The sequence below is a fragment of the Kogia breviceps genome, chromosome 7 (genome assembly GCF_026419965.1).
Source record: "Kogia breviceps isolate mKogBre1 chromosome 7, mKogBre1 haplotype 1, whole genome shotgun sequence".
NCBI classification, from domain to species: domain Eukaryota; kingdom Metazoa; phylum Chordata; class Mammalia; order Artiodactyla; family Physeteridae; genus Kogia; species Kogia breviceps.
Window position 1 is genome coordinate 103464022 of NC_081316.1, and position 72089 is coordinate 103536110.

The 72089-nt window shown below is 42.3% G+C and overlaps 1 protein-coding gene across 1 annotated transcript; it reads left to right on the plus strand.

Moving 5' to 3' along the window:
• Nucleotides 1-1655: 1655 nt before the first annotated feature.
• Nucleotides 1656-17432, plus strand: LOC131760256 (nicotinamide N-methyltransferase). The gene is made up of 3 exons (XM_059070204.2): nt 1656-1966; nt 3221-3428; nt 16961-17432. The coding sequence occupies exons 1-3, from the start codon at nt 1813-1815 to the stop codon at nt 17391-17393; spliced, it is 795 nt and encodes a 264-aa protein (XP_058926187.1). The 5' UTR covers nt 1656-1812; the 3' UTR covers nt 17394-17432.
• Nucleotides 17433-72089: the final 54657 nt, after the last annotated feature.

The window sequence follows — 72089 nt, forward strand, 5'->3', positions numbered from 1 at the left end:
GAAGAAGAAGAAGAAAGGAAGAAGAGGAGGAGGAAGAAGAAGATGATGAAGAAAATGAAGGGGAAGAAAGAGAGAGAGATTAGCTGCCTAATGATTTTTTTGGTCCATGAGACCCAGTTAGATACCCTGAAATTTATTTCCATTATAGTCTCCTATTAATAATTCCCTGAGCTTCTTTGCGTGAGTCTCTTTGCCTTGTAACCAAATGGGCCCTTACTAAGTCATCACCCATGGAATACTATGCATTTGCTGCAATCGCATTTGGTATAATATGACAACAATCAACTAATCGCTCAGTGTTTTGAACACCTATTAGGTAGACCCCCCAGTGATGTGCAGTAGGGGTTATAAAGAGGACTGAGCCATGGCCCTTGAACTAAAGGAGGTGGTTTTTTAGTGCATCATGCTGTAAAATTTAGTTTGGGAAGTAAAATTGACACAGACAAAACCAGGAACAGGGCTTCCCTGGTGGTGCAGTGGTTGAGAGTCCACCTGCCGATGCAGGGGACACGGGTTCGTGCCCCGGTCCGGGAAGATCCCACGTGCCGTGGAGCGGCTGGGCCCGTGAGCCATGGCCACTGAGCCTGCGCGTCCGGAGCCTGCACTCCGCAACGGGAGAGGCTGCAACAGTCAGAGGCCCGCGTAGTGCAAAAAGAAAACCAAACCAGGAACAAATACATGACACCACAAAATCAAGTGCTTGGCTAGTTGAACTAATTCTAAGGGCAGTATGAGTTCAGAATCAGGAACTTAAGGAATTCTCAAAGGAAGTACAGGGCTTAAAGGTCACTTTGAAAGAACTGTCAGGATATGGATTGACATGAAAGAGTTGGGGGCTGGGGAGGAGGTGCTTGCCAGTTGCCGAGAAATGGCACTGGGGGGGATGGTGAAGCTGCAGACTACAGAGAGGGGATGAAGGGGTGTGCGGAGTACAAGGAGAGAGTTAATTGATCTAGTTTTTAAAAATTGCTCTTTTACTCTCTTTCCAGACTTCATCTGAGATGCCTTCTCTAGCCAACATACCTTAGCCCCGAGCACATTTCCTCTCCTCATCTTTCCCTTTTTTCTTTTTCTTTTCTTTTCTTTCTTAAGTTGTTTAAATTTAAACCATTATTTGTGACTCTCTTTCCTGGGAGAATCACTGCAAGAAGAATGATGGTGCCATGGGAAGGTGAGCTGTCTGTCTGAACCTAGAGGTTCTTCTATGAGTTAAATAACGTCCCTGGTGGGCTTCCCTGGTGGCGCAGTGGTTGAGAATCCGCCTGCTGATGCAGGAGACACGGGTTCGTGCCCTGGTCCGGGAAGATCCCACATGCCGCGGAGCAACTAAGCCCGTGAGCCATGGCCGCTAGGCCTGCGCGTCCGGAGCCTGTGCTCCGCAATGGGAGAGGCCACAACAGTGAGAGGCCCGCATAACGCAAAAAAAAAAAAAAAAAAAAAAAAAAAAAAAAAAAAAAAAATAACGTCCCTGGTGAGCCCAGGCAAGTCTTCTTGTCTCTAATCCCTTGCAGCTGAACTTCACCCCTTGGTGGAGCGTTGCATACAGCTCATAGCCCTCCCCCTTCCCCTTCCCCCTTCTTTTAGGCTCCCTTCCCCAGGAACTTCATCACTTCCTAGAACTGCTAAAACATTTTTGGCATATTCCTCTCAGTTAGTGTTTAACTAAACATCTACCTCTAAGGGATGGGCTAAACTGATGGAAGAAATATTGTTAGCCAGAGACTCAGGAAGACAATTTCTGCACGGTGCCTCCCTGGCTTCTGGAGGGGAGAGGAGGAGGGCAGTGGATTGTTGGCACAGGAGTGAGACACAATGGAATCTGGCTTCACCTCCAAGGACACTTATCTGAGTCATTTTAACCCTCAGACTTATCTAGAAAAATATTATAACTTTGGGTCCAGACACTCTGCAGAAAAACAGATTCTTAGGCATCTTCTGAAAAATCTTTTCAAGATATTTTGCCTAGGTAAGTTTGTCTGTTTTCTGTGTGTCTCCCCTCCAAATGTCAGTCATAGAGAGAGAGTCTCAGGGCATGACTCTTTTGTGTCTAATCATTGTTATTTGACAGCCCTTTTGGCATCACCCATTCATTTAACTAGGGTAAAAACTAACATTGGGGTGGATATTTTACAGTTTACAAAGTGCTTTTATATCCATTATCTCCTTTGGCCCTGCAAGAGGGTAATCCCCAAACTGGAGTTCTGTCCTTGATTCTACATTGATTTGCTAGGTCACTAGCCAGACATTTCACTTACGAAATGGAGGGCTTCCCTGGTGGCGCAGTGGTTGAGAGTCCGCCTGCCAATGCAGGGGACACGGGTTCGTGCCCCGGTCCGGGAAGATCCCACACGCCGCGGAGCGGCTGGGCCCATGAGACATGGCCGCTGAGCCTGCGCATCTGGAGCCTGTGCCCCACAACGGGAGAGGCCACGGCAGTGAGAGGCCCACGTACAGCAAAAAAAAAAAAAAAAAAAAAAAAGAAAAAGAAAGAAAAGAAAAGAAATGGAGATTCTAGGGACTTCCCTGATGGTCCAGTGGTTTCAGACTTTGAAGACTTTGCCTTCCAGTGCAGGGGGTGTGAGTTCGATCCCTGATTGGGGAGCTAAGATCCCACATGTCTCATGGCCAAAAAACCAAAACATAAAACAGAAGCAATGCTGTAACTAATTCAATAAAGACTTTAAAAATGGTCCACATCAAAAAAAAAAAAAATCTTAAAAAAAAAAAATAAAGAAATGGAGATTCTACTAATTATTCTATCCCTAACTCAAAGGAATGTTGTGAATGTGCATGAGATAAAGACCTCCCATGAAGGGAGGATGCTTTTTGAAGAACTGGATGCTTTTTGGAGAAAGACATTATAGAAACTCAATTTTTAAAAAATTTTAACTTTCTCTCAAAGCATTCCTTAATAGTTTCTACATTATCTATGTAGCAGTCTTTCTGGATCAGGGGTCTGTACACCAGATACAGATCTTTTTTTTCCTCCTCCTAGAGCTAAAAATATACCAGCAACATGCTCCACCCTTGAATGGGGAACGGAAAGTAAAAACTGTTTTAAAAAGAGACATTGAGGGAAGAGGGGTGACTAGAGAGATGGTCTGTCTTTGGGGCTCTTCTTGGGGCTCCCCGGCATAGTCCTGGCAAACAGAGTGCAAATCAGCTCTATCTGCCACCATATGATGCCTGACTCCCTTCCTCATTCCCTCCTCTAAACCAGATGGTGTGAAGGGAGACCTCCTGATAGACATTGGCTCTGGCCCCACCATTTATCAACTCCTCTCTGCTTGTGAATCCTTCAAGGAGATCATCGCCACTGACTATACTGAGCAGAACCTGCAGGAGCTGGAGAAGTGGCTGAAGAAGGAGCCAGGCGCCTTTGACTGGTCCCCAGTGGTGACCTATGTGTGTGAGCTTGAAGGGAACAGGTAGAGAAACTCGGGTCTGCTTCCTGGTTTTCTTAGGGTACCTGGGTGCCAGTTCATTTCTCAGAACCAAAAATTATCCTTAGAGTCCAAGTTGAAAAGCAAAGGAAACGGAGAGAGAGGGACCAAAGAGAAATCCAAATGGAGAAAGAGAGAACTAGAGAGAGAGAACGAGAGTGAAGCACATGCGTGTTGTGCACACGCGCGTGCGTGTGTGTGTGTGTGTGTGTGTGTGTGTACGTGCACCAGAACTGCAGAAGACATAGCTGAAAAAACGGAAGCGTTGGTTACTGAGTCAAGATGAGTGGTCACAAAACCACTCCAGGCCTGTGTATGGAAGCAGTGTGCAGGCCAGATACTGTAGGACCTTGTTTTAGGAAAACTTTTAAGTAAGAGGCCAAACCAGCTCCTCGCTAGAAGGTTTCAGGTCAGGGCTTGCCGCCCTAGTGACACTCTGTTGCTAGCCATCCAAATGCATAGATCTCTGCTGTGAAAGTGGCTAATGCTGACACCACCAGATATAACAAAAATCTGACTAGGTTTTTTTTTTTTGTGTGGTACGCGGGCCTCTCACTGTTGTGGCCTCTCCCGTTGCGGAGCACAGGCTCCGGACGCGCAGGCTCGGCGGCCATGGCTCACAGGCCCAGCCGCTCCGCGGCACGTGGGATCTTCCCGGACCGGGGCACGAACCCGTATCCCCTGCATCGGCAGGCGGATTCTCAACCACTGCGCCACCAGGGAAGCCCTGACTAGGTTTTTAAACTGAGATTAGCAGCATAAAGGAATTATTTGAAAAGAATTTGTTACTCACCATCCATAAAATTAGGGCTTTACATATTGACAACTAATGATCAAAATCTTGGGCTTCCCTGGTGGCGCAGTGGTTGAGAATCCGCCTGCCGATGCAGGAGACACGGGTTCGTGCCCTAGTCCGGGAAGATCCCACATGCCGCGGAGCAACTAAGCCCGTGAGCCATGGCCGCTGAGCCTGCGCATCCGGAGCCTGTGCTCCGCAACGGGAGAGGCCACAAAAGTGAGAGGCCCGCATACCGCAAAAAAAAAAAAAATCTTATAGTACCCTATCTATAAGTAAATTTATGCAAACAAAGTTTGTTTAAATTACTAATTTCTCCCCATGCAAGAAATTGGCAATAGACTACCAGCCAGAGGTGAAGAGTCAGAGCACTTCACTTTGTTATTCCCTTGTCCTGATGTGCCTCCCATTCTACAGCCCAGCAGACCATCAGTGCCTGGAGCATCATGGCTTTGCTGCTGTGAATATTGCCAAGACCCCAGAGACTCCTTTGTAAATGGCACAAAAAGACCACTTTGGTGTTCTAGTGTTTAGCAGAGGAGGTCCCTTGTCTCCTAGAGCTCACATCAGGGAAGGCAGGCACATGCCAAATCATTTAGGGCCTTCAAGGCCAGGTTAATGCTTGTGGACTTCAAGTGTAACAAGAAGACATCAGAGGTATAACTAGGAGAGTGATGTGACCCAAGTTACATTTACAAAGAGCTCTCTGGCTATTGTGTAGAGAATGGATTGGAGGTTTAGAGAACAAGAGATGCAGAAGGGAGAGATGATGGTGGCTTAGGTGATGGAGAGAGACAGAAGATTTTAAGATGAATTTTTGAGAGAGAATGAATAAGAGTTGGTAGTGATTGGTTAGTGGGAATGAGGAAAGGGAAGTATCAAGGATGACTCCCATGTTTCTGAACTCGAACAACAGGGGTATTGAGGTACCATTGAGGTACCATTCCTGAATCCCAAGTATAAATATAAAATCATGTGGTCTCAACATGTCCCTCAGGAGTATGCCTACCTCCATGTTCTTCTGGAGTGATTGATGGTCAATTCATTTTTCTATACTTGCACTTATATTTGATTCCCATCTATTTACCAACCTTCGTTTATTCCTGAGTCAAGTTCTCTTCTGAAAATTTCTCTAAAGTCTGCTTCTATGTCTTTAACCCTCCCATTTTCTTTTAAAGGTCTGCTGACTTTAGCTTATTAGGAGTATTCTAAACTGTATATTCATTTTCTTACATACTGTTGCTACATTGTCTTATTGGTAGTAAATGTGGATTGTCAAATATAAGTTACCAAGATGACTCATTGGTGGTACAATTCCTTATAGTACAGAAGTATGAATAAACTAGAAGTTTTACCTTGTGTTCCCAATTAACCTTTTTGGTATCATGTGGAGTCACTAAACTTCCATTGGGTTTTGTTGGTCTTGTATTCCCTTTACCAGGGATAGTAAGTATTGAAATCAGATAGTTTGAGTCCTCCAACTTTTTTCTTTGCAAGATATTTTGGCAAATTTAGGGCCATTACTTTTAGAATAAACTTGTAAATTTCTTCAAAAAAAGTTTACTGAGATTTTATTGTAATTTCTTTCAACTTACAAATCAATTTAGGAGAATGGATATATTGCATCTCCAGTCCATGAACATGGTTTATCTCTACATTTAATTAGGACTTCAGTTTCTCTCAGTTCTCATATTTTGCATATATTTTGTTAAAATGTCCCTGTGTTTCATGTTTTTTAATGCCACTGTTGATTGTATCTTTTAAATTTCATTTCTATTTCATTTTATTAGTTTCATTTGCTAGTATATAGATGTACAATTGATTTTTTGTATATTAGATCTTGCTGACTTCACTAATTTCATTTTTTATTTTATTTTTTATACTGAAATATAGTTGATTTACAATACTTGTGTTGGTTTCAGGTATACAGCAAAGTGATTCATTTAACATATATATGTATATATCTATATTCTTTTTTCTATCCTTTTCCATTATAGTTTATTACAAAATATCGCACTAATTAATTTTAATCATTTTTGGTAGATTCCATAGTATTTTCTATGTACATTCTTATATGATCTATAAACAAAAATACTTTTACTTCTTCTATTTCAACTTTATGCCTTTATTTATTTTTTAATGCCCTATTACATTGACTAGCACCACCAAAACAATGTTGAACAAAAATGATAAGAACAAACATTTGTGCCTATTTCCATATCTTAGGAAAAAATGTTCAATGATTCATCATTAAGAATGACATTATTTATAGGTTTTTCATAGAAATTCTTTATCAGACTAAGTTCCCTTGTATTTCTAGTTTCTTGGGGGGGTTTTAATCAAATGTTAAAGTTTTTTTGTCAAAAAATTTTTTTGTATTTACTGAGATGGCCACGTGATGTTTCTCCATATTCTGAGAACATGAATTATGTTGGATGATTTTTGCTATTTAAACCAAACTGGCATAACCCCCTTGGTCATGAAGTAGTAATCTTTTTATGTATTACTGGATGTGATTTGCCAATATTTTGTTAAGGATATTTGCATCTATATTTACGAGGGATATTGAGCTATAAATTTATTTTCCTGTTATACACTTGGCAGATTTTGATATCAGCATGATGCTAATTCATATACTAATTTGGAAGTGTTTCTTCCTCCCCTATTTTTTGAAGGAGTTTGTATTATTTCTTCCTTAAATGATTGATAGAATTCACCAGTGAAGCTATCTGAACCTGAAGGTTTCTTCCTGTGTGAGGAGGTTTTTTATTAAGAAGAGTATTCCTTTAATGACTATTTGGATTGTCTATTTCTTCTTTTGTCTGTTTTGATAAGTACTATTTTTCAAGGAATTTGTCCTTTACATCTTGGTTGTCAACTTTATTGTCATAAAGGTTTTTTTACAATATCCCTTTATTATTCTTTTAATGTCTGTAGGATCTTTGGTGATTGTCCCTCTTTCATTGTTAAAATTGGCAATTTGTCTTTTTCTTTTAATCTTGATTGATCTTGTTAGAGATTGATACATTTTATTAATCTTTTCAAAGAACCAGCTTTTGGCTTTGTTGATTTTCTCATTTGTCCATTGTGTATTCCATTGATTTCTGCTCCTATTTTTCTTATTTTCTGTCTTCCACTTACTTTAGTTTTAATATGCTATTCTTTTTCTAGCTTCTTGAGATAGAAGCTTAGGTCATTTATTCTCACACTTTGCTTCAGCACTCTTTTAGCTGCATCCCATGATTTTTGATGTGTCATATTTTTGTTATTATCCAATTCAGCATATATTCTAATTTTCTTTGTGATTTCTTCTTTGACCATAAATTATTTGTAATTGTGTTGCTTAATTTCCAAAATTGTTGGGATTTTTTTTCTAGATATTGTTACTGGTTTGCGATTAAATTTCAAGAGTTTTATTTTGTGACCCAGCATATGATTTGTTTGGTGAACATTCTATGTGCTCTACATTGAAAAGAATGTATATTGTCCAGTTGTTGGTGTCTTTTCTATAAATATTAATTCAGTCAGGTAGATTGATAATATTGTTCAAATTCTCTGCATGATTTTTTGTTTACTTATTCTAACAATTACTGGGAGAGAGATGTTAAAAATCTCAAATTATGATTGTGGATTCAGCTCTTGCTCCTCATAGTTCTGTCAACATTTGCTTCATGTATTTTGAAGCTTTGTTATTAGCAGCATACACTTTTAGGGTTGTTATATCTTCTTGATGAATTGACTATTTTATCATTATATCTCCCTTTACCTCCAGTAATACACTTTGTTTTGAAGTCGACTTTGATATTAATATGGCCACACCAGCCTTCTTATTCTTGGTGATGGCATAAGGTGGTAGGGGCCTCTAAGGTGGTCCCCACTAATCTTCACTTCATGTATTCATGCTCTTGCTTAATTCTCTCCCCATGAATTTCCATTGGATTTAATGACTGGATTCTAATAAATATGGTGCTGTAGAATGATGGGACATCAATTCTGAGATTAGGATACAAAGAGACTACAGCTTCCCTATTAGGTGCTCTCTCTTACACTCACTTACTTGTCCTAAGGAGTGATTTTGGAAGCAAATTTACCCCCAGGTGGGCCTTCAGATGACACTGGACAACTCTGAGAGTGGCCAACACTGCAGTGCCATGAGGAACCTGGCACCAGAGACACTCAGCTAATCTGTTCCCAAGTATCTGACCGGCAGAAACTGTGAGATGAATGTCTATCATTTTAAATTGCTAAGTTTGGGGGTAATTAATTATGTAACAATAGATAAATAATATACATGGTATAGTTTTTTCTACCTTTTTGTTTTCAACCTGTCCATGTTTTTATATTTAAAATGAATTTTTTTCAAATAACATGTAGTAGGTCTTGCTTTTCAATCCAACTTGACAATTTCTACCTTTTAACTGGATTGTTTACTCAATTTACATTTAATGTAATTAGTGATATTGTATGGCTGAGTCTAAATCTACCATCTTGGTATATATTTTCTATTTGTCTCATCTGTTTGGTGTTCATTTGTACCTTTGTCCTGCTTCTTGTTGGTGAATGAAATAATTTTTGTTTTTCCATTTATATAGTATAATTATACACATTGTTAATATGCCTTTATCTCCTCTATTGACTTTTATCTCCTCTGTTGACCTCTTTTGTGTTTAGTGTGTGTGTATGTGCACGCACGTGCATGATTTTTCTAGAAATTACATAATATATTTGCAACATCTCATGAACAATGTAAGATATTACAACAGTGTAATTCCTTTAACCCACTCTCCTGCCCCTTATACACTTGTTGTCATATATTTATTCTGTATAAACTATAACATTATAATACACTGTTATAATTTTTGCTTTAAGCAGTCAGTAGTGCTTTTATTTGCTTTATTGTTTTATTTTTAATTTTGGCTAAGAAAACACACATCATAAAATTTATCACCTTAATTCTTTAAGTGTACAGTTTTGTAGTTTTAAGTATATTCACATCAGTCATCAGTATTTTCAATTAATATATATAAAGTCTTCTGTGTTTATCCACAAATCTGTCCTGTCTAGTATTCTTCACTCCTTTCTGCAGATCTAGGCTTCTATCTGACATCATTTCCCTTCACCTGGAGAACTTCTTTTAGTGTTTTTGTATAATGTATTTCTGCTGGAAACAAATTCTCTCAACTTATCAATATCAGGTAAGAATCAATAATTCTTTTCTTCCTCGTAATATGAGGAATTTAACAATTTTTGACACCCAAAATCCTTCTGGCATCTTCCTTCCCAGTGTTTATTGTTAAACTTCGAGATTTTAAATCCGAATATTGTAATTTAAAGTATTATTTTTATATTTTCTTTGAACATCATATGCTTTCAGTTTGTAATCATATTTGCAATTATGTGGATGTATTTTATGCTCATTTTATATGATTATTTTAGTTGTTGAGTTTTTAATACCGATTCATGTCATAGTCAACCGAATAGGTCTTTGGACCTTTTTCAAGAAGAACACAAAAGTGACATATTTTCTATGCCCATGAATATTGGGAAAGTATTTTTGGTGCCCTTACTCATGAGCAACATTGTAAAATTGTTTAATATTGCTTAAACAGTGCTCCATGTTTTTCCCCCACATTAAGTAAGAAATCAAGAGAGGCTATTTTCACACGCCGTTTTAAACTGTAAACCCCTTACTTAGAATTTCATGCTGGCTAGATCCTTCAAACTTCAGATATGTTCTTCAAGATAACAGTAATTTCAAACTTTTAAAATGTACTATGTGATTTCACAGAATGAAATTGACATTAACTAGAAGAAAACTGTAGTGATGAGGATTTAGACAGTATTCAAAATTATTAAATAAGGAATTTCCCAGGACTTATAGAATATCAGGGAAAGTTTATCAAAAAGTTCTTAGTCGTTGTCAGACAGCACATCTTTCCAAGGTCCAAATCATGCATCAAGAGGCTTTTAGAACTTTGTTCTCAATTTCCCTAGCTATCACAAGCCTTCCCATCTTATTCAGAAATGAACCCTTAACATCTAGCAGGATACCGAAAGCATTACTTATCTCAAGCGAGAATCGTCAGCTCGTAACAATTGCTCCTGAGACACTGTCCCTCCCCAGTCACTCTGTCAGACTAAGGAACTGTATTTTTGGTGGTAAAATTCTGCATTCTCACCCTTATCCCTCTGCTAGATCCTGTGGCTTCAACTGTTTTGAGAATGATAGCGATCCCATTCAACTAATGTCTTTCTTGCATCTTCAAGTTCCACTATCAACACACAACCTATTTTCCTTGAGATTATTTCTTCTTTATCTGAAGCTATTTCTTATGCTGACTGCTGCCAAAGACAATTTGAGCTGTCTCCTGTTCTTCCTGTCCCTCTGGAGTGTGACTCAGACATTTAGATACCACTCATTTTTACAATTATCCGAAACGTTGTAAGACACTGGTACCAAATTCTTATCTCACACTATACATATTCATCAAGTCAAATACTAAGATATAACTAACTACTCAAGAACGAACCAAGGAAAATGAGCGTTACCTCAAGAAATCCTAGAAACAGCATTAATTTACCTCTGGCACCTGGAACCTGGAACACGTTGCCTTGTGGTCCACAGCCGAGCAGCTTCCATATCTTCTGGGAACTTATTAGGAACGCAGACTCTCAGGCCTACCTACAGAATCAGAATCTGCATTTTAACAAGATCTGCAGGGAACTGTATGCATTTTACAGTTTGAGAAGCACTGGTGTTTGGAACGGAGCTCCCCAACAGGTATGTCAGGACACACTGGTGGGATGTGTTAGAGGTGTGCTCTGAAGGTTCTCCTCATCCCTCGGCCCTTGGGGCAGCCAGGAGGGGTCTGGGGAGGTTGGAGCCCCTCCTGGTTGCCTCTACAGACAGCAGCTCCCCCACTTACCTCCGTGTACCTGACAGGAGAAAGTTTGAGCACCTGTAGAGGTGGAGGTTCTCTGAAATAAATGCTTTCCAAACAAAGATTTTCATATCTATTGAAAAAGATGTTTGTCTAGGGCCCCCAATAGACATACCTGTGCCAGATTTGTTCTGTGAACTAGTGAACAATACAGCATCTCTGTATTCCCAAGTCTTGTAAAAGATTGATATTCTTTCTCAAACTCGCGATCTTGGTGGTCATGATGATTGTCTCAGGGATGGCTAGGAGAAGCTTCTGCCTTTTACAAGGATGCCTCCCTCTTGAATGCGGGCTCTCACTGCATTATCTCTTGGGGGAAATTAACGGGACAGGTTGAAAACCCTTCAACTGTCCATTTCTTCAAATGGTAAACATTTCTATACCTGTGTGTCAAAGCATCTCAAACTTAATGTGCCCAAAATAGAGCCATGATCTTCCCCCAATCTGCTTTATCTCTGGCATTCTTGTCTCCTTGAATGGCACCATCATATAATTAACTGGAGAAGCCAGAAACCTGGAAGTCAGTCCTGTCATCTCCCTGTCAGTCATGTTTCATGACCAGCAGCAAGTTCTGTCCACTTCACTTCCTGAGTTCCTCTTAAACCAGTATATTTCTTCCAGTATTTTCCATGCAAGCTGTTTTCTTGGTCCAGGCTACCAACCTCTCCTTCCTAACTGGCCTCGCGTCTCCAGTTTTGTCCCAAATTGATTGCCTCAAAGTATAAATCTGATCATATCACTCCTTTCCTTAGCACCCCCTTAATATCTCCCCATGGCTTTTAGGATAAAAAACAAAATTCTTAACACGGTCCACGAAGCCCTGTCTAGTCTGGCACCTGCCTTGTGGTCCTCAGACTAGCAGCTTCCATGTCAACTGGTGGGAGCTTACCTTTTTGCCTCCCGTTCTGCCATGCCCTGTTTCATTTTCTGAGGTTCAGCCACACTGGCATTCTCCTCTCCATGTTTCTTCCCACCAAAGGGCCTTTGCTCTTGCTGTGTCCTCTGACTGGAGTATCCTCCTCCCTCCCTACTCTCTTTGGTCCAGTTCACTCCTACTTATTTATCCTCTGTTTCTCTGTTCACCTGACTCCTTTCCGGAAGAGCTATCCCTGATGCTTCTACACTGAGTCGAGCTCCCAGTATTCTTCTCGTAGCGCCATGTGCCCCTCCTGCCTGGCATTCATCACAGCTTTAATGTTTCAGTTTTGTGGATGATCATTGGATTATGTCTTCCTCCCACACCAGACTGTAGTCTCCACGAGGATAGGATTTGTTTCTCATTGACCCACCTTAGGTCTCCACTGCCCGGTGCTCTTCCTGGCACACAATAGAAGGTCAAAAAATATTTATAAAAGAAGTGACCGTATGCATTTTGCTTTCCAGACGCTGCCTCCTAGTGTCACCCAGCTGTGGCCTGTATCAAAGGTTCACCAGTGATGGGTTCTTTTGCTCTTACAATTCTCACGTTGACATCCAAGCTTATTCAGCTTTTCATTTCCTTTACACGTCTTGATGGTTTTCCCTCAGGAGGGCCTGCTGGAACCTCTGGGGATGGGGCTTGGGGAGGTAAGTGTAATGGCAAAAAGCTTGTCCAGGGGATTCTGATTCACCACCTGCCTTGCAGCGTCAGGGCAGGAAGATCCTGCTTTAAATCTCAGGATAACTACCTATGGGGTCTGGAAAAACAACCTTACAAAGTGTGCTCTTCCCGGGAGCCCCACTCTGTCCTTTCCTCCCCGTCTCCCTCCCCAGTTCCTTCAGGCTTTTATAGACAGCATATTTACAGAGAATGTGGCTCCTTTTTTTTTGGCGTATTGATTCCTTTGAAAGGCTAGATCTTTAGAGCTAGAGAAACGGCCACACGGTGTTTAGCCTTCTGTAAAACTGCATAACATTTTTCTGGTGTGTATTTATTCCCTACCCCTTGAGCTAAACATGAAGCTGAGTGGTAATTGCCTGTGTCTCCAGGTGAGTCCATTTCGTTGCAGGTGTATCACAGGCCCCAAGGAGCCCTGAGGTGTAATCTTTACACGGCTGCCTTGGCAACAGAGTTCACCAATGTTTGTAGTACATCCGAAGACAAGCAGGTATCCATGACAGTGGGGGTTTCTAACAAATTTCCCTCTCAAATTGGCATCTTCTCTGCCAGCTTTCCAGACTTCACAGTGTGTCTCACAGTTTGGGAACAATTTCCATCATCATCTGACTGGCAAGTACTAGTTCTGTGGCAACTTGTGTTTTTAAAATAGCTTCGTACACAGTAGGGCCCAGAAGTCCAACCGGCCTCTGATGTAATCACTTAAATACACATTACCATAATGTTCCCAAGAGACAGCATCATCTTTGGACACATTCAAAAGAACGCTACATTGTCACTTGTTTAGCTTTTTGTGTACACTTAAGGTATCCATAGGTGAGGATAGGTTATTTGAATTTTTTCTATTCTAGATTAATTTACCTCTTCAAAGCCATGTTTCACACAGACTTTCATAATGCTGAATTATTATTTTTTATTCTTAAAATGATCTGTCAAATTATGCATGTTCTGTCAGGCAGGGTGGAAGCTTTGTAACTGATTTCCCTAATTTTAGAACGACTAACCCTCCCAGTTTGTCCAGGACTGAGAGGGGTTCCCAGGACATGGGATTTTCAGTGCAAAAACCAGAAAAATCCAGACAACTGGGACAAATTTGTCACCCTACTACCATTTCTATCCCAGGAAGGGGAACAGGTAGACCCAGTCAAAGGCAATTATTATTCCCTGTATCTCCCAGTTTATTGGTTGGTAGGAATTCCCTGAAAGTAATATCTTGCAAAGCTTTTTTTTTCCCCCCTCTCTCTTTTTTTAAAAATATTTTGGTTGGCATTTTAAAAAAAATTTATTTATTTATTTATTGGCTGCACTGGGTCTTCGTTGCTGCGAGAGGGCTTTCTCTAGTTGCGGCGAGCAGGGGCTACTCTTTGTTGTGGTGCACGGGCTTCTCATTGCAGTGGCTTCATTTGTTGCTGAGCACCGGCTCTATGCATGCTGGCTTCAGTAGTTGTGGCTCACGGACTCTAGAGGGCAGGCTCAGTAGTTGTGGCGCACGGGCTTAGTTTCTTCGCGGTATGTGGGATCTTCCCGGACCAGGGATCAAACCCGTGTCCCCTGCATTGGCAAGCAGATTCTTAACCACTGTGCCAGCAGGGAAGTCCTCTCTCTCTCTCTTTTAATAGAACAGCTTTATTGAGATAAAATTCACATAACATACGATTCACCCATGTAAAGTGTGCCATTCAGTAGTTCTTAGTATGTTCACAGAATTGTGTGATCCTCAGCACGATTGTAGAACATTTCATAACTCCCCAAAGAAACCCTATACCCATAAGCAGTCATTCTCCTTTCTCCCAGTCCTCTCAGCCCCTAGCAACCACTGGTCTGCTTTCGGTCTCTACAGATTTGTCTTTTCTAGATATATCATATAAATGGAATCATACAATATGTGGCCTTTTGTGTCTGGCTTCTGTCACTGAGCATTATGTTTTCAAGGTTCTTCCATGATGTAGCCTGTGTCAGTTGTTTGTTCCTTTTTATTACTGAATAATATTCCATTGTATGGATAGACCACATTTTATTTATCTATTCATAATTTGTTGGACATTTGGGTTGTTTCCATCTTTTGGCTATTATGAATAATGCTGCTATAAATACTCACGGACAAGTTTTTGTGTGGACCCACGTTTTCATTTCTCTTGGGTATAATCCTATGATTAGAATTCCTGGGTCATAGAGTCTGCCATACAGAGTGAAGTAAAGTCAGAAAGAGAAACACAAATACCGTATGCTAACACATATATATGGAATCTAAGTTAAAAAAATGGTTATGAAGAACCTAGGAGTAAGACAGGAATAAAGACACGGACCTACTAGAGAATAGTCTTGAGGACACGGAGAGGGGGAAGGGTAAGCTGGGACAAAGTGAGAGAGTGGCATGGACATATATACACTACCAAAATGTAAAACAGATAGCTAGTGGGAAGCAGCCGCATGGCACAGGGAGATCAGCTGGGTGCTTTGTGATCACCTAGAGGGGTGGGATAGGGAGGGTGGGAGGGAGACGCAAGAGGGAGGAGATATGGGGATATATGTGTATGTATAGCTGATTCACTTTGTTATAAAGCAGAAAGTAACACACCATTGTAAAGCAATTATACACCAGTAAAGATGTTTAAAAAAAACCCAGAATTCCTGGGTCATGTTAAATCTCTATGTTAAACCTTTTTTTTTTTTTTTTTTTGGAACTTCCAGACTGTTTTCCGAAGTAGCTGGACCATTTTACCATCTCACCAGCAGTGTATGTAGGTCCCAGTTTCTCCACGTCCTTGCCAACACTTAGTTATTATCTGTCTGTTTTATTATAACCATCCTAGTTGGTGTGAAGTGGTATCTCATGGTTTGATTTTCATTTCTCTGATGTCAGCGATATTAAGCATCTTTTCATATGCTTATTAAGCTTCTTAAATGGAAAATTATAACACAATTAAAGGATGTTTGTAAATAACTGATTATACACACTAGGCTTAAGATTTTAACTAAATATTTAAATAGGATGTCCACAGCGAATTGCTATTATCTCAAATCATTCTACCTGGAGGTAAATCTCCAAGTTTTCTTTAAACAATCAACTTTTCCTCATGACCAGAAATGGTCCCAGTATAAATCTCTCTTACTTGCTCTGATGTTGGGCCATCCTCTGTTCTCTCTATCAAGCATCGTTGCCTGAGTGGCTGTCTTCTTCTGGAGCCAGCGACTGTGTGTTCCTTGCACATAAGCCTGGATTTGCAACCCTGGTGCTTTGTTGATTAACTTAGCGATTAACTCTCTTAACTCTCTTTGATTAACTCAGTGATTCCTCTCTTTGTCTTACCTCTCTGATTTTCTGCTACTTCTTTTCCTTTGTCTGTTCCCTTTCTCCAGTTTCTCTTGCTCACTCTGTGTGTTTATTTAATTTCGTTCATTGGTTAGTTTGTTCCTTTATTCCTCCACTAATAAATTCCAAAAGGATCTGAGGCACTGGATTCCATCTCCTGCCCTTGCCTTTTCTCCTTCTGTCATTAACAAATTTTCTCTCAAGAAACCCCATTGATTTGGCAGAAAAGGATAGGATTCCTAGCAAGGCTACCAAGAAAACTATCTCCATCAGGAAACATACTCCCTATCTGCAATATCTTTTGGAGCCTGAGAATGGAAACAAGGAGTTTTCATCTTTCTAGAAAGGCCCTGGCCACAGTTGTGTGACATGATCAACAGTTTCTACGAATGTCCATGGATGACCTCCTATTGATCAGCAGCTACTACAAAAATACCATTTCTGCATTTAAACCCATTATTGCTTGATATATGTGGCCAAACGGTCACTACCTTACAGTTTGGCAGAGGGGACGAGGGTAATAATAATAATAATAACAACAATAGTAAATGATCTAGGCACTATTCTAAGCAGTAGAAGAAGAAGAATTTCATGGGGGCAGTCCACTGTAGAAGCAGGCAACTAGGTATTTTTATTATCATGTCCATATTATTATTTACTTTGTCAAAAGATTTAACCCAGCACAAGGTAATATGGTCACATTCAGATACCAAAATGGTCCCTCATTTCTTCTTTATCTGTTTTTACAACAGGGATGGCCCTAAGGTTATAACCTTTGGGACAACACTGCCATTTCCATTCCTGACCTAAGAGATCTGGGGTGCCCATGAGTGGGGTAGACAGCGATCTCTGTTGGTTTGTGTATTTCAGAGTCAAGGGGCCAGAGAAGGAGGAGAAGTTGCGGCGGGCGATCAAGCAGGTCCTGAAGTGTGACGTGACGCAGAGCTGGCCGCTGGGGGCTGTTCCGCTGCCCCCGGCCGACTGCCTTCTCAGCACGCTGTGCCTGGACGCCGCCTGCCCGGACCTCCCTGCCTACCGCACGGCCCTCAGGAACCTCGGCAGCCTGCTGAAGCCGGGGGGCTTCCTGGTGCTCGTGGATGCTCTGAAGAGCAGCTACTACATGATCGGCGAGCAGAGGTTCTCCAGCCTCTGCCTGGGCCGGGAGGCAGTGGAGGCTGCCGTGAGGGAGGCCGGCTACACCATTGAACAGTTTGAAGTGATCTCCCTAAGTTATTCTTCCAACATGGCCAACAACGAAGGGCTTTTCTCCCTGGTGGGGCGGAAGCTGAGCACATCTGTATGATACCTTGGGATCGCCATTAAAGCAATTCCTCTGGCTTGCCCAGTTGACTCCAATCCTTGGTTCTAACTGCCCTGGTCATTGTTCTGAGTCGAGGCTAATGGCTGGGGCCCAATGGTTCATCTAGGGCAGGGTTGGGGTGGTCAGTCTGCCTAGGAACCATTGGTTGACCACCTACTCTGTGCTCCCCATGTGTGCTGGTGTTATGAGGACTCCAGCATGACAAACAGGCATGTCTAGTCTTCACTGCCTATGATTACAGAAGAATACCTCATTTTCCTTGAATATCCCAGTTATGATGGCTGAAGCCCACACATGCCTACAGAGAAGTGTCTGCAGTTATTCACTCCTCATTTCCTGGGGGCCCTGAGGCCTTCTTCTTTCCCAGGAACAGGCTTCCCCTGTTCTTCACTTCTTGCCTTCTCTGGGGACCATGTCCTCCTCTGGGGTCTACTGGTGCTACCACCACCCAGGGGCAGAGAACAGCTGTCACTTTTGCCTAGAAACAAGTATCTTTGGGAATTCCCTGGTAGTCCAGCGGTGAGGACTCCACACTTTCACTGCTGAGGGCCTGGATTCAATCCCTGGTCAGGGAACTAAGATCCCACAAGGCACGCTGTGTGGCCAAAAAAGAAAAAAAGAAAGAAAGAAACAAGTATCTCAGAGCCCACATCCGTAGAGGGTCCTGGAAGGTAGCCTGTTGGCATAGCTTTTGGCCAAGCATCTACTTATCTACTTGGAGTTAGCATACCTCCATGTGGCACGGCCACCCTTTCTGGGTCCTATGCCCGTCACCCCGAGACTCTAAAACAGAAGTTGACAAACTACGACCCAGGAGCCAAATTTGGCCTGCTGCCCATTTTGTAAAGTTTTATTGGAGCATAGCCACGGCCATTCATTTGTGAACTGTCTGTGGTTGCTTTCCTGCTGTGATGGTAGAACTGAGTAATTACGAGAGCAACTGTATGTATAGCCTGAAAAGCCTAAAATATCTATTATTTGGATGTTTGTAAAAAAAAAAGTTTGCCTTCCCCTACCCGAGAGAGAGAAGGCGTTTCCTCCTCACTCTGGTCTGAGGCTCCTTTCTCTAGTCTTCATTTCTCATCTCAAGATTTCTCTCTTCCTAGGATTACTGACAGTGGACATTTCTGCTTCTCACAAGGGAGACTCCTTCCTCCCCATTCCCCCAACATGCAATGACAGTCACATCACGGCAGAGAGTCCAACACCAGTACATTTTTGTTTACTTGGTTGTAAATAACACAGTATTGGTCCATTTCCGAGACATTTCCAATTGTTCAATTATCACAGGACATTCACATCACAACATTCTAACCTGCTTACAAGTTCTAGACATTCTGTCCTGAAGGCCACTAATAGGCCAGTCCAGGCTGCATCAAGAAGGCCAAGTCCAGCTCTGTTCCTGTAAGCAGGCGGGGAGGGTCAGACCTGCACATCCTTTCTCCAAATAACTGTTCCCAGAAGGCAGCACACTTAGCTCCCCTAGCAGCCAGCATCAGTCACCCAGGCTCCAAGGAAGCAACAAATTCTGTGGAGACCGGGCTCTCCCAAAAAACAGTGCCATCTACCTCCACCCAGAATGAAGGTCACAGCGTCTGAGAACGTCTGCATTTGGTTACACCCCAGCCCACCCAAGGCAATGGCCCTTGCTTACATTTGCATAACAGCGAAGAAAAACATAAGCCTACTTTTAAAACAGGATTTCCTGGTTTCAACCTCTTTTAAAAACAGGAATTTCTTTTTAAAACAAGCTTTCAAACGATAGGTTTTCTACTTTGACCTATGCAATTTTGTTTGGTGGGGAGGAAGAGGGGGGGTGGATGCCAGGGGAAGGAGCTGAGACCAGATGGCCCACAACAGCTTTGTAAGGCACAGTCCCTGAGCACATTAGTCTTCTGTGATTTTACCTCTGAGATGACATTTATGGTAACACTTTTTGTTTCCCCACTGAACTGTGAGCCTCTTGGGTTTATATCTGGATTCCCCAACCCTTTGGCCAGACATGGTCTAGGCTCTGGGCACAGAGCAGTGAATAGCAGAGGTTAGAATCCTGTTCTGGGAGTTTATGTTCTAGAAGAGGAAGTGTGGGGGTACAGGAAGATAAGGAAACTAATCAATGAATGAGATACTTTCTGATAGCAATCAGAGCTATGAAGGCACTATAACAGGATAATGGGCTGGAGACTGTCTGATTGACAGAACATCTGACTAAAAAATGGTTTTAAAAATAGGGGTTTATTAATTTCACAAAGAAGAAACTCAAAGGTGGGCACTTGCAGGAGGAAGTGGTGGCTCTACAGCACTATCAGGTATCCTGGTCACATCCATCTTTCTACTCTGCCTGTGCCTGTGAGTGGAGTTTTCATGGGGGAAAATCTGTTTCAGAAGCCTCAGCAGGCTTCCTACCTCTTACTGACTCGACTAACATGCCCACCTCTTGCAGACAAAACAGAAAAGACACAGGGCACACTACTAAAGATTTGTTAAATGAATGAATAAATTCTTAGGTGACAGCAAAATGAAAAAAGAAAACTCACTGCATTCAGCGAACAAGACAGCAGCTCTGATAATCTCAACATCCAATTTTTTTTTTCTACAAAGATCATGCCATTTTCAAAATCCCGCTCTGCTACTTACTAGCTGTTTCTCCTTGGGCAAGTTACATAACCTCTCTGTGTCTGCCTCCTTATTTGTAAAATGAGATTAAAATAGAATTTCCTATCAAAAGAATACAAGTGAATCGCTACATATAAAGGACCTAGAATAAATGCTTGGCACTTGATAAGCACACAATATTTATTGATTGATATTAGTTGCCAAAGCAGCTGAGAAGAGATATCTTGAGCTCTAAGTAAGAGAGAGGATTGCAGTTCTGGGCTGCAGGCATCCAGGCTCTTTACTACTGGCATTGTCTTCCAGAGGGGTTGTGATAAAACTCAGTTTCTACACTGCATGCCACCAATTCCTTTCTCAGTTAAGAAATATTCAGCAAACATTTGTTTAGCATCCTCCAAGTACCTTTCCTACTCCCGGCACGAATGCAAATGAAGCCCTGTGTCAGCTGGCTTACAGGTCCTCATCTCTGCAGTCGCAGTGATACATCTAGTGCTCCCCGGTACTTCCAAAGGCAGTACTGCAGCCTGCAGCAGTGGTCCCCACTCAGAATCCACCCTGCTCAGCTTCTCCTGCTCAGGCTGTGCTGCTGGTGGTCCATGTCCACAGCTGGCAAATGCTGGGGGAAGAATGACGTGGCCTGTCTGGAGAAAGATACTCCCCATGGCCAGCGTTCTGCCTTGGACGCCTCAGAGCCATGCCAGTTTCCTCCAGGAGAAGTAGAAAACACTTTCTTACTTTCTACTTTCACCTCCTCCCACCCTCACGCTCCTCACCAGGGGTCAGCAAACGTTTCCTGCAAAAGGACCAGATGGTAAATATTTTTGACTTTGCAGGTCATAGGATCTTTTTAAAAAAAAAAAATTTACTTATTTTTAAAATTTATTGTCTTTATTGTTTTGGCTGCATCGGGTCTTAGATGTGGCATGCAGGATCTTTTGTGGCGGCGCACGGGCTTCTCTCTCGTTGTGGCGTGCGGGTTGTCTTTTTTTCTAGTTGTGGCGCGCAGGCTCCAGAACGTGTGGGCTCTGTAGTTTGCGACATGTGGGCTCTCTCATTTAGGCGCGGAGCTCAATAGCTGTGGTGCATGGGCTTAGCTGCCACATGGAATGTGGGATCGTAGTTCCCTGACCAGGGATCGAACCCAAGTCCCCTGCATTGGAAGGCAGATTCTTTACCACTGGACCACCAGGGAGGTCCCGGTCATAGGATCTTGATCTATTCAAGTCTGCAGTTATAGGGAAAGCAGCCCTATACAATATGCAAATTAATGTGTGTGGCTCTGTTCCAATAAAACTTTATTTACAAAAACAGGTGAACAGGTTGATTTGGCCCAAAGGTTGTAATGTACAGATTCCTGATCTAGACCCTGAAGCAGCCTTACTTGTGCCTGAAGTTTTATAAGATTTCTCTAGTTAATTTCAAACACTCCATTCTACTTATAGGAACTCAAACCCAAATCCGAGGGGCTGAAAGGGGAATACAGAGAACACTGTTTCCTCCATGCTCCATCTGTGCTCCATCTCTCTCTTCCCTGCTGCATCCCCCAATCAGAACTCCTTACTCCTCCACCAGGGTGAAGCATTCAATAAATAATGACAGAAGATGGAGGTGGAGGCGGGGAAGGGGAGTAAGATGAAATCAACTACACTAATAGTTCTCAAACTGCAAGTTGACATTCATTCATTAAAATCAAATTAGTGCATCACAATAAACATTTGGAAAAATAATAGAGAATGAACTAGAAAAAAATATCCCAGATATTAGCACTCCGTATAGTCTTATTTTGTAAAGTTTTGTTTTAGTTTTATTAAAAACTACATGTAGGGACTTCCCCGGTGGCACAGTGGTTACGAATCCACCTGCCGTTGCTGGGGACATGGGTTCGAGCCCTGGTCTGGGAAGATCCCACATGTCACGGAGCAACTAAGCCCGTGCGCCACAACTGCTGAGCCTGCGCTCTAGAGCCCACGAGCCACAACTACTGAAGCCCGCGCACCTAGAACCCATGCTCTGCAACAAGAGAAGCCACCGCAATGAGAAGCCTGTGCACCGCAACGAAGAGTAGCCCCCTCTCACCGCAACTAAAGGAAGCCCGGGCGCAGCAACGAAGACCCAACACAGCCGAAAACAAACAAGCAAACAAAAATACTGTATGTATATGCATAGGTATATAAATACACGTTTATATATATAAACACATAAATTTCCTTCTGGATCATGATATAAAATGTATTTATTACTGTAGGTTGTGTCAAAAACTTTAAAAGCCCCTGGACTGTACTCTGGGCTTCTGGGACTAAATGTAATAGCCAACGTTTTTCTTTCATACAGAGATGAAGGACACGGTCCCTGTTCTTAAAGAACTGAGTCACTGGGGGGAATTGACATGTAAACAGTTAAAATTCAGGGTGATAAGGGCTCTGAGATGAGTAAGCCCGGGGTGCTTTGGAAGGGGGATGTCAGGAAAGCTGGCATTGGCTCTGGGTCTTGCTGGCTGCATAGAGGTGTTGTTTGGCAGATGAGGAATAAAAGGTCAACATGAGGAACGTCCTGTACGAAGGCACGAAGCAACTCCTCCCACCCTCACGCTCCTCACGGGTTTGTTCTCCCAGCGAAGCCAGGACCTAAGCAAACATTTGGCTGCTGGGCTTTTGTTTGCTTTCCCAGAAATCAAACAGACCAACCAAGTCACTAGCACACCCTGACTAGGGGTCACTCCGGTCCTAACGTATAAATCTCTTTGACCGCTGACCCAGCGCAGGTGTTTTTCAGTCTGCTTTCTGGGGAGGTGTCCCACAGTCTCGCCCTGAGCAAACTTGCATGACGACGCAAGTCGGTGTGTAAATGTCCTGGACAGCGACCAGGGAAGAGAAAGCCATTTACAGGGCTGTTCACCCAGTTGGTGCAGGCAGCCTGGCCAGTCCAGCCTTTGTAATTCCCATCACCTGGCTGTCACCAGTAATAAGAGAAGATGTCCGTGATATGACTTACTAGGCTGATCTTTAAAAGCTGTGACTGCCCCCTCTAATTTTAGCCTCAACCAACTCGGAGAACGGGAGGGGACCATTAAATCTTACGGAGATTAGGAGGAGGTGGGGAAAAGCTCCGGACTGGGGGACAGAAGCCATGTGTGCATTTTTGTCTTATGACTTGATTGCCATGAAAGCAGCGGTCCACCTTTGCCAGGCTCAGGGCTACCTCTGTAGAAGAGGAGCAATGATCATTTCGAAGGACGATTGAGATCAACTGTGAAGGCATAGTGTAACCTGTGAAGTGATTCATAGCTCTTAGATGACTTGGATGTTACTAACCCCTTCTAGGGCAGCCACTGAGCCACATGGTGCTACATTCATGAAGGCGTTCCCTTCACAAACTGAGTAAGGATGGCCTTCATAAGCTCTTTAAAGAGCTCTTCAAAAGCTCTCAGCCTTGTCATGGGAGAGGTTCCAGCCATGACTAGGGAAAACTGTCTTGCCTGTGTTCAATATCTAAGTCAGCAGCACAGGCACCTTGAATCCAGAGTCTCCTTCACAGCTAGTCATTCATTTGGCAGACATTTATTACACCCCTGTTACAGGCCAGACATTGGGTTCAGGGGCTGAGGATGCTATGCTGAAGGTGATACAGCCTCTGGCCTCATGGGACTTATTTCCCTGAGAAGGAGACCAGAAAGTAATGCATTTGTACAGAACCTTAGAATAAATACTAGATTTTTTGATTCTCAGGTCAAGCCTGTCAGGAACCTTTGCCCTTTCTGACAGAGCTCACCAAAATGAGAGAAACCAAGCCTTTCTTAAAGCCGAACCTGTCCATTTATAGATCAGCTTTGCTCAAAAAAAAGTTTTTTGAGCTACAGATAAGGTGTTTAAGGAAGATTATCACAAAGAAAAACCCCACTGTGCTGTGTTCCTATTTTCTAGCGGAAGAGTGATTTAACCTTTTGGAGTCTCCCTTTCTCTCTTCCTTGCTGGCAGCACTTCTGCCCAGAATCGCTGAATTGGAAATGCTTTCCTTCGCCCTCTGATCGCCAGCAGAGGGCGCACACAGCTCTTGTTGGAGAGCTTCATTCCTGAAATTACCCATTTATACAGCAAGGAATTTAAATTGAGTTAAATCTTCCAAAACAAGAAGCTTCTCCCCAGCATTGCCTTTTGTACACTCCACTTCTGAGGTTGCTAGAGAAAAAGAAAGGGGAATTCAGCCTATTTTTCTTTAACAAAAAGTACGTATAATTATTTTTATAGATACATACATTAAAATTTTTCCCTTTCAGGTCTATACGCAAAATGCAAATTTTAATAAACCACACAGAGGCTCTTTGCCAGATTAGCATAAGAAATGTTAAATATTAGTTTATGCGGTTAACTCACCATTACCTTCTATTTCCTGTTTATTCAAAGTAGGAAAAAGAAGTTTTTGTGCTTTTTCAAAACCCAGTTTTTTTAATATTTAAAAAATGGAGAAGTCTTCCTATGGTTGCTGGCCAAATCATGATACTTAAAACTTTAATGTTTATTTAATAGAGTCTGATGAATTCAGAGGAAGTGTTGGGGTTGAGTTTCAAACCCTCCACAAATGGTTATGAGTTAATATTGCCTTTGTTCCAACTTCAATGTTGAGGACCAGGAAGTATTTTCTTCCCTGGTAGGTTATTGTCTCTCTCATCTCAGAGAAAAGCTCTTGAACATTTAAACAGAAGAGGAGTTAAAGAATCGTAAACACTAATTAGGTTGCGCTTCAGAAGCATCAGTAATAGCAGGAACAACTCACTTATCCTCAGCGTACCACCCTATTGACGGGTAGTCTCCTTAAGAGCCGAGAGTTAAGCACTCCATGTGCAGCAAGAGGAGAAAGGTGTTTCTAGAAGGAGGAGGGTAAGCTGTTAGTTTATCGCCCCCTTTCTTCTCAAGGGTCAATTTCTGTCACCTTTCCACCACCATCCATTATTCATTAAATGTTACGGAAATCCCAGTTATTTCATGTGACCCTTGCCCTAGTGGAATTTATGATCTTACTTGCGAGTTAAGATTTACAAAATCTGAAGTCCAAAGCTCTTATTTTATAGCTGAAGAAACTGAGACGGTGATCCGGGATAAGGAACTTCGCCTTTCCATGCCTCGGTCTCTGCTGGGACGTGAGGGGTTGAACCAGGTGGCTACGAGGGCCAACAGTTTATGATTTCTGAATTAGAGAACAATAGTTGTTAAAATAGAATTTTATTTAAGTGCCATATGAGGTAATCAAGTGATTACCCCTAATGATTACCCCTAATTTAAGATGCAAGTGAACCCGAGCTTCCTCTAATGTGTCAGGGAAGTTGGAGGGGCAGTGACTAATATTCCCCCAGGATCTGAGCTCCTGCTGGCTCTGAGTTGCAGTTTGTGAATCATCTCACTTCAAGCATACGCTGATTCTTTTCTGTATCACATGACCCCTGACCAGACTCTCCCTGATCCCTTCATTCTCTGAAATTCCACTGGCCCTAAAATATATGAGTAGCTGAAGGTTCAAGACAATGGAAGTGGCTCATGCCTTAGGACTACAGCAACATAAGATATTCGAAACCCTTGCTTTTAACCTCATGGGGGATTTCTCAGTGACTCACTTTCTCTAATTGTCCCTCACCATGCTGTTCTGCTGTCTCCCCTCCCTTCTCTGGTCTCCAGCCCCCTCCTCATTGGCTTTTTGCCTCCCTTCCCAAACACCTGTACCCACCTCTTCATTTCACTTGCTTCAAGTCCAGATTCCCCCCCTGGGGCTTCACTTCCCTCAAGCCTTCAAGGTTCCTTAAAAGGAACTTTGCTACTTGTATTTAGAATTAGAAAATTCACTCTTTTTACGTAATTGGGGGCTTGGGCTCTGAGCTTCCTAGAACCCAAAGCAAAGAGGGGGAATATCCATTACAAGGTTCACTGTGCTTATGAATTCAAAGTAGACCAGCAGTTGTTCAACATAAGCACAACTTTTTCTGGCTCTGAAAACTCTCCTGCAGTTCATGATAATGGCGGGGGGGGGATAGTGTAAGCTAACACTACCCCCTACCTGCCTCTACTGTGGTATACCTAGCTCAATTAGTGACTTTTTTTCAAGTTTAAATCCTCTAGAAGAGCATTATTAATTCCCTACACTAAAAACCTTTGAGTACCAGGAATAATGGTTCAAAATGCTGGATAGAGAAGAACACAAGACAGAGATGGTCCCTGGCCTCCTCTGCTTTCAGTCAAGGTGGGCATGGGCAAGCAGGTCAGCTTTGATGCATAACGTGGTGTAAATGGGAAAACACAGGAGAGCCTTGACTAGTCTTGAAGGGTTGGCAAAGGCTTCCTGGAGGAAGTGATACTGAAGATGAGGCTTAAAGGGGAAGTTAGATTTATCTGAGCAAAAAGAGGGGAAATGAGTCCCAGGCAGAGAGAAGAGCCTGAGGAAGATGCCTAGAGGTGAGAGGGACGATACATAGGATTAGGGACTGTAGCAGATGCCGTCGTGAGGCACCCAGATCCCCTTCTCCAGGACAGCACATCCACCCCCGCTGCTGCTGCTGCTGTGGGGTTGGCTGCTAAGGGCCCAGCTGCCCCCTTCCCAGGGGAGTTGCTCTTAGCCAACAGGAGGCACCTCATCTGGGAAATTACAGGCCACTGCCCCCTCCTGCACCCCAGGTCAGCCCACAGCCAATGAGTGACTAATACAGGGATTCCAAAGGCTGGTCCTCCTGCCTGGGGGTCGGGGGTGGGGAGAGGTGGGGATTGTGGCTGTGTGCTTGAGCCAAGACAGAGGCAAAGGGAAATGGTTGAGACTGAAATCTCCAGATGCATTTGGTCCAAATTTGAGCCCCATCCCATTCGCAAGTTAGGGCTCCCCTGACTTAAGTTACTGCTGTTTTCAATAAAAATTCTCACGAGTTCTATCCATGTAGATTTCTGATGACTAGGATCACAGTTCATAAAACTCGACCCTGACTTCATCCAAATTTCTGAACTTGTAATTAAGGACACCAGAGACTCAGCAAATCAGGACATTTGGGTAAAATCCCTCTGAGCCTCAGTCTCTTTGAAAAGTGAGAATAATAATCCATGCTCTCTCTGCTTGATGGGGGTATAGCTAGAATCAAACATACCTCAAGAATATCTCATGTCCTTTGACCTTCTGGGATATGAGGACAGGAATGCCTGGATCACAACCACCAATATCCCCAATTCTGACAATGCACCCTCCTCCCACCAAGTGAGAAGAGTCTACTTTCTGGTTATGACTCAGTCTCTTATGAGTCTGATCAGTGTGAATCAGTGAAGAGACCAGCCATGGATGCAGTGACAAATGAAGTTTCTGAACCTACAGAACCAGACACTAAATCAAGACACTGACACTCTCAGAGACTAACCTGGAACAGTCTCCTGTTTTCCTCTCTCCCTTCATCCCCTAGAGATCAGGGCAAATGGCCTACCAGAGTAGAACAGGATGGGAGCTGGATCTTGAAGGGTGAGTGGAAAGAACTCCAACAAGACCCACTTCAAAGCAAAGAAGCAGAATATTTCCCCACCAATACAATATACTTTTTAGTTTCTTGCTCCCAGGCAATTAGTATAAACCATGAATTAAAGCTAATTAGTGTCCTTCTAGAAAATACAACTGTAATTATAGACATTTAAGGGCATTTAATGCATTGGAGGAGAATCAATTGTTTCACAGTTCACAGAGGGTCCTGCTGGCTGCAGGGTAAACTCAGCACCTCCAGTAGCTTAATAATCATTAGAAGTGCATGGGGCTGCTGGAAATCTGGATCTCTGGAGACCATGCATTCCCCATAGTGGAGAATGCACCATTCAACCTTAAACGTAGTGGAAAACCCCAGTAATTCATAGTGAGCTGGATGCCAAAGTCCCCTGGGGTAAACCTGTTCTTTCCTTGCCTTTGGTCTCACAGGCATCTTCTAAGTGCCAGGCACTAGGTAGGAGGGCTACAGACAGTAAATCAGACATACACGGTTCCTGCCTTCTCAGAGCTTATGGTCTATTTGTCAAGGATGGACAATAAATCAAGCAAAACAAGTCAGTGTGGAAAGTGTCATATAGGGAATGTGCATGGGTATGATTTCCTGGAGAAAGTGACTTTTAATCTGAGACCTAGAGGATGAAGAGAGTAAACAAAGCGAGTTACAGGCAGAGGGCTGAGGGGAGGGGAAACCATAATCCAGGCAAAACACAGCAAAACCTGGAGACAAGAGAGAGCGCGGCTCATGGAAGGATAAGAGGAGTTCTGTGGGGCTGGTGTGGAAGGTGTGAGAAGGAAGTGGCCAGAGGTGGACTAAGGAGGGAAACAGAGGCTGAATCAGAGAGGCTGATGGCGTTTGTACTTAAATCTCAGCACAATGACAGACCCTGGATGGTGTTACCTAAGCAAATAACAAAACCTGGCTTTGAGAAACGTAGAGACTTCTACTGTCCTCTAGTATTTACAGGGAAGGAAATGTAGCTTCCTTGGGTTGTTTAGTCTACTGTGTAACTAAAAGGAAGCATTTAGCTTTACCCAAGACTTTTGCTCTTGGCCACCTTGGGTCCCTACACACTCCTGTCTTAAAGGCCTGGGATTAATTCCAGTGCTTAGTGTGGCATCCAGGGCTTTTCTCTACCTCTGCCCCCAACACCTCTACGCACTCCCGCCCCGCAAGTCTCAGCCCTCAGCCCTGCATGCCTGACACTCAATAAATATTTTCAAATGAAAGGAGGATGGATTGACTCTGGGCTTCTATCTCAGCTGCTCACATACGTGCCTCCAGGCCTCCGAGCTTTGCATGTGTTGAGCCCCCTCTCCCTTCACACCAGCCCTAGGACCCACAGAAGCTCTCACTGTTCTTTTGCCAAGTGGGCTCAGAAATCTCTTCTCTAAGAAGCCTTTTCCTCTGGCAGAGCTGATAGATCCTCCTCTGGGTTCTCTGGGCTCTTTCTACACACAGTTGATTCTTGCTGTTCGCAGTAGGTAGATTGTATAAAGTCTTCGAACACTGGATTAGCGATCACCCAACCATGACTCCCAGGGGAAATACAGGGTTAGTTTTCTGTGAGCCTCTGGTCACAACATCTTCATCAACCGATCAATGCATAACTTTGTTTCACGTGTTGCTGTTTCAAGATAACTTTTAAAATCCATATTGTTGATTCATTAACACTGAACTCACAGCCAACAGCGCTACAACTCATACTTGAATGAAGCTTGTGTACCATATGTATTTTCCACTTAAGGCATATCGTAGCCTTCTTGTGCTTAAAGAAGAGTAGCACTTCAACGCCACGTTTGGGGACCATTTTAAACAGCGAAATTGATCTCAGAGAGGCAGCAGTGAGTGGTGGTGTGAAGCGAGATCTTAATTCCCCGCCGAGGAATTGAACCTGGGTAGCCTGGATGGAAACCAGGAATCTTAGCCACTATACCCCCTGGCTCTTGCCCCCAGTGAAAAATGCTTTTCTCACGCAGGCAAAACTGTAAAAACAGGTACAAAGTTTATTATTAGAGCCATAGCACACACCAAGTGGGAGAGTACACAGAGAAACCGTTTACTGAAGATAGAAGCAAGGCAGAGATGCACACGCAGAGATGCACACGCGTGCCCTCTAATGAGGAGTGCCGTAAAGAGGGTTATTTATAACACAAGCTTCATTCAAGTGTGAGTTGTAGCGCTGTTGGCTGTGAGTTCAGTATTAATGAATCAACAATATGGATTAAATAAGTTATCTTTAAACAGCAACACGTGAAACAAAGTTATGCATTGATCGGTTGATGAAGATGTTGTGACCAGAGGCTCACAGAAAACTAACCCCGTATTTCCCCTGGGAGTCATGGTTGGGTGGTCATTGATACAGGGCAGTTCTTCCAGGTCTTTGTTTACCTTTGGCCAATTATCTGGTTTCTTTCTCCACACCTGACCTGCCCTAGGGCCCTCCCCAACATACTTGTGCAACTTTTCTCCAAGGTGGATTACAGCCCGGAGGTCTTAGCATCACACAGCCTTAGCATCACATATTATGGGGTGGTGCCCCCTCCTTTTTGATCCCCAAGGTGCAATGTTTCCCTTGCCGCAAGGGTGGGAAATGTATGACCTCTTGATCTTTCAACAGGGTTTATTCCTACTCTGGCCCTGCCATAAAAATGTCCAATGTCTGGTTATTTACCCTATTTCTGTTGCTGGTATTTATATCGAGGTGCAGATCTTGAAATGTGGACAGGAGTCCGGTCATAAATATGTAGTCCTGAAGCCCGTTTGTCTCTTGCTTCTGGAAATGTAAACAGGAGGCTGGTAATGAATGTCCAGCCTGGAGCCCATCATCTTCTCACCCCAGGAAGTGTGAACAGGAGGTCAGGTGTAAATGTCTAGCTTGGAGCCCATCTATCTACTGCCTCAAAATCACCAACAAAAAGCACAAAAATGTGAAAAATGTAACACTTAATAGATCATGAAAAGCACACTGCATACAGTATGATTGCTGAAGCAAGAAGGTAGAGAGAGTTTGCCTTGTTCAACCCCAGCTAAGAATGTGCGTGGTGACAACTCACATTTTTCACTACTCTGTGCGTGTCTAGGAGTGATCACAAAAGCACTACAAGTCCTGATTTTAGGGTCACAAATAAATTTTAGGGAATAGGCGAATCCACAAATGTGGAATCTGTGAATATTGAGAATTGACTGTATCTTTATTATTCTGAAGTGACGTTAGTAACTGATATTCACTTCTTTTCTTCCAAAAGTGTGTCGTGACTACTACACTGTGAGCTTTTTGAGGAGCTAGCATACGATAGGAAATAATGACAACAGCTAACATGGAGAATTTAATATGAGGTGTGCATTTTCTCATTCAGTTCTCAAATAATTCTCTGAATTATGTACTATTATTATTCTCACTTTACCCATGGGGAAACTAAGGCTTAGTGGTGATAGTAACACTTGCCTATGGTAACGTAGTAAGTCGTAGTAAGTCGTAAAGGCTGGATTTGTGCACAGGCTATCTGACTTGGGAGCCCACGTGCTTAATTGCTGGGCTATCTTGCCTGTGAATTTAAGTCCTTGTGGAGAACTGCCTGAAAAGGAAACACGAGGCCTTCAGCATAATCTTCTGGTCAGCCCCTGAGAGTGGGAGTCAAGCCATCTGGAGAGGAAGGAGTGGCTTTTAGGAGGAAGCAGAGACGATGGCAGGAGCGCTCGTGGGTGCTCCCCCACATGACTGAGTTCACTCATTGACTTTGATGTGGAATCCGGCCTCTGCACCCCAACACCAAATTAAATCTCAGAGACAGAGTTTTGGGTGAAGTAGAAAAGAATAGCTTTATTGTTTTGCCAGGCAAAGGAGGCCACAGGGGGCTAATGCCCTCAAAACTGTGTGTCCCAACCTGGAGGGGTAGTGAGGAGTTTTACAGGAATGGTTCAAAGAGGAGGGCGGGATCAGCTCGTGGACGTTCTTCTGATTGGTTGGTGGTGAGGTAAGTGGGAGTCGGCATCGTCAGACTTCTGTTTCCAACTGGTCTGGAGTCTACCTGCTTGTGGGCAGCATACTGTTAATTTCTCCCACCTGGTGGGGGAATATCTGCAAAATAACTCAAAGATATTGTTATGTATATTCCTTGGGGGGGAACCAGGACCCTGCCCCAAGGCTGCACTATTGTTTCGTGACTGTTCCTCCCATGTCCCCTCCCTTCCCTAATTAACAACTGTTTGAACCCGCCTGTTGGAACTCAGGGAAGGTCATGGAGGCTGAATGAAGCCTATTTCCTGCAATTAAGAAATGGAGGACACAGAAAGGCTTCTGTGCCCAGGAGCCCTACAGGGTCCTGCTCAGTTTCAGTTTGAGGAGACAAGTGGCCAAGGCTGCTGTCTGGAAAGAACGGTTTCTGCTTATGGGTGAAATGTCTGTATTTACCTGTGACAGTGAATTGTCCAGATTGGACCTATTTGCCTGAAGGCAGTGGCATAGGCAGTGCATGGGCCTTGCTGGGGACAAGGCAGCACTAGCATGATAAAGCTGGTACCCAGACAGCAAAGTTTGGGGCCCAGAGGGAGCATGACTTTGGAGTATGAGGGTCGTTTAGGTAGCAGCCTGGTACCTGGTATGTCAGAAGTGGTAAGATGGTGTTTCCACTACCCGAGGTCTAGAAGGCCATGTTTAGCCTGAGAGAAGCCTCTGTAGGGCAGACACCTCAGTGATCATCTCCCATGCTCTCTAGGATCAGAGTGGGGTACTCAGACCAGGCCAGAGCCCTAGCTTTGGGGTCATTGGCCATTATCTGTCTGACAGTGTGACCACGCTGCTGGGTCTTGAGGAAATGGCTCAGGGAATAAATGAGTATGAAAAGAAATACCATGTCGGGTACAGGGCCATCCATAACTCCTTCCCTCTTGGAGGGAACTAACACCCAAAGCCCTGTTTCTGGCCTGGATGTTCTGATTCTGGTACAACTGCACTCTGCTCTCAACACATATTTGTACCACTCACACGCTGAGCTGCTCACGGTTCTCCCATGAGTCTTTCCAATGGTCACGGGAGCCAGGGAGCCAGCGTAGACTGTCTGTGGCTGGAAGAGGACTCTGGAATGTCTCCAGTGAGAGCAATTTACATACTTCAGAGCAAGTTGTCAGTTGTTTCCAGGAACAGAAAGGCCAAGATCTCTAGAGAAGGGATGAAGGGATGGCCACTGACTGTGCAGATTCTCCTTCTGCCCAAGGGAGTCCTGGCTTTTGTCTCAATCCCCCCCCCCACAAGATGCATAAAGTGCCAGCTCTGCCCAGCCTTTCCCTCATGACCCCCTGCCACCTGCCATCATTCTGATGACTTCATCTTGGCAAAAAAAAACCCTCCTCCCCACCCACAGCATTTCTCAAGGAACTGACCCTCTCAAGGATCATCACTCCTCTCTCTCCCTCCTTCAAGGGGGGCATGTGAGGATAGGGTCAGGGTGGATACTGCCCCCAGCAGGAGACGTTTCCACCTTTAATGAATTTTCCCTTAATCATAATTTATATTATCTGGGTCTAATCTAATTTCTCCAGGGTCTTAGGCTATGGACTTGTGATCATTTGTACAACAAGACTGGATCTGGTCAAAATGAAGAAGTGGGTGAAATCTATCTCCATTAACCTATACCATACAGTTCTCTTCCTTCTCCAGAAACTTCCTGCTCCCGATCTGCTGCTCCCTCTGTGCCTTCATTTTTCTCCCACGCAGGGTCCTTTTACTGTTTTGGGTGCTGGACCCTTGCGGCTTTCACAATTAGGAAACAGTGTATGAATACATAACCCAAATACATAAACCAAATAAAATGAGTGACCAACCTCCACCAATATTACCTTAACATGAAAAAAACCAATCTGACTCCAAAAGCATTGAAAAGTAACACAGGCGTGTTCAGAGGTGTTCTGAAGCAGCTGTGTGTTATATTGTACCACAGAGCGAAAGACTGCCAAAAAATTCTCCTTCTGAATCTCTTTCTTTAGTCCCATTCCTCACAACAGCAGATTTTCTCTCCTCTCCCCAAAACTTTTCTACCCCAAGCACCTGGCTGTCACTTATGCCTCATGGTCCAGCCACCCCACTGTGGGGATACCTTTTCCTGCCTCCTGGATATTCTTCCCTCTGTACCTCTGTAATCTGTTGCATCTTCTGGGCTTCTTCAGTTTTGCATTTTCATCCTTTTTCCCACTTGTCACAATAAAAGCCTGGGAATAGAGCAACAGAAAGAGATGTTTTGAGGTAGTAAGGAAGGCAATAAGATACATGGGTCACAGCCATGGTGCTTTCTGGCTAAGATGCTTCTTCTCTAATGCATGTGTTGGGGGGAGGTATGCAAAGTGTTTTGCTCCACTCAAAATCCTTGGCTCCTTTGAGCTGTGCTAGTATTTCAGATCGGTGAACAGAGCAGGGACTTCATTTTAGGAAAATCTTCTACCATTCTTAAAATCATCCAGCAAGCATGCAGCTTCTAAGGTTTCAAGCTATCTTGCAAACGGATCAGTTCAGAATCTGGCTCCTGACTTCTGGTCTAATATTACCTCTATCTACTTGCCCACATGTTTCCTTCACTCTAACCTTGCTTGATTACTAGCAACTGTCTTAATGCATCATGCCATTTTATGTCAGAATGCCCTCAATTCCTCCCTTTTCTATCCTATGCTCTCTACAGTAATTGTCAGTCACTTCTCTGATTTCCCACTAGATTTTTTACTCCCAGTTCCTAAGGAAACTGACAGATAATAGGTTCTTAAAGATATTTCTTGTATGGATGAATGAAAGGATTAATGAATGAATGAAGAGTTGTAAAAAGATTACAGTGTATTTCTTTTTTAAATATTTTAATTTTATTGGAGTACATTTGATTTATAATGTGTTAGTTTCAAGTGTACAGCAAAGTGATTCAGTTATACATATATTCATTGTTTTTTTGATTCTTTTCTCATATAAGTTATCCAAGAATACTGAGTAGAGTTCCCGGTGCTACACATAACAGTGTGTTTCTAAGCTTTGGTCAAAATTTTTTAAAAAATCATTATAGTGAAAATTGTGACTGCAAGTAAACCAGTACAATGAATGACTTTTTCAAGTCTAAGGATTAATGTCATTCTTTAATTTTGGAAAATTGTCAGTTTATAACCTTACAGTATTTTCTCTCCCCCATTTTACCTATTCTCACCAGTTGGGGCACCAGTTATACATATGTTGGACCTTCTCAGTCTATCTTCTGTAACTTCATTTTCATTTTTCTATGTATTTATCTTGTTTTATTGCATTCATGGTGATTTATTGTCTTTTCAGGATAGGCTATGCTATGCTGCACACCAAACAGACTCAGAAGGCAGAACAAAAGTTTATTTCTTGCATATGTCACAATCTGAAGCAGGTTGGTGGTCTCTTTTGACAGGTATCCTCCAAAATATGACTTTCTTCTTGTGGTGCTGTCATCAACATGTGGTCTTCATGATCTCCAAGGGAGCAGATGGTCATCCAGGTTGTTTTGTGGCCAGGCCAAAAAGTGACACACTTTACTTTCATTCACATTCCAACCACATGGCCCTGATCTCACTGCAGGGGCATCCAGGAAAGATGGTTTTCCTATGTGCTCAGGAAGAGAAAATGGAATGGGTGAGCATGTAGCCAGTCTCTGCCACATTCATTTAGTTCTCTTTCCAATATACTGATTCTCTTTTACCTTATCTAGTCTATTATTATCACATTACTAATTTTTTGACTCAATTTTAAAATTTTCAATAGTTTTTGGTTCATTTTTATATATAACTTTTCCAATTTAATAACTTGTTGTCATTTTAAGTATGCTATTTCTTCACATTTCTTTGAGGATTCTAAACAAACTTGTTTTCAATACCTGGGCTAGTCACTCCATTTTTTTTTTTATTTCCTTAGGTGTAATTTGTCCTATTTTGTTGGATCTGCCAACCAGCTCTTATTATGATTGATGTCATTATGTGCTTTGTAATTTTTGTATGAAAGCTGATCGTGCATGGGAATTTTTCCCCATGCTTGCTCTTCCCTACTGAATGATTTCATTGTAGCCTCAGCCTGATTCTCTGAGATGCACAGCTCTGACCTGAGTTTTTGTATAAAAATTTAAGCATTTTGACCCATTATGTATAGTATATCAGCTTGATCCAATATGTGATCCATTATATATAGCACCATTTTTGGATGCCATACATAGGCCCCATTCCTGTCACTCCAAACAGAAAGGTTCTAAAAATTTAGTTGTACTATCTTAGTCCCATTTCACTGGTGGATACCTTTGGCGTGGCCCCAGGATTCAGGCAGGAGTTGGATTCTGACTCCCTTCCACTCCCAGGATGCTCTTGGTACCTTTCTCACTGAACGACTGAAGCCCTGGCCTCCACACCTTCTAGCTGGCCCAGTTTTGCTTGTACTGCATGGCTTCAGCTCCTGCCTACTTTTTAATAAAGGCTTTCTCTATCTTCCCAAACAGAATTAAATGTACCCTCTTCTGTGTTACCCAGCACACATTATATTATGATTATTTATGTATAACCCTGTCATCTCACCTAGACTGTAGGCACATTGAAGGTAGAGATTATGCCCTATTTGTTTTGCTGCCCCAGTGCCTAGCACAACTGTAGATTAGTGAAACTGAATTTGAGGGGTTTTATGGCCTCTTAAGAAACCCATGTTTTTACTGTAACCCAGAAATGAGTCTCCATTGATATAATACGATGTTTGTGGAAGACAATTTACAGACATAACCAAAAGGCATGCATTTGGACTCTGAAAATGATGTTCTGATCTGCCTGTTGGTGTGCTAACTTGGGCAAGGCTTTTTATTTGCTCTCATTTTGCTCCTTTGAAGATATAATTGCTTCTTGGTTCCATATTTCTATTGCTCATTACACTGTTCCATACCATTTCATTCTGAAAATAAAACAAAATAGGATATTTAAAATTAATGATGTGGAGCACAGCTTTTTTTTCCTCTCTCTCTCTCTACCTCTAGGCAGAATTAGCAAATGGCTTCAACATCAGCCATTCTCTTTATTGGAAGCATCTGGGTTTCATTAGAGTAAGAAAAATCACTGATTACAAGGAGAGAGGCCCCAGACCTATGTTTCAAAGGATCACTGGGATGTTTATCTATTCCTATCACCTCCTTCCCTTGTCCAGCAGGCTTGAGGTGGCTACTTCTATTTCCAAGCAAGTTGAAGAGGCATCCTCATTGGTTTTGGAATTTGGAGATTCCTAGTGTAAGGCTTTCCACATTGGCTTCATTTTCAAAGATTCAGAAAATGCACAGTTTCTCGGATGACACAAGATCCTATGTGGCAAAACTCTGTATCTTTTGTGATTGTCCCTGTCCATGAAGAAACTAAAGTATCAGTGGGGGTCTATTGATCATGTTTTCTAACTTATGAAGGTAGTTGAAGGTTTGTCCTTTCCCCCCAAGCACCATAACTAGTTTAAAACGGAATTTGCAAAGACACACAATGGAGCCACTATATTAGGGGATGGAACATTCAGTGAGAGGTGTTACAAGCGTACTACTACTAACAATAATAATAGTATTTAGCTTTGATCATGAGTTTATATACCAGGCCCTTTACTTATCCTATTTCATTTGGACACGTGTGTGTTGGAGGAATGTTATTAAAGATCTTTCTGTTTTCTTAAGCTTGGTTCTCTCTTCCCTCCGATCTGACCGATGTATGAAAATCTGACTTTGTACTCTGGCGATCACCTTGCCCTTGGAAAACTTTAGCAGGATTAGGGGGAACAGTGGAATAGGATCCCTTTATATACTTGTGTGTTGCGGTTCATATTAATTATAAATCTGCAATTGCTGAAAATGAAACTCAAATTGGCTTAAACATGAAAGGGAATGTACTTGTTCCCATGCTGAAAGGACTGGAAACACCAGGCTTCAGTCAAGGCTTTATCCAGCAACTCAGGTTAACGCTGAGGACCCAGTTGCTTTTTTTCCTCCTCTTTGCCTCCCTCAACTTGTAGTTCCCTAAATGGCCACAAGATGGCTGTAAGTAGCTTTGAGCACTAAGGACTTGTTCCAATCCAAAAGAAAAAGAAGGATCTTCGGGACGTTTCAAAGGAAGAGCGAAGCTATTTTCCTTCGGAAATGTGTCTTTGTTTTGATTGACCCTCATTAGGTGAGATGTTCATCCCTGAACCAGTCACGGTGGCGGGGGGAGGGGTGGAACCTACAGATTGCTTTAAGTCAGTCAGGGTCCATCCCTTGAATCAGTGTGTGGTCAGCTTCGCCTCAAGCACGTGAGCTGCGTGAGGGAGGGATGGACATCCAAATGCAAATCAAGCCACTGAGTCAGAGGGACCGGATGGCAGGTGCTCCCAAACAGCATATTTCTTCAGGAGAGAAGTGTCTTCACTTTCCCTTCTCTGGGCTTGGAGGGTAAAGAACTGGGGACTCAGTGAGGACAGGAATGAGGCCCCTGGAAAGGAAGCCCGGAGTAGGCCAGCCTCCAGTCTAGCCCCGGGGTTGGAGAGACAAAAAGGCTCACCTGTGTCCTCTCAGCTCACCTGGTTAAGACCCTCCCTAGTGACTGTGTGCATCGGCCAGGATTCCTCATCCACGGGGCGTCACGTAGGCAGCTGGTAGGCAGGGGGTGTGGCGATTCAGGATGTCGGCCACCTTCTCGCATTTATCACCACTAACTGTGCAAGAAGCATTAGCAGATCAATATGAATATTCACCAGTTTTATGATAATAACTCAGTCAGTGAACTTTCCTGTTCTTTCATTTCTTCATCTGTAAAATGAGGATAATGAGATCCTGGTAACCGTCTTGTTTATTTCATGTTGAGGATTTCAAGAGGGAACGTTTCTGCTCTTTGTCCCACGTTTTAGTCTTGGCCCATAACGGTGGGAACTTCCACCCCACACCCACCTCCGCTGGCTTCTCTTTCTTCCTCTGTGCTGGCCCTTCCCAAAGGAAGGCGGAGTCACACATTTGATTGGTCAGCCATCTGTCACTCATAAGTTACACTGGAGGGCGGGGTTATGTATGAATGTGGTGTAGGTCTGCTCCCATACTTGGTGCCGCCCCTTGCTGTGGGTGAGTGGACCAGTCAGGACCTGTCCTGGCACACCCAGACATCCTTCCCCATCACTTCTTGTAGTGAAATTGGTAATTCACCAATTACCAAATTCCCTTGGGGGAATCCAGTCAGCTCTCTAGCCTCAGGTGCCCTGAGGGTGCAGCTCTTGCATTTGGATATGAGTTTGGAGAGAGGAGACCCCACTTTGTTGTGAGCTCATGGCCTCCCATTCAGCATTTACCAGACCTTTGCATTAGAATACTAGCTTCTTGTACTGCCAACTGTAAAAACTAGTGCTCTTTCCCAGTTGGCTGTTGACCTTTGTGCATGTGTTCCTTTGGCAGGAACCCAGGTGAAGACTTGAGGATAATGGGCAAAGGAGGAGAGAAGATAGAAGTAGGTATCAAGGCCTAGCCTATTCCTCTAATGCCCTATTAGGGGAGTCGTACCAATGACATGAAATTCTATATTTGAAAGTATCTGAGGAGTTAAACCAAGCACAAATGTAAGGTAGCACTAGGCCCCAGTTGATAATGTAAGGAGTGATGTTCTCTCCCGGGAATTGGCCTTATACAGATGTCAGTTCTGTAAGAAACATTTCTACTCCAAGCACCAGAACCTTGATTGTTAGCTGGGAGATTTTTCTCCACCAGATGTGCTTGAATAAAAATGTATTATAGTACTCCCCTCTTATCTGCAGGGGATATGTTCCAAGACCCCCAGTGGCTGCCTGAAACTGTGGATAGTACCAAATCCTAGATATACTATGTTTTTCCTCTACATACATACTTATGATAAAGTTTATGTATAAATGAGGCACAGAGAGAATATTGGAATTACCAGCATCACTACTCTTATACTTTGGGGCCATTATTAAGTAAAATAAGGGTACCTAAACACAAGCACTGCAATACCATGACAGTGGATCTGACAACTAGACAGCTACTCAGTGACAAATGGGTGGAATACGCTGGACAATGGGAGGATTCACCTCCTGGATAGGACAGAGCTGGACAGTGAGAGATATTATCATGCAACTCAAAACCGTGCTCAATTTAAAACTTATGAATTGTTTATTTCTGGAACTGTTCATGTAATATTTTTAGGCCACAGTTGACCACGGGTAATTGAAACCACGGAAATAGAAAGGGGGCATATACCGTTGTGCCATAAGATATAGGCACTGCTCGGAAGCTCACTGATGTCCCCAACTTGGATGAACAATGCATAGTAGATCTTTTCTTCTTCCTCCTCTATGAGAAAACACAACTTCTTGCTCAGTCTATTTCTTTACAATGTGCTTTGAATTTTAGGGTCTCCTGAGACTTTGGTTTCTCTACAAAGCACTCTTCCATCTTGAAAGATACCGTGTCTTCCCTCTGCCTTTCCCTTGAGTTACTGCTCACCCTTTTGCTTTTCACTTCCCTTTACTGCCCACCCACATATTTCTTCTTCCCAGGATGATTCTCTTGCCTACGACTATGCTAAGTTGCTCTGTCTAAAGTCACCAATGATGTCACAATCACCACATCCAAATTCAAAAGTCTATATTGTATAGCGCAGGGAACACTGCTCAAGCTTCTGTAATAACCTAAATGGGAAAAGAATTTGAAAAAGAATAGATACATGTATATGTATACCTGAATCACTTTGTTGTTCACCTGAAACTAACATGACATTGTTAATCAACTATGCTCCAATATAAAATAAAATTTTTAAAAAATTCTTAAGTATTTTCTTACTTCTCACCGTCCTTGACATCCCTTCATTGTTGTTCACCATTTCTTTCAAAATTATTTAATATTCCAATAGCTTATTTTTAAAAACATATCCCCAATTTTACCATAATGCAACTACTTATATATTTTTAATCTCTTCTAGTCTTTAACCATATGTATAGTTTGCCAAAGTTGGAAACAATATACAAAGAATTATTTGTTCTTTCATTTAATATTATTTATAGACATACCATACACGAGTAAAGCTGGAAAAAGCCTACAGGTAGGGCATATTCCCTATATTTTACAGATGAGAAAACTAAGGTTAGTTGGGCCTGGCTGGTGGAAAGCTGTGCCCAGGAGCACCCAGACCCAGACCCCAGTCAGCCCTCCACCTGGGCAGTAAGGCCCACAGAAGGGCTTCTCCAAATATGGAGAAAGCACCTGGGGGTGTTTGTTAAAAATGTAATTTCCAGGGCTTCCCTGGTGGCGCAGTGGTTAAAAATCCGCCTGCCAATGCAGGAGACACGGGTTCGAGCCCTGGTCCGGGAAGATCCCACATGCCACAACTACTGAAGCCTGCGCGCCTAGAGCCTGTGCTCTGCAACAAGAGAAGCCACCACAATGAGAAGCCCACGCACCGCAGAGTAGCCCCTGCTCGCCACAACTAGAGAAAGCTCACGCACAGCAGGGAAGACCCAACACAGCCAAAAATAAATAAATAAAAGAAATTAATTTATTTTTTAAAAAATGTAATTTCCAGTACCCTACCACATTTCTTTTTTTTTTTTTTTTTTGGCTAAGCAGCCTGCAGGATTTTAGTTCCCTGAACAGGGATCTAACTCGTGCCCTCTGCAGTGGAAGCACGGAGTCTTAACCACTGGACCACCGGGGAAGTCCCCCTACTACATCTCTGAATCAGACTCTCCATCAATGGGACACAGCATTTGCAACTGTAGCAAATACCTAGGTGATTCTTAAGTATATTAAAATTTGAGAACCACTTCTTTGGAAAGCTTAAGTCATAGAAGACCCATAGAAAAATTTCAGCACTACCAACTAGAGCTTCTGAGCTGGGCTAGACAAGTACAGATTTTGCCCTGACTAGAGGCCAAATGAGCACACAGATCCTTGTCTGATCAGTATCCGTCAGGCCTCTCCAACTGCAACCAACCCAGTAGAAACAGATACATTTGTTCCATGTGACTTTTTATAAGTATGTCATATGGTTCCTGGGTTTTGAGCTATAGAAGGGAGAAGAGGGAAGGAAGAAATGGCCTAAGAGTGGTTCAAGATAGCTGTTAACACCATCTGAGAAGCAAGTTACCCAGTACAGTTGCATTAAAAATCACTCTACTTCCTGACATGTATGTCCAATACCTAATGGGGTATAAGAATGGCATGCCTACTACAATTATTGCCACGCATGGCTGCATTCTGGCCATGACCTTTACTGGAGCTTCCTTTGGGTATATTGTGTGTGTGCTTGGGGGAGAGTGGGGATGTTGGAGGGAAGGGTGGGAGAAAGGGAGGAGGTAAACTTTGAGCACACCTATAAATCAGCCTGGTGTTTTATGAACTGCTGGTTGTGAGTTTAGTAGGTTTCCAAACAATTCGGTGACCAGCATTTTAAAATGGGGTGGAAAGGAATGAAATGTAGAATAGCACGGAATAGAATAGACCACCGTGTTTTAATCACAGTGGGGGGGTCTGGAGGGGAGTATAGTAGATCAGAATGTAAAATGTCTTAATTTTGATAGTGGTCAAAACGTTTGAAAACTGCTGGGTTGGAGAAAAACTGTGCTGATAAAAGACTAACAAAGTTTAGAAAGTCTGAATCCTTAGCGGAAGGTCACTTAGTTTCAGGCCTCCTGACTCCAAATCCAGTACTTTTACCCCCTTACATGTCAATGCAGCATACAACTCCCTTGGTCTACAGAATCTTCATGCATTTTCATTTCTAATGACTGAATATTAGGTTAATATAACTTTGTTTTACTATTTCCCTACTATTGAGTATTTTGGTAATTTAATTTGTTAGCTATCATAAATAATTCTGCTATAAATATTTTTATAATTATAGGTTTGTTCTTCTTATGAATTACTTATATGGGATACATTTTCTGGTATGATCATTTTTATGGCTCTTACTGAAAAAACAACAACAGCCAATTTACACTTCTGCCAACAACCATATCCCACTAGTCTCCCAGGTACTAAATGTTATCATTCTTCCTTATACTGTTATCTAATATGTGTTAAACTGTCCCTTATCATTGTTTTCATTTGGATTTCCTTAATTACTTTTGAGGTTTAGTGTTTCAGTGCTGGTTTATGTTGGTGTTCCTGATGTATGTACAGCCAGTGTGTGTCCCAGACTTTGTCTCCACTGGTAGCCTCGTTTGAATGACTCGATACATTTTAAACTTTACATATGCTGCCATGTTTATGGGAAACATTTACAGCAAACATTTTTCTTATTCTGTTACACCTCTCTTTGCTTTAATTTTGAAAAGTTCCCTTACTTTGGAGTTCTACATTTTTATATACATAATTCTATCCATCATTATTTTTTACTTTGAATTTCTTCCATGTTTTAAATCATAAAAAGAAATAATCTAATAGTTAGAAAAAGCATTCTATTTTCATTTTCTTGTAATACGATTTTTAAGTCTGATGTACACGCACAAAATGAAAAAAATCCCTCACTTTTGTGGAATGTGAGGGTGTAAGTCAAGAACAGAATTGTTATAATAAGTCTTTTTGCTGTTCTTCTAAATCAGTCATTCTCAACGAGTGGTCCCAGACCAGCAGCATCACATCACCTAGGAACTTGTTAGAAATGTAAATTCTCAGGCCCCAACCCGACCTACTGAATAGAAACTCTGGGGGTAATCTGTGTTTTAATAAGTCCTCCACTGTCGCTTATTCTCCATTCTAATTCAATCCTAATGCATTGTTACATTAGGTACAAAAGTTGGGTACAAACTCAGCGCAGCCAGTTACACTCACTTCTAACTTTTAATTATTCAATGGTAGAAACCATCTGCCTTTGCTAGTCAATTCTCTTGAAGCCCGCAGAGCATCATTTCTTCAGGTTATCAAAATGTCTAACTACAATGTCCCCTCCACCTTCCCCCCTTCATTAGTACAGCCAATTATATGCCCAAGCCTTCACTTTGTGGTTTAGCTTGTAACTATCCTCCACTCAACACCCCCATTACTGCTTTATACTTTTTAAGGTTGCATGAAGCTGTTCTCTCAGCTACCCTCCTGGGTTATTAGCTTTGAGATACTATGTGTATTTTTATCTTTGCTCATGGAGAATTTCTCAGCTGTGGTTTCTGATTATTTCTTGCTCCGCTGGGTCCACGCCTAGTGGCTTTACTGCTGATCTTCTTCCTTCTACCAAGGTCAGTTTTCAAGCACCCTTCAATAATAAAGATAAGATTGGCAAAAGAGGGCTTCCCTGGTGGCGCAGTGGTTGAGAATCCGCCTGCCGATGCAGGGGACACGGGTTCGTGTCCCGGTCCGGGAAGATCCCGCATGCCGCGGAGCGGCTGGGCCCGTGAGCCATGGCCGCTGAGCCTACACGTCCGGAGCCTGTGCTCCACAAAGGGAGAGGCCACAGCAGTGAGAGGCCCGCGTACCGCAAAAAAAAAAAAAAAAAAAAAAAAAAAGATTGGCAAAAGATAACATTCTTAAAATATTGTTCTAAGATGTCAAAGGAAATTTCAGAATTTTTCAGGAAGGAAATATCAATGTTGCTAACCAGGAATGCCATTAGGTGCACAGGAGGACTTTCAAAGGTCGGTGTCATAAGAAGTAATTCAGGTATAGTCTTAGTTCTAGATATTCACAAAATACATTTAAGCAATTTATCTGGAGTTGATCAGGCTCCCAAGAAGCTGGCCAGTAAGAGTGAGTGTCCAACCACCAACACTGTTTGAGATGTTCTCTAGGACCCTCCTTTTCCTGATTTATTTCATTGCTAATTATCCCCACCTATGAAGGCTTGCCTCAATTAGTCAACCATTCCTGCTATACTTGACCTAAGCAGATGCCACTCTTCATAACTCAACTGACCTCTAGTCTGAGATGGATTCAGTGGAATAGGAACTGTATTCCTACCAGAGCCAGCACCAGCTCCATCGCCTGATGCAGTGGAGAGGGCTTTACCCAAAGAGTGATCCTGGGAACCAACAACTGCCTTCAGAATACCTCACAGTGCATCACAAGCATTGACTGGGAGAGCCTGGGAATGTTTCAAAACCTTGCCAGGCAGAGGGTGTTTGAGAATGTTTAACCAGACTTGGATCCATAAGTGGGACAAGCACATCCATATTCCATGCCTCAGGCAACCGATGAAGTTAAGTTGTGAACATCTCAGTGCTTTTCAAAGCAATGGTCCGGGCTTCTCATCACTTTTCCCAACTTGCTGCTATTGTAATCCCCTCAAAGACAATGACTCAGACTCTACCCCAGACTTTCCCATTCTCCACCTCCACAGGCAGAATGTCACGCTCACATGGTCCCTTGGGATGCAGTGCACACAGGAAGAAGCCTTGGGTGTCTTCCCAGGAGAGTTCTGGGAGGTTGCAGATATTTATCACACATATCCATTCCAGAGCCACTCCTACATGGAAGCAGTAAAAGATTTAGGTGTGCTGCAGTCCAAGTACCTGATAAACAGGGTGCAGCAGAGAAAGCCAGCTCTGTGGGCAGGGGCCACCATAACTAGGTAATTAGTGGAAGTGAGGACCTGGCCTCTGCACTCACAGGTTCTGTTCCTCACATCATCCGTGGACACTTCAGGGTGGTCTTTACTCCCAAACCACTGTAAGATAGTTTAGAACAATTTCCTATCTTCCTCATACAGCTACAGATCATAATGTTTGTAGCCAGGATCTATGATTTTGGAGGGAAGTGAAGAAATGGGTTATTTCATGCTTGAGATATAGCAATGCCCTGTCTATGGGTTACTTAGGACTTCTGAACTTCATCTGGCCTGAGGGACCCACATAGGAGAACTGTCACCCAGAAGCTCACTCAGGGATGGGACCAGGTAACCAGAGCCACCAATTTGAGGATGCTGCCTTAGAAGCTGTCCTGGAAATCTCACCTGCACACTATAGTTCTGAGACAGACACAAGAGGATTCTGAGAGGTGAACAAGTTCAGAACTCTGAGCATGATAGCTCCCTTCCCCTTCTTAACTGGCACCTCAGGAAGGACTTTTCTGGCCCTCCCCCGAAAATGAGAGATTTAGGCATTCATACAATCTTTCTTATCTACCACAGAACACTGATGTATTAACTTTCAGTGGTGGCTATACTTTTCTAGTGACTGAAAGTGACTGAATTCCAAGGAACCCATTCACAGTACTGAGTTACATGGACACCCATATCAGTGGTCAAAAGACTGCTCCGTGGGCAAATTAATCAGAGTTTACAGCTTGGATGGTCTTGAGGGATTTCATTCAGGCCACAAAGGCCTACTGAAGCCATTCCCACTCTGCAGGAAGAAGAGTGGTAGGAAAATTTGTGCCCACCAGGTATGGTCCTTCTCCTTTGAAATGTACTAGATAAACACTAACACATTCTTACTATTCAGCTGCCTTTCTTATAAAAGCTAACTACATTATTCTAATAATGATAGAACCATTCCAATAATGATGAAATATTAATTGATTGGATCAATCGTGTTTATATTATTAACAATTGCCTTCCATTTATATTCATGCGTCCATTCGTTTAGCAAGTATTTATTGAGCCGCTTCTTTGTATCAGATACTATTCTAGGCACTGCTGATATGGTTTTGGAAAAGATAAGAAAGATTCCTGTACTCAAGGAGCTTATATTTTGTGTTCTATATTATTCAGGAAACATACTGTTGGCTTTCCTTGGATCTGGGTTTTTGTCAGGACATCTCAGAATGATGTTAGAGATCACTTTTTGAGGGTGACTTTCCCCAGTTTGAGGTCACCTATACATGGGCCACATTTGTTGAAAAGAAATACATTTTCCTTTGGTAATATCTGACAAGAGCATTTTCTAGTTAAACATTTTTTTCTTTGGCAGCAAACAGCAATCAATAAATGAGATTATCAACAACATATAAACAAATATGGCAGAATTCATGAGTAAGCTAGGGTTTTGTTTTGTTTTTTCGGTGACATGTAGGAAGCATAGTACTTAATTTCAAGAGAATATTTTGAGTTTTTTTTTTTGTTGTTGTTGTTTTTTTTTTTTTTTTTTTGCGGTACGCGGGCCTCTCACTGTTGTGGCCTCTCCTGTTGCGGAGCACAGGCTCCGGACGCGCAGGCCCAGCGGCCATGGCTCACGGGCTTAGTTGCTCCGCGGCATGTGGGATCCTCCCGGACCAGGGCACGAACCCGTGTCTCCTGCATCGGCAGGCGGATTCTCAACCACTGCGCCACCAGGGAAGCCCGATTTTGAGTTTTTAAATGCAACTTGACAGGGTTTGGAGAGTTTTCCTTGAAAATGCTTATTCTAGAAATAGCCATACATCTCACATGGTATATGTATTTTATGAACACACAGAAAGAAAGGAAAGAAAAAATAAAGAAAAGAATGATTCCATGATTTCATGGAAGATACAGCAAGAGTCTCCCTTCCATACTTGAGTGCTATTCACCTTTGTTAACACGTGCTTTCCCTTTGTAATAATATCATATTTGCATCATTGTGACAGCCATTGTTGGTTCCCTACTCAACAGCATCCCTTTCTTTCTTGATACCAGAATCGTCATTTCCTTTGGGTGGTTTCTTCTGAACCCAGAAAGTGAATCGTGATTAGTCTATGATCTCATCCTCCTTGCCGGAGATTGGTTTAGGCGTGAATATTTGATGTAATCTGGCCAATGAGAGATGAGGAGAAATCTGCGTAGGGGCTTCTGGGTAGGGTTTTCTCATTCATAAATGAGGTAGACAAGGAGAAACCCGTTTTCTTCCTGCCTTTGAATATTATGGGATGAGGATGGGATGCTTCGAGTTTCTATCCTGCAGACGTGAGAGGACAGATTAAGGACAAAAAATAAAACCATACAGAGGATGGCAGAGCCTTAAAATGAAAAGAACTTGAGTCTTTGTGATGTCCTTTGGCCATTGAATTAACCGTCTTGGAATCTCTCTAAACTTACTGGAGTTAATAAATCCCCTATAATTTGAGTTAGTCATCTCCAAAATGGAAGGAAGAAAATAATAGGACATCTATTTCTATTTTCGTTTTGGCACACGCATTTTAAAAAACTTATTTAAAATGGACAGTTTGAAATCAGTCGCTTTATTCAGTCCATTATTTGTCAGATGCTGTGTCTGCAGACCGACCCTGGAGACAGGAGTGGGAGTTAGACAAAACAGAACGGTGATTTCCCCATTTTTTCTTTGTTTGCTTGTTTACTTCCAGCATATTGTGACTTACTATAATTTATACATGCCCTGTTAAGTGGATTCAAGGATTGTCTTATCCTAAATAATACAACTTTTACAAAACCTTGGGAGATAATTTTCTAAAATTGATGTTTGGAAGTGTTTAAATTATTATGTATTTTGTTGATAAAAATTATGTCAGTGTGTTATCGCCAATAAGAACATAGTTAACCATCTTTTTAAAAAAACTTCTTTAATGGAGCATTTCAATAGGTTTTGAACCCATTTGTTAAAAATTAAAAGTAAAATTCCAGTTGGTTTAGAAGAACAATAGCTTTCATTAGGGAAGTTGGTAATGTATTGCCCAGTTCCACAGTTTGGGTCTGGGACGGGAATAGGGTATCATGCTTTAGAAAGCACAGCCAGTTATGAACGTCTATGATCATTTGTGAGGGATCTTTTTCTATACAGATAGCCACCAAAATCTAGTATAAAATCAAACAACTTGGGCTTCCCTGGGGGCTCAGTGGTTAAGAATCCGCCTGCCATTGCTGGGGACATGGGTTCGAGCCCCGGTCCGGGAAGATCCCACATGCCGCAGAGCAACTAAGCCCGTGCGCCACAACTACTGAGCCTGTGCTCTAGAGCCTGCGAGCTACAACTACTGTAGCCCTCGTGCCTAGAGCCTGTGCTCTGCAACAAAGAGAAGCCACCGCAATGAGAAGCCCACACACCGCAACGAAGAGTAGCCCCCGTTCGCTGCAACTAGAGAAAGCCTGAGCACAGCAACGAAGACCCAATGCAGCCAAAAAATAAATTAAAAAAAAAAAGAATCCGCCTGCCAATGCAGGGGACACGGGTTCGAGCCCTGGTCCGGGAATATCCCACACGTCGAGGAGCAACTAAGCTCTTGTGCCACAACTACTGAACCTGTGCTCTAGAGCCTGCAAGCCACAACTACTGAGCCCGCACGCCCTAGAGCCCGTGGTCTGCAACAAGAAAAGCCACCGCAATGAGAAGCCCGTGCACCGCAATGAAGAGTAGCCCCCACTCACCGCAGCTAGAGAAAGGCTGCACGCAGTAATGAAGACCCAACACAGCCAAAAATACATAAATTAAATAAATAAATTTTAAAAAAATTATTAAAAAATCAACTTAAATGAGACATCCAAATTGAGTTTTCACAAATTTCAAAATAATATTTTCAAGTTTCAAAAATAATAAAGCACAGTGTTCCTGCTAAAAATACTAGTAATAAAATATAATTATTTTAAAAAATTATTTATTATATCTTCTACTTATATTGTTAAAATTTCCACCTTTGATACATTTATAAAATGTGTAGAATACGTTGGTATGGGTAATGTATATACTTCATATACAAATACATAAATATTCATTGTATAAACTGAGTGCCTTCTCATACTTTTTTTACCGTTAGGAATGAACATCAAAAGATATATAAACCACCACTGATTTAAGCTACTTTTTTTTTTTTTTTTTTTTTTTTTCCGGTACGCAGGCCTCTCACTGTTGTGGCCTCTCCCTTTGTGGAGCACAGGCTCCGGACGCGCAGGCTCAGCGGCCATGGCTCACGGGCCCAGCTGCTCCGCGGCATGTGGGATCTTTCCGGACCGGGGCACGAACCTGTGTCCCCTGCGTCGGCAGGCGAACCCTCAACCACTGAGCCACCAGGGAGGCCCTAAGCTGCTTTTAATTACGTCTTCTGTTACTTGCAGCCAAAATATCCTCATATAGTGCTTTACTTAGAAATGGCTTTCACATACACTTTTTAAAAATTAATAGACTTTACTTTTGACAGCAGTTCTACAATTACAAAAGATTGAACAGAAAGTACAGAGAGTTCCCATGCAGCACCCTATGTCCCCCATCCCACACAATTTTCCTTATTATTACATCTTGCATTATTGTGATATATTTGTTACAAGTGATGAGCCAATATTGATATACTATTGTTAACTAAAGTCCAAAGTTTACATTAAGGATCACTTTTTGTGTTGTATAGTCTATGGATTTTGACAAATGTATGGCATGTGTTCATTATAGTATCCTACAGAATAGTGTCACTGCCCTAAAATTCTCCTGTGTTCTACCTATTCAGCCCTCCCTCCCAATCACTGGCAACCACTGATCTTTGTACTGTCTCCATAGTTTTGCCTTAACCAGAATATCATATAGTTGGAATCTCAAAGTATATAGCCTTTTCAGATTGTCTTCTTTCACTTAGCAATACGCAATTTAAGTCTCTCCCTGTCTTTTTGTGGCTTGATATCTCATTTCTTTTCATCACTGAATAATATTCTATTGTCTATATATAATAATATTCTATTGTCTAATAATATTAATAATAATATTCTATTATCTAATATTCTATTGTCTATTGATGTACAAATTTGTTTATCTATACACCTGTTGGAAGACATCTTGGTTGCCTCTAAGTTTTGACAATTATGAATAAAGTTGCTATAAATATTAGTGTGCAGGTTTTTATGTGGACATATGTTTTCAACTCCTTTCAGTAAATACCAAGGAGCACGACTGTGGGAAAATATGGTAAGAGTATGTGTAGTTTTGTAGAAAACTGCCAAACTGTCTTCCAAAGTGGCTGTACCATTTTGCATTCCCACCAGCAATGAATGAGAGTTCCTGTTGCTCCACTTCTGCTCCCGCATTTGTTGTCAGTGTTTTGGATTTCTGCCATTTTAGTAAGTGTGTAGTGATATCTCATTGTTCTTTTTAATTTGCCATTTCCTAATAACATATGATGTTGAGCATTTTTTCATATGCCATTTGCCACTTGTGTGTATTCTTTGGTGACATGTCTATTCAGATCTTTTGCACGTTTTTAACTGAGTTGTTTCCTTATTGTTGTATTTTAAGAATTATTTGTATAATTTGGATAACAGTCTTTTATCAGATATGCATTTTGAAAATACTTTATCCTAGTTTGAGGCTTTCATTTTCTTAAGTGCCTTTCACAGAGCAGAAGTTTTAGTTTTAATGAAGTTCAAATTATCCATTTTTTTTTGTTTCATGGATCCTGCTTCTGTTGTTGTACCTAAAAAGTTGTTGCCAAACTCAAGATCACTGACGTTTTCTCCTATGTTGTTTTCTTTTCTTTTTTTTTTCTTTTTGGCTAGGCCACACAGCATATGAGATCTTAGTTCCCTGACCAGGGATCGAACCCATGCCCCCTGCAGTGGAAGCGTGGAGCCTTAACCACTGGACCGCCAGAGAAATCCATCTCCTATGTTGTTTTCTAGTAGTTTCATAACTTTTCATTTTACATTTAGGTCTATGATCCATTTTGAGTTAATTTTTGTGTAGGATGTGAGGTCTGTGTTAGGATTTTTTTTTTTTTTGCATGTGGACACCCATTTTGTCCCAGGGCCGTTTGTTGAAAAGATATCCATTCTCCATGGCATTTACTTTGTTCCTTTGTCAAAGATCAGTTTCCTTTATTTGTGCGGGTCTATTTCTGGGCTGTCTATTCTGTTTCATTGACCTACTTGTCTATTCTTTCTCCAATACACGCTGGGTTAATTACTAACATTTATAGTAAGTTGTGAAATGACATAGTGTCAGTCCTCTGACTGGGCTCTTCTTCAGTGTTGTGTTGGCTATTCTGGGTTTTATGCTTTTCCATATAAAATTTAGAATCTGTTTATCAATATCACACATAGACTTCTTGAAACTCACAACAATTCTGCCACTGAGGTATGGAAAAGATCATTTAATTTACTCACTCATAGATGAGCTGAGTGAGGCCCTGGGCAGTTAGGAATTTGCCCATTGACATGCAGATGCTCAAATCTAGGTCTTCCACTGCCAAGCCCCCAGTGTTTTCCTCACCCCTGTATAGATACTGTTTGTAGATTCTGTCTAGATAGCAGGATCAAACATGTGTATGTACTGGCTTCAAAATGAGCTGATCATCCAGAGTATGCCTGGCCTGTGTGCAAAACAGTATCCAGTATTAGTGTTCAGAGGCCTGGGAGTGGGGAAGTTGGCAGCCCTATATGCCAGCAATGAGAGTGGTCAAGCTGTTAGGATGTGGCTACTTGAACCTTCCTTCAAAAACCAAACTTAGTTCATGGGAACTATCACCGAAATACTAAGAGACCAGGTAAGTTGTCTGTACTGAAACACAGCTATCCCTTGATCTTACATCCCTGGCTGTTTCACAAGTATATCTCGAAAGCCGAGTGGAAAATTATTCTCTTGTAAGTATATATGACGTGTGACACATGTCTCAAACCGAGTCTAAAAAAATCTATTTTAAAATATTTTCTCTTATTAGAAAAATGATATAGGTTTTAAAAAGGAATTTAAAAGTACAGAAAACTCTAGGAAGAAAAACAAATCACATATATTCTTGTTACTACACGGAGATAACCTCCATTACCAGTTTAGTAATTCCCTTCCAGCATTTATTCTAGGCATATATCTGGTATCTGAGGGTTGTTCATTCGACTACTTTTAATTAATTATTTTTCATTGAGCCACCATATTTGAATGTATGTGTATCTGGATTATTTGGTTACATTTTGTTATGGGTGCTTCCTATAACATTGCATATACTTCATGAATATGACTTTCAGTGGTTGCATTATATCCTATCATATGGCTCTACAATTATTTATTTAACAATTCTGCTACTGTTAGAAAATTTGCTATCATAACTGTATTCTCAAAGCCCAGCCTTGTACATATGTCTCTGTCCATATTTCTGATTTCAAAATTGTTCCTCTTAAGTAAGACGAGGTTGCTTTTTGTCTTAGGAGGCAGACCTCTTCAAAGATTGTGTCAGTTTTGTCAAAATATCTGTGCTTTTAACACATTAGTGCCATATTCTGCCCACTGTCTTCACATCTGAAAACAATGTAAGACACTTATCTTGTCTCTTTTCCATCAATTTGTTTTTATCCTTCTGATAGTTCTTAGCCAGATGTAAGTATCTTTTTTTCCTCCCAGTTAAGACAGTGATATGGGATAGTGGCCTTTAAAAGGAGGTCCTCAAATGAAAACTAAACCAGGAACTGTCAAAAAAAACCCATCGAGAATTGTCACTAATAAGGACCTGCCAGCCAGAATTTGCCAATTGTTTAGATCTGCATAAGGATTACTGAGATGATGCAAAAACTTTCTCTTCCCAACCCAATAAATTGAATTTCCTCATTTTGACATTTAGAAATCTAAATGCAAGAAAATGATAATAAAATGGGGGGGTCATTTATCTATCTATCCATCCATCTATCCATCTGGCTGAATCTTTTGTTCTGCCAATTTAGTGACATTTTTATGCCTGATTTATCAAACTGCTGTGCAGTCAGTTGGGTTGAGTCATTGAAATCACCTAAGACACTTCACCAGCTATATTTTTATAGCAATGTTTAAGCAAATAAAATGTGTCTCAGAGTAGAGGGGCTGATTAATTGTCTACCAGTGTAGTTTGAGAATCACCAAAAAGTACACCAACCTCAATATACCTCCCCACAGGCCCAGGCACTTCTGTATTACTTAGTCACAAAAATGTAGTCCTTTTTACAAAAAAAGAAAACTAAAGACTAAACTTCCTCATACAAAAATCCTCAAAAATATTAACAAATCAGATCTGGCAATAAACGTAAAAGATAATACATAATGACAAAGTGGGGTTCAGTGTAGGAATACTGATGTTAGTTTAACATTTGAAATCAATCAGTGTAATCCAATGTAATCTGTTAATATGATAACAGAATAAAGGAGACACACACTACGATCATCTCAGTAGATGGAGAATAAACAATTAGCAAAATTCAACATTCATTTATGATTTAAAAAATTCCTAGAAAACTGGGAATGAAACAAAATTCATCAATCTGATGAAAGGCGTCTATGAAAAACTTACAGCTAACATCAAATTAGCTGAATTCTGAATTTTCCCACTAAAACTGGGAACAAGGCAAGGATGGCTGCTCTCACCACTTCCATTCGACGTTGTACCAGAGGTTCCAACCAGTGCAAAAAATCAAGAGGAAAGAAAGGACACAAACATTGGAAAAGAAGAAGTGAAACATTCTCTATTTGCAGACAATGTGATTGTTTATGTAGGAAGTCCTAAGGATTCAAAATTTAAAAATTGCTAGACCTAAAACATTAAGTTGAACAAGGTCCCAAGATAACAAGGTCAACACATAATATCAATTATATTTCTATATACTAGCAGCGAATAATTGAGAAAATTTTTAATTCATTTACAATAGTGTCAAAAAGAAATAAAATATTCAGGGATAAATGTAATAAAAGGCATGCAAAATATCTGTTGAAAACTGTAAAACATGACTGAGAAATTAAAGAAGACCCAAACAAATGGAGAGATATAGAATGCTCATGGAGCAGAAACTCAATAGTTTAAAGTCTTAATCCAGGTGCTCTAAGGCCTAACCATCTGTCTCAAAGTCCTCTTGATAATTTCTCCCAGTATAATGTAGATTTATGAGCTCCTACATTAGGTCCTTATGCAAACAGTCCTCTAAATTGTCCATCCTAGAATGTCAGAATTTCTTAACTGAGTATGTAGATAAGCCTTCACAGATGACAGGATTACAGATCTGTAAGAAACCAAGTGGACTTCTCCTCAGCCAATAGACTTTGGCAGAGAGGTTGGGTGACTTGTAATGATCTACAATTGGAAGGAGAACTAGAATTAGAGTGTCTTAACTCCCAGCCCAGAATTAAGAGGTATCTATAAAGATGTGTTGTTATTCAGGATTTTTTATTTGAAAGAAAGAAAAGATACCCAATGAAAAGTAGCTTAAGCCCAAAATGGAATATATTGGAAGGATACTGAGGTAGTTCACAGAATCAAAGAACATTCTCTGGATTGAAGGATGCGCTAGACACCACGGGAACTAGAAATGTGGACTCAAATACTGTTGATAAGCTATGTCTTTCCTCTCATTTTTGTTCTTTTCTTTCAGTGAGAGTTCCCCAGAAATTTGACACTAATGATAAAGTCTTTGAGATTGCAGATGTGTTTTAAAACTAAATTAGAGAGGATTACAGCCAGGGTGCCCTGAGGGGCCCGGGAGGGCAAGACATGGCTCCTGAAGAGGGTGGTAATCAGGAGGCTCCCAGACAAGGTGGCCCCTCCCCACTCAGCCTCACTTCCTGCACATAGTTTCTCCTCTGGATCAAACACGTACTAAAGAGAATGTCTGAAATCTGAAAAAATAAATAAATACAAAAAATAAGAGAGGATTCATGGTTACTCTTTTAAACTCATCAGAATTACGTATATTTATATTATAGTGCACAGATTTTTCTCTCTTTTCTTTTCCCTGATGGGTATTATTGTTGGAAAATTTACTATTAAAAATCATTGTAAAAGGCATTCTTGAAACTTAATTGTATATTTTTCCTGAGGCAAAATTTTCCTGCCCTGATTTCAGTCTGTCTTCCGTTGGTTTATTTATTAGATTCCTCCATTAGATAGTATCTCTTCCAGCTTTGGATAAAACACTCCCCGTGAGTATCACTGCCTCTGTCCTCACCAGCTAGGAATACTACATTGAACTTCACTTTCTGTTGTTTATATTACGAAAAAAATTAACATCTTTTTTACATATATCCTGCCCACCAACTTACCACTCATTGGTGTGGGGGAATGATGGGAAAGGCAGTCATGTGTAATTTCCTACACCCTCACTCGGCTGCATAAGAGTGTGCCTTGGGCCTGGAACATTTCCTTATGGGGAGATAAGGAGCCCTCATGGCCTCGCTTGGGAGAATCTTTCCCTGTTCTGGGCTTGATGTGTACTCCTTTGTTCTGCCTACGCATGTGTGTTATATGGCACCGGGCTAATCCCACTGCTATATCTTTTGCTAGTGGGAGGCAACAGGGTCCTTTGCCTGCAGACAAGAGGGGTGCATGCAGACCATCTCCCTGCTATGGGATGAGACCTGACAGCCATGGGAGACTGACCCACGCTATTGAACCTGATCTTGCTCTGTCTGTTCTCTAGGTGAATAAAGCATCATTCCATCCAGTGCCTGTGTGAGTCGTGTCTTTAGTGGCGACCCTGACACCTGCAAACCATGCAGTGGGTTGACATCCGGGACTTAATGCTCCTAGTGGCAGGGTTCATTATGTTCTTTACTATCCTCCACTCAGTGGGACACCTTCCCTGGAGGCAGTAACAGGTGTCACTTGCTTAACAGGGGAGAATATTGAGTGACACTTGAGAAACACTATCTTAAAAACATGTTTATTGTTCTAATCTCTCCCCATTCCTGGCCCATAACAGATGCTCAATATGTGTGTTGAACTGAGTTGGCCGGTAACAAACATCACCCCAATGATCCCGCTGTGCAACCCCGGAGAGCAGCAGCTGCACCCCTAGAGCGGTTCCTGTGGCACCTTCTCTAGGGACAGAGGAGGTTGCTCCCTCACCAGGGCTCTGTGTCCCCAGGGACAAAGGGGGCTCGCCCGAGGCAGCCAGCCCACACTGACCACCGCCGCTGTTCCTGGAAATGGAGCCATTGGCCTAAAGTGGGCAACAGTGAGGTGTTTAAACCCCTCACCGCCACTGCATTTTCTGTGACAAACGGGACTGGATTTTTGTTTGATTCTAGCCAAGTTCTGATCTAGTAGCACATCCAGAAACTTGGCCCAGGCGAGGCATCTGTACTGAGGATGATAATGAAATCAATCAGTGATCTGCTTTTCAGCACAATCCTTACTTTCTTGTCTAGTAGATTAGAATGAAGAGGGCTGAAACACCAACACTTGACAATTCTAGATCATCCTGTATGTGGAGTACAAACAGAGAGAGGTGGTGCATGCCTCCCCCTTCTTAACTCTTTAGATTTTGTTACGTGGATACGGCTCTGTTTATGCCTGTAGAGCCCTCATTTTCTAACTCAAAACGATCTTTCTTCTTCCTACCACAGATGCATGACTTACTTGCTAGAACGAATCATGGAGCCCATATACAAATGCCTCGCTAGAAGTTTGCACAGGAAGACAAAAAAGCTCTTTCCCTGCTCAACGCAGATGTCAGCCAGCACGGCACCCGAGCATTCAGAGAATGTGATGGAAATCGCATATACAGAAAAGTACACTCTTAGTGTATTAGCTAGGGTGACCTGTTCTTTTAGGCTATTCAGAGAAATAACGGTCATTTGCAGTGGTTTTTGTCAACTGCTCTCTCTATCATTTTGTGTAATTAGGGACAGTCTTGTTTTTGAGAGTGGCAAAACATGCAGAATTTCAGGTTTTCCTTTTTTTCTCCCTAACCCCCAGCCCCGGCCCCATAGAACAGCTCCATTTCTGGAGCCCTCAGAACTGTAATGGTCTTTGGACAGAATAAGTCACTGAGGCAGCAGCATCGACATGGAACATGCTGGTAGCTAAGCAGACAGACAGGCACAGATGACGTATGCAGTCAGCTCCACGGAAGGAGGAAAGATGAGCGACAGAGCTGTTTCCTGAATGTCCTACCCGTCCATCACTTGGTACCAAAATGCCCTCTTGGCTATCCAGCTTCTTATTTTTTTTCCACCTGAGAACAGAGGCCCTAAGGACGCAAAAGCTTACGGATTTTGACATGTCAGAGGAGAAAGCGATAACATAAAATGTTTCTGCCACACAGGGTGAAGGGAATTTAAATATGTAATTGTTTTCAGCTGCTTTGCTCTAGCCCTGCCCTTTTATCTACTGCTCTTAGAAATGACTTCATTTAGCCAAACTCTCTCTCTCCCCCCTCCACCACAGGCATTTTCAAAGCACAAGCCACATGGCTCCATTTCATTAGCGCCTTTGTGTCCCAGCATCCTTGATGATACCAGTTATAGCTCTGGGAGTTTGGTTTGTTCATACATTAACCATCATTAGGAACAAACAGCAAACAGTTTCTCTCGGGAGCAAAGTCCATTCCCTGCGCTGATAGTTAGAGCCTAAGAAACAGTGCCCTTCTAGAATACTGTTTATGCCTGATATGTAAATTTTCTCTTACACTAGCTCTGGTGTATTCTCCTGAGTTTACACAATGAGTCCCCTAGACCAGTGCAAAAAGAGTTGTTGATTTTTTGTAAGATTCACAAACAGTATCCTTGCTATGCCCAGTACCCGGGAAGTCCTAGAGTTTTTACTTTTCATGCTTTTTAGCTGAATTGGGTTGTCATTATGTCATGGACAATCTTTACTGTGGCATCCTGAGACTAAGTGAAGTCTTGGTTCTCAATATTTCAATTTGTACAGCTAAATTTAAAATAAAGAACATATACATTAAAAAATGGATCTCTTGTTGTAGATCTGTGATCTAATAAATGATGCATTTTGACAATAAAAATGAAACCACTCTATTACTAACATTTGAGAGATGTGATTAAGAACAATTCCAATGGTGGTTACTTTTCAAGTGAATTTCCTGTGGTTTTATTTACCTGAGTGCTGAAGGACCAACGTCTCAGGAGTCCCAGACTATTGATATGGCACCACTGAATTAAGTCCTTCAGCTGGTTCACTTTCCCAGTCACCCAAAGGTCACACCGCCTGGCAATCCATCATTTACTGAATCATCAATCCTTTTTGGCAATGAACTATTTGCTTTCTGTTTGACTGATTTCTTAGGCCAAGGCCATTGAGAAAACAAAACACTCTAAAAGAGTAGATTCCCTGAAACGTGCACAGGTGTGGCCAAAAGCCTCACTTCCTCTCTTTCCAGTTTATCTTCGATCATCTGTAAACAGTGGTGGAACACTTTATCTGTGATCTGAACTGTCCTATTAAGAAATGACCCAAAGAAAGGCTGAGGCATGTTTTTTCTACTCTGATACCTCAGGTACCATAATAATGACAGGAGCAAACCTTCCTTCTGGTAACAGTCCATTTCTGCTCCAACTCTTCCTTACATGTGGTCCAAGCAGAAGATCACTGTCCTGTGACTGATAGCCTGCAGGCTGAATATGAAAGAGGCCCTTAGGAAGAACCTTCCCAGACTCAGGGAAAAACCTGGGTTGGTGCAGAACTCTCTCTGCAATTTACCAGTTGCTGGAGTAGCTCTCCTCCCAAGGAGAAGCCAGTGGCTGGGGACAACAGATGTTTGTGTTCCCTGATACAGTGTCACAGCCTGAACCATTGGTGGTATGCTGTCTGCCTCAAGTTTGCAGGCTTGTCCTCACAAGGCTTGATTTTCTGAGGTTACCTGATTCATCCTAGATTTGATATCTACAATTCAGCCAAGTTATTGGCAGGCAAGGAGTGGCCTAAACCAGCAGTTAGCAAACTTTTTCTGTAAAGGACCTAATAGTAAATATTTTCAGCTTTGTGGAACATATAGCTTCTGTCACAACTATTCAGTTCTGCAGTTGTAGTGTGTAAGGAGATACACACATCGAATGAGTGTAGCTGTGTTGCAATTAATTTTATTTGCAAAAATAGGCAGTGGGCTAGATTGGGCCCATGGGAGATGGTTTGCAAACCCCTGCTCTATAGGAGTTGTCTCTAATGTTCTTGATTATGTATGCTATCAGTTCAAACAAAGCAAAGCACACATTAAAACCCGAAACACTTTAAAATATATACCCACAGTAAATGTTTATTTATGTATAAATTACGTACAAGGACAAATGTGCTAATATATCTTGTATATTATAAAACATATACAGGGGGTTTCCCTGGTGGCGCAGTGGTTAAGAACCCGCCTACCAATGCCAGGGGACATGGTTTTGAGCCCTGGTCTGGGAAGATCCCACATGCTGCAGAGCAACTAAGCCCGTGTGCCACAACTACTGAGCCTGTACTCTAGAGCTCACGAGCCATAACTACTGAAGCCCGTGTGCCCAGAGCCCGGGCTCCACAAAAAGAAGCCACCACAATGAGAAGCCCTCACACCACAACAAAGAGTAGACCCCCTCTCGCCACAACTAGAGAAAGCCTGCACGCAGCAATGAAGACCCAACACAGCCAAAACCAAATAAATAAAATAAATAAATTTATCAAACAAAAACATACACAGGGACTTCCCTGGTGGTCTAGTGGGTAAGACTCTGTGCTCCCAATATAGGGGGCCGGGTTCAATCCCTGGTTGGGGAACTAGATGCCGTAACTGAGAATCTGCATGCTGGCACAATGATCCCATGTACCGCAACTAAGATCTGGCACGGCCAAAATAAATAAGTAATAAGTAAATAAATAAATATTTTTTAAAAATAAATAAAAATAAAATAAAACATATACAAAAATAGAACTTTAAAAAATGAGATATAGATATAATAGTGCTTTCAAGTATAATTTTAATTGTGATGACTTCATACTATCATTAGCTAAGATCTAAAAGTACACTATGGGCTTCCCTGGTGGCGCAGTGGTTGAGAGTCTGCCTGCCGATGCAGGGGACACGGGTTCGTGCCCCGGTCCAGGAAGATCCCACGTGCCGCGGAGCAGCTGGGCCCGTGAGTCGTGGTCGCTGAGCCTGCGCGTCCGGAGCCTGTGCTCCGCAAAGGGAGAGGCCACAACAGTGAGAGTCCCACGTACCGCAAAAAAAAAAAAAAAAAAAAAGTACACTATATACTGAGGGCTAGGTTCACAGTTAATGACAGTGGATTTAAATCCATAATTTAAATGGTCTTCCGGGTAATTTCAAAGTTGTTTGGCTAACTTTTTATTAGACCCCAATAGATCTTTATTTATGTCTTGTAATGTTATTGGCAAAGAATTCAAACTATTTTTCATTTTAACAAAGCTCATATGGTTTGCACTCTGCTAAGTGTTCCAAAATGTTATTTAATTCTCATAAAAGCCCTATGGGGTGAGTACTATCATTACCCATTTTTACACAGAGAGTTTAGGTAAATAGCCTAAAGTCACACTTTTGCTAGGTGGCTGGCTCCAGAATCCTTGTTCTTATCCACTGAGCTAAGCTGCCTCTCCCACTTTTTTTGCTATTCCCTTAAACTTTCACTATTATAATTAAACTTCAGTCCACACTTTCTTTTTAGGAATATTTGAAAGATACTTGTCTATTTAGGGTATGGTGACCTTAGGTAAAACTAAGTAATATGGTCCAAAAATCCACTTAACCAGACACAGGCAATATACTAGAGTATATTGCCATCTAAAGAATGGGACAGAGTGAATGAGGGCTCCACTGTTAAACCCCTCACCTTATGGAATTCCCACTTTCCTTCTAGGAAACCAGAGAAATGTATCCATTGACAGATGGACTAACCAAAGATACCAGGGTCCATTTGCATATTAAGGATTAATTCCTTTTTTTCTTTTAAGATATGTAAGTTCTAACATATTCTTTCAGTCCCCGAATGGAAGATCTTGCACAGCTCCAGGAATGTGCCACCTCTGCTGGTCTAAAAGAATGACTTTATGTCCTAATTACATTATACTATGTCCCTAATAAAATATTGACCTTGTTTATACTAATAAACGTGATAAAGGCTAATCCATAATAACTATGATTGCCATTATATTACAAGAATGTGATATACAAAGATAGATGCCTTTGCGCTAATCTTCAGCTGTTATTAATCATTCTGTTAACTTAAAACTCTTCTTCTTTGTTCTGACTTACAGAGAAAATAATCTTCAAAGCTCTGAACTTCACTTCTGGTCAAAAGTTTGTTGTGAAATGCCCCACTCAGCAGTATTCCTCTTACCTTTAATTTCTCAGTCTGTGAACTGATGCTTAGCACTCTCTACATCAGTGGTTCCCAAACTTTCATGCACATCAGGATCACCTGGAGGGCTTATTACAGCACAGATTGCTGGGCTTTGGCCTCAAATTTCTCATTCAGTTGGTCTGGGGTAGGGCCTGAGAATTTGCATTTCTAATACCTGGGACCAGCCACTGCTGGCCAGGAAATGACTGCTCTGGATAACTATTGGTCTTGCTCTTTCCAGGAAGCAGAAATTGGCTTTCTGTTGTGCATGTGGTTCCCTATGCCATGTGACTTTGCTATTACCCAGAAATCTTAATGCTGCAATCCAACCCCGTATCCCTAGCTAGATCCTTTAGGGCTTATCCTTGCTGTCAGCTTTTATCCCACACCAATTCTGCTTCAGTCCTTACTCAACAACTATATACCACTAAACCCACCCTCAGTAATTCTTGGCCTGTCCTGGGACATTAATTATGAGAAGAATTATACAAAGTTGTATCCTTTTCCTTCTTTTTACTCTATGTTCTTTCTCTGACCAGTTTCATATGGTCACTCCCATGTTTCAACTGTCACCTTAAGAGGATGATTTTTCAACCATACGTCTGCAGCTCTGACCTCTCTCCTGAGCTGCAGACCACCACACCTCGACTGCCCATTGGACATCTCTACCTTGATGGGACATAGGTATCTGAAACTCACTGTTATAAGTTGAACTGAGTTCCCTAAAAAGATATGTTGAAGGCCTAACCTCCAGTATGTGTAAATGTGACCTTATTGGGAAATAGGGTCATTATAGATATAATTAGTTCAGATGAGGTCATACTGGAGTAGGTTGGGCCCTCAATCCAATAGTCTGCTGTCCTTATAAGAGGAGAAGAAACATACACACACAGGAAGAAGACAACTTTGTGATAATGGAAGTGAATGTTGGAGTGATGAGGTTACAAGCCCAGGTATGCCAAGGATTGCCAGCAAATGCCAAAAGCTAGAAGAATCAAGGAAGGGTTATCCCCAACAGGTATCAGAGGGATCACAGATCTGCTGACATTTGATTTCAGACTTCTAGTCTGCAGAACTATGAGATAATAAATTTCTGTTGTTTTTAAGCCACCTAATTTGTGGTACTTTGTTTCAGCCGCCCTAGGAAATGGATACACTCACCATGTCCAAAACTGAACTGAATGCCCCCTTTCCTCCCCAGTAACCCAAACTTGCTTCTTCTCCTAACTTCTTTTTTCAAATAATAGCATTACAGTCTACAGTCTTGCTCATCCAAACTAGAAAGTTGGATTCATTTTATACTCTTCTTCACCCTTAACATCCTATAAGCCACCATGTTTTGTTAACTCTATCCCTTATCCGACCTTTCCTCTAACATCTTGGCCATTGCAATAACTTCCAAAAAAATTCTTTTTGTTTCCTTTACCTTTCTTGTATTTCCAATTAATATCTGCTATAATGATCTATTGTATTAAAGTACTTATAATAATGATAGCTACCCTTTATTGAGAGCTTATATTACATCTAGAAGTGTACTTAGTTCTTTCACATGCATTGATCTTCACATCTTTAGCTGGTAACTACTGTTATTATCTTCATTTTATGGATCAAAAAACTGTTGCTCAAGTGCACGAAGCTATCGAATATCAGAGTTGGGGTTTGAAGTCCTACCCACTCTGCTAGTCTCCCTGTAGCCCATCATGGCACCTCCTTAAAATAGAAAGTACTGGAATGGCACTCAGGCCCCAAAGCTATGTCTCCAGTCTTGTTTGCCTATGCATTCCTCTACAACCCTCTGCTCCAGGCTACTTATCATTCCCTGGCTTTACTTTCCTGCCCTTATGGCTTTGGTCATGCAGTTCCCTCAATCTAAAAATCCAACAAATTTTCACCACCAAAAACCTTTCACATCGGACTTACCTGGTGGTGTGGTGGTTAAGAATCTGCCTGCCAATGAAGGGAACATGGGTTCGAGCCCCAGTCTGGGAAGATCCCACATGCTACGGAGCAACTAAGTCCGTGAGCCACAACTACTGAGCCTGCACTCTAGAGCTTGGGAGCCACAACTACTGAGCCTATGCACCACAACTACTGAAGCCTGTGCGCCTAGAGCCTGTGCTCCGCAGCAAGAGAAGCCACCGCAATGAGAAGCCCGTGCACTGCAACGAAGAGTAGCCCCCGCTCACCCCAACTAGTGAAAGCCTGCGCGTAGCAACGAAGACCCAACACAGCCAAAAATAAAAATAAATAAAATATAAATTAAAAAAAAAACTTTCACATACCTCAGTGCCAAGCTTAAGTATGGCCTCTATTCACCAGTACCCCAAGTCGGAATGACCTGTTCCTTCCTCTATGTGGCCTACTTAGAACTTAGGCTATTCCACCCTGCTTTCTTGCTAGCCATTTATATGTTTATTTCCACATGGTCATGCTGGCCTCTTAATTCAAGGGCCTGCCATGCCATTTAATTTTTCCTTTATTTTCCTCCCATCTTTTCTAACAGTGCTTCAATGATTTGAATTGCTAATAGTAGCAGTAGTAATCACGGTAGGAATGTTAGCAAACCTTTGCTATCATTAACATTCAACAGTTCCAGTACTATTTGAAAACGAAAGTCATATTTTAAAACATCATATCAATTTTTCTTTTCCGCAACTGAAATTTCTTAATCTATTGACCTATTTTGATATAATATGAGAACTTCCTTTGAAATACCTATTTCTATTCAATTTGATGTTTCATGTGATAGACTCGTTTATTGTGTGGTGACATCAAAATCTGTCCATTATCCTTTAGAAGTAAAATGTTTCCAGAGGAGGCCAGGGGTGGGGTCAGAGGGCGACCACTTTGTTTTCTACTCTCCAGAAGATATTCTCTTCGCTCCTTGATCTCGAAGCAGGTCTGCTTTGTTAGTGATTTTAGGTTACGTCCCGGCCAGTTCAGAGCTAACCTAGGACTCAATTAGATTTCATGATAGGGAATCAGTATGTGCGTCTCACTGCCCTCACCATTTATGAAGCTTAAACCCAGCCCTCATTTATTTTGGAGTCTCAGAGAACTGGCATAAGATCAAATTCCACACTTCTGGGCAAACAGAAGGAACCCCAAAGAAGAAAACAGAAAAGACACTAACTGAGCTCCATGGGAAATCAGGCCAAGGTGGACATTCAGTCCAAGTGGCAGAATAACTTTCTGCTTAAATGAAAAACTATTTAGAAGTCAGTCACGTGCGAATGATGAACCAAAGTGGTTATAAATGGAGGCGCTTTGATAAGGGACTGAAGAAAATTTAATAAGGACTTAAGAACACTTAATGAGGATGGAAGAAAATGATTAGGAAATAATTAAAAGGAAAACAATATATTCTACAAAGCAGAGAAATGTGATGAAAAATAAAGTGATCACTCTTCCCCCTTGGGCTTTTTAATTTTTTTCCAAGCTGGAAAAATACTCCTGTTTCTTCCCATATTTTGAAATATCTAGAACATTGAATTTATTGATGGTAAGTGTACTTACCAGCTAATCAGAGAAAGCCTAAAGGGAAAAGAGTGCTCTCCACATCAGAGGTACCCTAGAGACTCGATTGTTCATAACGCTGCCTGAACAGGGGGGAAAGTGCTATATTCCCATTAAAGAGCAACACAGTTGGTTAAAGAATGAACAAAAAGCAACATTTCTTCATTAGTGTCGTTGCAGGAAGCTGATGCTCTGAAAGCTGGAGGCTATCAAATGGGATATTGCAACAATAAAACAGAATGAAAAAATGAAATGCTCCATTCTCTTGTCAATCTCATATGTTTGTCTCTTTCTTTTTAATATTCTTGGCACTACCCTGGTAAGCTAATGCATATTTGCAGTTTCGTTTTGTGCTTGGTAATTGTGCTGCGGGCACTTATTCATTTGACAGACTTTGTTTTAAATGAAGGAAACTGGCAGGTCGGAAGAAAAAACCCAAAGATGCCAAATCACCAATTAAGGAAACTGCTGGAGGGAAAACCGGTCCTGCGACTGGTATCCGTAAAAATGATACGGTGATGCTGCACTTCAAAAGACATTTTGAAGAGACACTTAATGAAGGACATAACAGAGGGGATTATAGGCTGGCTAACGTATATGACTGCCAAATTTAGACCATGAAGATAGAGAAAATGGGGTACAATCATGTTTACAAACATCTGGACATCGAAACAACAAATATATCAAATTGTGATGCAGTTGACAGGTAGGCTGATTGTACCTCCGTAACTGGAGGAAGTCAGCCTCATGATCAATTCTGTTCAAAACCCCCTGTGAAGACATGTCACCTTGGGAGGCAGTAGACGTGAGAATGAAGAGGCCATAGTCCTGGTCCTCCTTCTTGGATCTCATAATCCAGCAAAGGAATAGGCAGACACACGGGCTAGCTGGAGGTAGCTCCAAAGGCTGAAGCAGAACATTCCTCTGCTTTTCCCACTGAGTCACCTGCCAGCATCAGGATGACCTTTCTTCCTCCAGTCTCCCTCACTCTCCTTCCCTATAGCATCCTCGATTTTGTTCGACTTCTCCAATTTCCCCCAATACCCAGCTCCACCTGGAGAGGCAGAATCAAATCCCGCATGTCTTGGAATTGCTGAAGAGGCTTTTATTCATTCCTTCCTTCACATTCTTCAATAAATACACCTTTCCTCTCTTGCTAATGTGATTGCTTCCTATGGATTAATTTCAATGAACTATTATGACCCACATCCTTGTCCCTTCACTCTATTTTACCAAAGACCCTCTCCCAAGAAAGTGTGAAGGAGAAGAAGATGTGGGAAGAAAGCCCCGCGTTGCCCCAGATAACAGGCACCGAAATCATGGTATGAACACAGTCCTGTGAAATGACCGAGAACCCGGAGGTGGCATCATGGGAGATTTCATGGAAGAGGTGATGCTTGTTGAGTGGGATACTTGTGCTCAACACTGTGCTATATACAGTCAAGTCACCTAATATAAGCTATGGCTGCTGTCCTGAAAAAGCTCTGAATCTAGCCAAGGAGATAAGATAAACATGCATGAAATAAAAAAGACAAGACAACCTATAGTTACATGTGTGATACAAATGCATTGACATTTGTGGAACTGAAATTTATTTTCCTGTTTCTGTGCTACATAGGCCTGGGACTAGACAAAAGAAACTTAGCTACTTGTACCAGGAGAGACTTGTTTCTGGAAGTTAGTACTGAACAACTAAAACAGCTCACTTGGTGGATGGACTTAGATACTGTCATACAGAGGGAAGTAAGTCAGAAAGAGAAAAACAAATACCATATCCTAACACATATATATGGAATCTGAAAAAACAAAAACAAAAACAAAAACCTCTGAAGAACCTAGGGGCAGGACAGGAATAAAGACACAGACATAGAGAATGGACTTGAGGACACGGGGAGGGGGAAGGGTAAGCTGGGACGAAGTGAGAGAGTGACGTGGGCATATATATACACTATCAAATGTAAAATAGATAGCTAGTGGGAAGCAGCCACATAGCACAGGGAGATCAGCTCGGTGCTTTGTGACCACCTAGAGGGGTGGGATAGGGAGGGTGGGAGGGAGATGCAAGAGGGAGGGGATATGGTGATATATGTATATGTAGAGCTGATTCACTTTGTTATACAGCAGAACTAACACACCACTGCAAAGCAATTATACTCCAATAAAGATGTTTAAAAATAAATTAACTAACTAAATAAATAAAATAGCTCACTTGTCAAGATTAACAGCTTGCCTGTTGATACTCTAAGACCCTTGACTTGTGGGGTCATCAGTCCAAAGCTCTCATGTCATTAACTCTGCTCAGTCCGAACTAGTTCCCTGCCTTGCAAGACCTGCCTTAAATCATCCAGCCCTGGCCCTGAAACACTAAAAATATTCTTCCCCAATTTCCCCCCTCTGAGATACGACTAAGACACTCAAGGTGGTACTCTCCTTTATTGCAGTGAGTTCAGTAAACTTAGCTTTGTTTGATCGGAAGTTTTTTCCAGTCGTTTTTTTGGGGGACTGACAGACAAATTAATAATTTTCCATAAAGACAGGTGTCTGGGCTGCCTGGTAATTTCTGTAGCCACACAAATTTGTGTATAAATACTTCCTTTATCTCAGTGTGTCTGAGGATGAGGCCTAGAAATAAAGCAATAGCCATGACTAAAATGCCATACATCTAAAACACTAATAAAGCATTGGATTGCAGGAAAGCATTCATCTCAGCGGTGGCCAGAGACTGGTGGGGGTGGTACTTTTGCTTCCTGGTGGCACTGAAGATGTGATGACCTGGGGCTGAGATTTGGATTACAGTTTTGGGTGAGGTTTAGTTTGCTTATTTATTTATATTTTTAAATTTATGGTTGAGGTTTCCTTGCCTCATTCCCTAGGCTCTAGTAGTCAAGGTTCCTCTTGGAAAAAAAAAAAAGCTTAAGTCATGTCAATGCCTGGGAATCAGATACACACTGAATTGTCTGACAAACTAGGGATGGAAGGACTCTCTAAGGGATCCAACTTTCAGATAAATGTAGGGCACAGAATTCATTGTGAAGGCATGCATACATATATAGCCCTTGGTTCTTGGACTTACCCAGGGCCTGTCACCCTAGGAGTGCTCGTACACTCTTGGAAGTGCTTGTAACTACAAGCCATCTTACTGGACTCAGCAACACCTTGGGGCCCAAGCAACTCTGCTGTGGTGAAACAGATGGAGGGGATGTTTCTCCATCCCAGCTCTTGGCAGATCAGGGGGTTTGGGGCTCAGAGGACTGGGATTAATGGGGGCTGAGCATCTTTACCTCCACAGGGCAGAGGCCCACAGAGAGGGCGCATGTCAGAGCAAGAGAGGCTAGAGAAGCTGGCCCTAAAACGTGAACACATGTAATACAACACCCTGCCAACCCCAAGTCTTTCAGGGGGCCTTTGGGGCTAGGATGTGACAAAAAACCAGAATTACAGGCCTTCCCTGGTGGCACAGTGGTTAAGAATCCGCCTGCCGGTGCAGGGGACACGGGTTCAAGCCCTGGTCCGGGAAGATCCCACATGCCGCGGAGCAACTAAGCCCGTGCGCTACAACTACTGAGCCCGTGTGCCACTACTGAAACCCACGTGCCTAGAGCCCGTGCTCCACAAGAGAAGCCACCGCAACGAGAAGCCAGTGCACCACAATGAAGAGTAGCCCCTGCTTGCCACAACTAGAGAAAGCCTGCATGCAGCAATAAAGACCCAATGCAGCCAAAAATAAGTAAATTTATTTAAAAACCCACCAGAATTACTTTTATGAGTCATCAAAGCCAAGAATTACAAGATTTATGTATGAAACCTAAGGAAAGCCAAGCATGAGCCCACAGGCTGGTGGTGCTTGGAGAGATCTGAGTCACAGTACACAACATTGTTGATTTCCTGTAGGTGTCCCAGCAGGAGGCAGGTGGCTGGGTGGGTGATGGCTGTATGCACCAATGCAGGAGATGGCTGAGCAGAATTGCTTCAATCTGGGTCTCTTTTGAATTCACACTCTTCACAGACTGATCTTACTGGGGAAGCCAGCAATCAAGAGCATGATGTATTTTGGACGAACAGAAGCCAGTGGGAGCAGGAATGGCCACAGAAAAACCTTTGTGGCAAAGGTAGCTAACCTGAGAAGGTGGGTAAAGAGACTGTCTGATTCTCTATGTCTGCTCACGTCCACTCTCCGGGGGCTGAGACCCCAGCAGGCAGAGCACTTATGACCTCAGAGTCTTTGTGCTTGAGAGTCAGGAAGGAAGGCAGAGGAGTTGGATACGGTTCTGTCACTAGCTAGCCTTTACCCCGTTGGCTGCATACATTGCTGTTAATTACACACCCTAGCTTTTTGGGGCAGCGCTAATTTCAAATGATCTGTCCCACTGTCTTGGGAGAGCCGTAGGGATAAAGAAAAGAACCGAGGAGCCCAAAACTACCAATGCTATTGCTCCAGTGTTGCCCTTAACCAGTTGTGTACCTTTGAGGAAGTTTCTCTCTCTCAATCTGTTTCCTCATCTGTAGAAAAAGGAACAAATACTAATCTTATGGAAGGATGACACAGTCTTCTGTCTTTCATTTCTCCCTTTTCCCAGAGTAATGGAAGTGTAGCAAGGCACAAGGTTGAGCTGCTAGTTGCCCTTTCACCACCTTCTGTGCAGATGTGACTACGTTCTCTCCAGTAACATGTGACAGGAGTGATGTGTCCCATTCCCAGCCACCATGGTGCCTTGAGACCAGACCAGGCGAGGTCGTATGCTTTCCCTTTTCCATTGGCTGCACCCCAGATCAGGCGCCCACTCAAAACTGGACAAAGAAACAAGATGGAGAGGACTCAGGGCCCAGAATAATTTCAGGGAGGCAAGCAGCCTGCTGAGCTGCTTAACCTTATCCAAGTTGTGTAGACCTCACAGAACTGTCAAAAGCCAAAGAAAATAGAGGATGTGACATCCCCTTGTGAACTCAAGTGCTTTACCAACAGATTACGGTGGCCACATAATAGAATGAGCCATCAACAGAAGCAAGAATTCTGAAAAACTGAAAGTACTCCAAACTCAGAAAAACTGCCAAACTGGATTATCCAGTCTAATCTTCCTACACGGAGCAAATTAAACAAGGGTAACAGACACAGTGTTGCCGCCTGGTTGTTGCATATCCATCCTGTCTTCCTGTTAACACCAAATCTCTCTCTGGGGAGTCTTAGAGGTAGTGGCCACAGAGCCTGAGGGGCCACATCCCCTCTTTCTGCTTCTCTGCTTCCTCAGCCTCATATGAGGATGGCTGGAGTTCACATCCATCACTCTTGCAAGGTGGCCGCAGCAAACCAGACCTCACCTGGGCCTGCCCTTTACTGCCAAGAACCTGGGCTGATGCCCCGGGGCAGTTGTCAGCTCTCCAAACCTGAGCTTACTCGCAGACACAATTTAAGCAATTAAACAATATCTATCTTGAGAATCTACCAGTTCCCTTCATTACCGCCCTTCACGGAACCCTCCCAACAGCCCTGAGAAAGTGGAAAGCAGGTGCAGCTTTCCTAACACGACAGCAAGCAGATGTTTGAGGACGGAATCAGCCAGCCCACAGGGGGACCTACGGGAACAAAACAGAACTTGCACAGCTGCCCTGGGCAACTGCATCTGACCAAGGCTGCTGGGCCCACTGTCTACCTAAAAAGAGTGTCTTTTCTGCACCATCTTGGGCCAAGGTACTTGGCATTTCAACTGTCAGAGATTAAAGACTCATTTCTTTGTATTTCCTAGGAGCTCTCTTTTTGGAATATGCAAGAAGCCCCGGGGGAGGGGCCCCAGTGTTTCATTATCACCTGAACTGATGAATCACAATGCAGGCTTTGAGGCCTTGGGGGAGGGGCACACAGAACTCCCAGCTACAAATGTGGGAAGTGGGAGTGGAACCCACTTCTCTCCCACCCTAAAGCCCAGGCAGCCTCTTGCCATCTTACCACACTTGGTCCCCAGAGCTGAGGAGGACACAAGTCAAGAACATTAATTGGGTCCAATTTCTGAAACCCCCTTTGTTAACTGCAACTTAACCTCCCAAGAAACAGAGTTTTGCTTCAGAGGCTTCTCTGTCTTATTTTCCCTGTTTCATTGTCTCTTCATCAGGCCTTCCTGTTTGTCACCGAGCTGTCCAAATGACAGACTCTTTTCCAGTAGTCCCAGCAATGTGCAAAAGCTAAAGAGAAAAAAGAATGCAGACCTCTGAATGCAGTAAAAGACCAGCGTGTTTCTGATCTGGGCACTGCACCATTGTTGCTCCCTCTAAAAAACTTCACCTTTGATTCACATGCCATCTACCTACTGACGAATTTATACCAAACAAGGCACGGTCTGAATGCTTTAGACTGGTTTTGGAAGCAGAAATCTTTTTCTTTCCCTCCAACTTTCAATTTGACACACTCATGTTGGCTTCTGATCTTTCTTTAAATTCTCCCCCTGCTGTAGGCCTTGATTCTCCTAAAGACCAGTTTCTCCTCCTAGCCTATGATCACTTGACCTTTCTTTGAGGCAAATGTTATTTACTTCTTTAGAGGGGAAGGGAAGATATAAAAGCCTATTTCTAACTCATACTTTCACCTTATTCTATATCAAGATAGAAACTTCCTTATCAAAAGACCACACGAATCAAGACAGGCTCCTGCCTTGACTTTAGGTAGGTGCCTTGAAGGAGAAATTCTGGGAAAGCAGTACCTGCAACAAGATCCACAGGAGATAGACCTGGATCCTGAGCCCAGCTTGGCTACTCACTAGCTGTGACAGCGTGGGCTAATTACTTCATGATTCAGTTTCCTGCTCTGTAAAATGGAGATAAAAACCCATTTCTTCAGGGCTTGGTATCATAATTAAAAGATATAACACATGTTAAGTGTCCAGCACTCAATAATTATTAATTTCCCTCACATTCCAACATCCTATGGGTAAAGAATTTGGAGGGAGTAGTACCATTCAGACAAACAACACTGTGGTTTCTTGAATTATGGTCCAGGACTGCTTCCATTATAAAATATAAAGCGGCATTACAGGCAATTCCCTGGCGGTCCAGTGGTTAGGACTCCACGTTTTCACTGTTTGAGGGCCTGCATTCGATCCCTGTTGGGGAACTAAGATCCCACAAGCTGTGTGGCGTGGGAAAAAAAAAAAAAAAAAAAAAAAAGGTAGCATTACAGAAGAGATGAAACTCTCTCCCACTTTCCCCTTCAGCA

Coding starts and splice junctions, on each gene's coding strand:
- LOC131760256 (XM_059070204.2), top strand. CDS start 1,813: ATGGAATCTGGCTTCACCTCCAAGGACACTTATCTGAGTCATTTTAAC. Junction 1,967..3,220: donor TTTCAAGATATTTTGCCTAG/GTAAGTTTGTCT, acceptor CCTCTAAACCAG/ATGGTGTGAAGGGAGACCTC. Junction 3,429..16,960: donor TGTGAGCTTGAAGGGAACAG/GTAGAGAAACTC, acceptor TGTGTATTTCAG/AGTCAAGGGGCCAGAGAAGG.